Here is a 68,754-nt window from a genome sequence, read left to right as displayed (position 1 = left end):
AACCGCTGCAGTCCATGTGGTGAAGCTGCTCCCACAATGATGTTAGGTAAGGACTTACAGGTTAATCACACAGTGATGATTGAGGAACAGTGATAAATGTCCAAATCAACAACAGCAGTTTGGATTTGTAAAGTGGTTTTCATGTATTTGACCTTTTCAAGGCGTTTCACAGGTGTGTTATAAACCAGGAGCTTTTGTAGTTCAGTGAGCACAGGGGTGATGGGTGAACAAGACTTGGAGTAGTAAGTACATGGACAGCAGAATTTTGGACGATCTCAAGATCACAGGGAGGTTGACTGTGTGAGGCTGGCCAAGAATGCGTTAGGAGCGTTAAGTCTAGAGAAAACAAAGCAATGGTTGAGGGTTTCAGCAGCAGATGAGCTGAGACTAGGGTGGAGTTGGACAATGTTACTGAGGTGGAAAAATATGACAATGGTGATGATGTGGATATGTGTTTGAAAGCTCATTTTGATGTGAAATATTTTGCCATGGATGTGAACAGTCTGGTTCAGCCTCAGATTGTTGCCAGGGAGAAGGATGGAGTTGGTGACCAGGCAGTGGAGTTTGTAGAGGGGACTGAAGACAACGGCTTCAGTCTTCCCAATACTTAAGTGGAAGAAATTTCTGATCATCCAGTACTGGATGTCAGACAAGTCAGGATGGTGTGTGACTTGGCGAGAAACTTGGAGATGATGGTTTTCATATACACCTGCTACCTTGGTCCTTCTGGGTGATGGAGGTTGAGAGGTTTGGCTGTTCTGTCAAAGTTCTTGTTGTGTTGCAGATGTATAAAATTTCTCTCCTTCACCCCTTGCCTCTCCCACCAACCGTCCTTCTCTCTTTTTCTCTCCCTTGTTCTATCCTCCCATAAAGGCTAGGGTCTTGTGTAGGCCCAAACCGGGTGGTCGGTTCCCTTCCCTTAAGGACATTAGTGAACAATTTGGGTTTTTACGACAACCCGGCAGTTTTCGTGGTCACTTTTTCCTAGTGCCGGCCCCACAAACGACCAGATTCATTCAGCTCAATTTCACAACCTGCTTTTGTGTTTTTGTGGGTTCTCTCTCACTCCCTTTTATCTGTTTTATATCAGTTTCACAGGATATTAGAAGGGGAGGATTTGCAGTTCGGAAACCAAACATCACATCAGGATCTGACAGTCACCGAATTTATCAGAACCTGAATATCATCGTCGTATTTTGAACATTGCAGGAAAAACCACCATTACAGTGGAGAGAAACTGTACATGTTTTCTGTGTGTGGACAAGGCTTCAGCCGATCATCTGACCTGTCAAAAGATAAATGCAGTCACAACATGTGGGGACTGTGGGAAGGGATTCAATCACCCATCTGTGCTGGAAAATCATCGGCGCATTCACACTGGGGAGAGACCATTCACCTGCTCTGTATGTGGGAAGGGATTTGCTCAGTCATCCAACCTGCTGACGCACCAGCGAGTTCACACTGGGGAGAGGCTGTTCACTTACTCCGAGTGTGGTGAAGGATTCACTCACTCAACCAACCTGCTGAAACACCAGCGAGTTCATATTGACGAGAGATCGTTTAAATGCCAAGACTGTGGGAAGTGCTATAAAAGTTCCTGGGAACTGATATCCCATCAACGTGTTCACACTGATGAGAGACCGTTCAGGTGCTCTGGGTTCAGGAACTCATCTGTACTCATGGAACACCAGCGCATTTACATTGGAGAGAGACCTTTCACCTGCTCTGATTGTGGGAAGAGATTTATTCAGTCATCCCACCTGTTGACACACCAGCAAGTTCACAAAGGGGAGAAGCCATTCACCAGCTCCGAGTGTGAGAAGAGATTTGCTCTTTCATCCAAACTGCTGAGACACCAGCGGGTTCACACTGGGGAGAGGCCATTCACCTGCTCCGAGTGTGGGAAGGGGTTCACCCAGTCAGCCCACCTACTGAGACATCAGCGAATTCACACTGGGGAGAGGCCATTTACCTGCTGTCTGTATGGAAAGAGATTCACTCAGTCATCCCACCAGCTGACACACCAGCGAGTTCATGAGTAACTACAGTGATTGGATTTTGCTGTTAATCACATCCACGACTGAACCAGGGTTATTGGGGTCTGTTTCTGCTGATGTTAATGAACTCCAGTCCAGTTATAGGAGTTAATATTCTGGATAAAAGTCAAATAAAGCAGTTTTGTTAAACACACAGTGTGTTGAGTCTTTCTAATATCTCCAATACAAGTAGCTCCTTTTGAGGGGCTCTCCCTCTCCCCTCCATCCTCACCTCCAACATGTGTAAGGAGCTCATGGAGCTTCTTTGTCACTAAAATTGAGACAATCTGATCAGCTGCCTCTGCTGCTTCCCTCCCTTCCACAAACACACTGGGCCAAACTGTCTCTCAAGCTCCCCATTGGCTGAACCCTTAATCCACACCGTTCTCCAGTTTCTCTCCCAGCACCCTTCCTGCCCTCTCAGGGCTCATCTTATCCCTGAGAACCAGCACCTGCTCCATCGATCTTATGCTCACTAAAGTGCTGATTGCCCAAATTCCCTTGTTTGCTGACGTTAAGTTTTCTCTCTCTTCAGGTACTGTTCCTCTCTCCTTCAAATCTGCCATCATCATCCCCTCCTCAAAACACAAACCCTTAACTCCATCATCCTTGCAAACTACTGCCTCATCTCGACCCTCCCTTTCCTCTCCAGAATAGTTTGTCATTTCCTGAATCTGTGCCCGTGATTCCCTGAACGACATGTTTGAATCCCTCCAATCAGGTTTTTACCCCTGCCTCAGTACTGAACCCGCTCTTATCAAAGTCACAAATGACATCGTATGTGACTGTGACAAAGATAAACTCTCCCTTCTCGACCTGTCTGCAGCCTTTGACAAGCTTAACCACATCATGCTGCTCCGTCACCTCTACACTGTTGTCTAGCTGGGTAGGGCTGTTCTCCCCGGTCCCATTCTTTATCTAATCAGAGTCAGAGAATCACTTGCAATGTCTTCACTTCCCACTCCCACATTTACCTCTTATGTCCCCAAAAAATCCACCTTTGCTTCCTCTTATTTCTCATCAACCTGCTCCGCATAACGACATCAGTTTTCACATGTACACTACCAGCTCCCAGCTCTACCTCACCACCACCTCTCTCAACCTCTCCACTTTTGTTACATTATCAGACTGTTTGTCTGATATCCAGTGGTGGATGTGCAGAATTTTCCTCCAATTAAACATTGGGAAGACTGAAGTCATTGTTTTCATTCCCTAGCTACTAACTCCATTCCTCTCCCTGCTAACTGTCTGAGACGAAACTGGACTTTTTGGACATTTGATGTCATATTTGACCTCGAGATGAGCTTCCGACTCAGGTGTGTGTATCCTGATGATTTTCCAGTCACTTTGGTGATTTAAATCTTTTCCCACAGGCAGAACAAACATTTCTCCTGCAATAATCAGAGGCTGATCTTATTCAGAATTCAGTGATTCCATAAGATCTTATTGAGATATTTGGTTCGAGTTTCTTGTCTGCAAATCCTCCCCTTCTAACATCCTGTAAACAGAGTTTACCAAAAATCATCACTGTCAGTCCAGGATAGAAATTCAGAATAGACAATTTTAGCATCGATGGAACATTTTCCCTCTCATTCCACTAAATCTATAAATCTCTGACCCACACACTCCTCTCCCTCTCTGCTCATTGTTCCAGATTCAGTGTCCAGTCTCCTAATTATTCTTTTCTCCTCTCCAGATTCTCACTCCAACTGTCCTTAAACTGGTGACTCAGGCTGTGGATCAATCCCACTCCTTCACTCTAATTCTACCAAATAATGCAGCTCACAACAACAAACCATCTTTGATGAATGTATTTTCGAATGTTTGGAAAGAATCACCTTTTCCCATTTGTGAAGATCAGGGAGTCCAGTGATTAGTTCAGAGCTTCTTTCTTCCCAGGTCTGTTCTACAAGCTGTGTCTGTCTGAGTTACATTTATATAGCCTCACTCGCTCAGCAAATGATTGGGTCTGACTGAGCCACCACAACCGCAACATCTTATATTTATATCGAGCTTTTAACATGATAAAATATCCCATGGAGTTTCACATGAGCAGGACATATTAGGCCAGATGACCAAAAGCTTGTTCAAAGAGGTCGATTATAAGGAGTGTCTTAAAGGAGGAAAGTGAAGTAGAAAGGTGGAGAGGTTTAGGGAGGAAATTCCAGAGCTTAGGGTCCAGGCAGCTGAAGGCATGGCCACCAATGGTGGAGAGATTAAAATCGGGGATAGAGGACATCGGGTAATGGTGCTCCATGTATGTGGGCCCAATAGCCCAGGCTCAAGGCCCAGATCTAAACTTTGGGACATAGTTTGACCATCCCTGGTCTCAGAGAAAAACAATTCCCCATATAAACATCTTGTAAGATCCTTTTGTCTATTGATAACAGAAAAAGTTAAGATCAGTTGAGTCCTCCTGTGTACTCGATGGGGATTGACTTTAACAGATTTAAAATCCTCTGGATTTCAGTGTTACAACAAGAATGTTTTAATAAAAAGAAAATAAATATATAAATCCTGGAAAACTAAAAGAACAAAAATGGGGAAAGACACAACAGGTCGATCATTTCAAAGTGATCAATGAATGATCGCTGTTTCAGGATGAACACGTCCCACCAGCAGCACCAACCACTCCCCTGTTCACTGAACGTTCCTTCACCCACTCATCCACCCATTGCACATCCACCCAATGGCTCCCAGCCCGGATTGACATTCAGCACGAACCCAGTGAGAGGGTGAGCTGGCCCTTGGGATGTCAGAATGGACAGCAGAAGGAAATGGTTCCAACCAATACATTTTCTGTGTCATTATTTAAAAAGGAAACTTAATATTTTGTAAAATGCCCCTGTGCACACCCTTGGTAAATTACAATTTCTGGCCCAGACCCTTCCTATTGCTTCCACATGGTGCATCCTGTGTGGTTTCAGCAGAGGGAGGGACAGGCTGCTCACAGCCCTGCTCTCACTGCCGAGAGGCTTATGGTCTCCACTCTCTGGATTTCGGCAAAAACTGATCCACTTGTATCTGTGCAGGGGCAGATTCAGCTGGTGGGAGAGGAGGCAGTATATAGGCTACTGCCTGGGGGTGGGTGGGGTAGTGCGTAAGGATTGAGAACGCTTTTGATCGGAGTTCCCAGTTCCAGGTCTCCTTTCTCCATCATCCCTCTCCTGAACCAGCAGCACATAATCCCTCCCACTCTGCTGCAGACCAGCTTGGTGGAGATCAGTGACATGTTATAAGGTCACAGATACAGTATTTGTCATCCTGTTTAAGGCAGCTGACATCTCCTGCACGGCCGTGGTCAGAACCTGCATCTGTTTCAGAGCTGTGCTTGAATCTCCATGGAGGCAGCCACTCTCTCCATGACAGACAGTCTCTGGAATCTCCTCCAGCCCTACGACCCTCTGAGCTCCTTATGCTTCTCCAATTGTTACCCTGCCTCACTCCCCCACCTACATCGCTCCGCCACTGGGGGCTGTGCTTTCAGCTCCCGAGGTCCCAAGCTCTGGAATTCCCTCCCTGAACCTCTCTCTCTCTCCCCTTCTTTAAAATACTTCTTAGAATCTACCTCTTTGACCAAGTTTTTGATCATCTGTGAAACACCTTGACATGTTTTACTATGTTAAAGGTTCTATATAAATGCAACTTATTGTTGTATTGCATTGGTAGATTCAGGAATGTCACACAAACATTTTCAATCCTCGTACCAAACTCACTGGAAACTTAAACCTGCTGTTTCACTTTCACTCAGGATCAGATCACAGTTTTCCACCAATCTCCGATTTTACAGCACGTTTCCAGCATTCACCGTTGTTCTTCCTGATTCTAAGTACAGTTGTAAAGGAGCCTTCTGTTCCGTGTCTAGGAGCTCTGAATCATGGCAGAGAGCGGCTGGGACACATTTCTCACACACCTCAGGATTAACCCACACGTTCAGCCCCGGATGTGATTAAAAGCAGAATCCAACTCCTGCAGTCACTCGTGAACTCGCTGGTGTCTCCGCAGGTGGGATGACTGAGTGAATCCCTTCCCACACACAGAGCAGGTAAACGACCTCTCCCCACTATGAGTGCGTCGGTGTCTGTGCAAATGAGATGACCAAATGAATCTCTTTCCACACTCGGGGCAGGTGAACGGCCTCTCCCCAGTGTGAACTCGCTGGTGGGTCAGCAGGGTGGTTGACACACGGAATCCCTTCCCACACTTGGAGCAGGTGTACGGCTTCTCCCCAGTATGAGTGCGCTGATGTATCAGCAGTGTGAATGACCGAGCAAACCCCTTCCCACACTCAGAGCAGATGAATGGCCTCTCCCCAGTGTGAGTGTGCTGGTGTGTCAGCAGGTGGGAAGACTGAGTGAATCCCTTCCCACACTCAGAGCAAATGAACGGTCTCTCCCCAGTGTGAACTTGCTGGTGCGCAGTGAGTTGAGATGATCGCCTGAACCCAGTCCCGCAGTGAGTGCATACGAACGGTCTCTCATCAGTGTGAACACGTTGATGGGACCTCAGTTCCCCGGAATTTTTAAAGCACATCCCGCAATCTGGGCATTTAAATGGTCTCTCCCCAGTGTGAATTCGCTGGTGGGTATGTAAGCTGGATAACTGAGTGAATCCCTTCCCACATACGGAGCAGGTGAATGGCCTCTCCCCGGTGTGACTGCGTCGATGAATTTCCAGCACAGACGGGGATCTGAATCCCTTCCCACAGTCCCCACATTTCCACGGTTTCTCCCTGGTGGGGGTGTCCTTGTGTCTCTCCAGGTTGATCAGTAAAGCCTTGTTCACACACAGAACACGTGTACGGTTTCTCCCCGCTGTGAACGATGTGATGTTTTTCAGGCTGTGTAACTGATTAAAGCTCTTTCCACATTCAGTTCCCTGGGGCACTCACACCAACGCTTTTCCAGTCACACTGATGTTTGAAATCATCCTGCAGACAGAGTAGACAAACTTTTCTCTTTCCACATTCGAAGTCCGATGGAATTCAGGTCCCGATGAATCGAGTGACTCTGTTAAATCTTGAAGGGTTGGAGTTTCCTGTCTGTAAATACTCCAGTTCTAATGCTTGAAAATGGAGTCACTGTAAGAAGAAGACAGAAATTCACAACAGACAATTTTAGTTTCTATGGAACAATTTTCCCTAAAGCTGTAAATCCCCGTCCCACACAATCTTGCCCCCTCTCTGGGCTGAAATCCAAACCCATGTCACCATCTCCACCATTTCTTTCTTCCACTCACAGTTTTCTCCCTCTCTCTACTCTGACTGGGTTCAGTACTCCAACCCCTGTGTGCAGAGTAAAATGAATCAGTCAATCATTTCTCTCCTGGTTACTGGAACCCTGAAGCTCTGCCCACTCTCTGTTTCCTCATCAAGATGGTCACGCATGCACCCTGCCGGCTGAAAATGCCTCTCCCAAGATGCTGGCCGGTTGCCTGAGTGATCTGGGTCTGTCATCGAGGAAGCCCCGCCCCTCTGATTCATCCTGACTCCCTTTCTTAAGCAGTCCCTCAGGATTGAGTATGATTTGCTTTCATTCTCGTTCAATGGGTTTAGAGATATGTCCAAGGTGCGTTCAGCAGACTCTGTCACATATGGGCAGGTGGTGATTGAAAGGTTGGATAGAGAAGGTGTTGGTGGGTTGTGTGCTGTCTGATGCCTTAACCTTGCCCCTGCATACTCTCGGTGAAGCCTTTCAATGTGATCGGTGCCTTCACAAATAAACCTTCTGGTTGTCACAATCCTATGAGACTGCAGGGATGTTTGGTCTCTCTGGTGATGTTTTAAGGACAATCCTAAGTGTTTCCTTTATTCTTCTGGGAGTCTCCTGATGTGACTCAGTTCTAAGAAGAGCAGCTGATTCAGGAGTCTGATGTCAGGCACACGAACGACATCTCCTGCACAATGGAGCTGGTTTTGAGTGGTTAGCACCTCAATGCTGAGCACATTGGCTTGGGAGAGGACAGTGCTGGCTGACCACCTTTCTTGCCACCAGATTTGGAGGATCTTGTGATCCTCCAAATCTGCTTGTGGGACTTCTCCAGCTCTGAGGTGCCTGCTCTAGGTTGTCCAAGTCTCTGAAGCCTTTAGGAGTTTGGGGATCACTGCTGCCCAGTAAACCATGACCTCTGTCTCGAATTTGAGATCTTCATCCTCAAATATTCATCTCCTCATTCAGCCAAAGGCTGAGCTGGAATATTAGAGGTGACGATGTATTTAATCGTCTATGTCTGCCTCTGTCAAAAAGAAGCTGCCAAAATATGGAAAACAATCCATATTTTCCTGGATCTCACAGTCAACGAGGGAAAGTTTTAAAACCCATAAAACAGATAACAAACGGTGTGTAGAAAGTGCACAGGAGAGCCAACAACTCACAGACACCAACGACATGCATGGTTTCATCAGCGCTGTCAAGACCACCTACGACCCAAGCACTCAAGGGCCAACCCTACCAAGAGCCAAGCATGAAGGGAACCTCTTCAAGGAGAGGGAGGCGGTCAGTACTCACTGGAGAGAACATTATGGAGAACTCCTCAACCAAGACTCTGTCTTTGACTTCAATGTCTTCAACTCCATTGCTCAATACCCCATCCGGCTCAGTCTCGGTGCTACCACGGTCCAGAGTGAAAGTGAAAAAGCCATTTGACAGCTGAAAAACAACAAGATCTGGAGCAGATGGAATTCCAGCTAAAATTCTGAAACACGGCGAAGTTACGCTCCAGGCTGGACAATCTGGTATTCCTCACTGGGAAGAGAGACGCACGCTGGGGCATCTCTGTGACTGTATTCGAGGAGAGGGACAAGTCTGATTGCAGTAATTAGAGAGGAGTCTCCCTGCTGCCTGCCACAAGGAAAATCATTACAAGGATCCTCCTCAATCACCTCCTCTTAGTGGCTAAAAATCTCCTTCCGGATTCACAGTGTAGTTTTCCCCTATTGAGAGGCACCGCAGGAATAATCTTTACTGGATGGCAAACCCAAGAAAAATCCAAGGAACAGCACCAACCGCTGTACTGGCCCTTTTTCAACCTCACAAAAGCCTTTTACACTGTCAAACATGAAGTTTTATGCAGTATTCTCCTCAAATTCAGCTACCCTCAGAACTTTGTCACCATCCTCCACGATGACATGAAAGCCATGATCCTCATCAACGGAACCACCACAGTCCCTATCTCAGTGAAGACTAAGATCAGACAAGGCTATGTCATAGCACCAATCCTCTTCTCCATTTTCTTCCCTGTATCTCACCTTCAGCAAATTACCCTCAAGCCTGGAGATAATCTAAAGAACAGACAGGAAACCTACACCGCCTTCAAAACAAAAACGGAATCAATCCAACCTCTGACACTGAGCTCCAGAATGCAGATGCTTTATCTGTATGTTAAATCTAAACTGCATTCATTCCATAACCGTTAATATCCTTGCCTCATAAACATCCAGCAAACTCAGTTGTTCAATACTAGCACAAAGGAAGAGGACTGAGGTTGTTGGAGGTCCATCATCTCAGTTCCAGGACATCACTGCAAGAGTTCTTCAGGATAGTGGCCTAGGCCCAACCATCTTCAGTTGCTTCATCAATGACCGTCTTTCCATCATGAGGTCAGAGGTGGGGATGTTTGTTGATGATTGCACAATGTTCAGCACCATTCGCAACTCCTCAGATACTGAAGCAGTCCATGTCCAAATGCAACAAGACCTGGACAATATCCAGGCTTGGGCTGACATGTGGCACATAACATTTGCGTCACAGAAGTGCAAGGCAATGACGATCTCTAACAGGAGCGAATCGAACCATCAAGCCTTGACATTCGATGGCATTACCATCACTGAATTCCCCACTATTAATATTCTGGGGGTTACCATTGACAGAAACTGAATTCGACTATCCACATAAATACTGTGCCTACGAGAGGAGGTCAGAGGCTCGGAGTCCTACGGTGAGTAAATTTACTTCCCCACTCTCCAAAGCCTGTCCATCGTCTACTAGGCACAAGTCAGGAGTGTGATGGAATACTTCCCACTTGTCTAGATGAGTGCAGCTCCCACAACACTCAAGAAGCTGGACACCATCCAGGACAAGGCAGCTAGCTTTATTCACTCCCTCCACCACCAATGAACTATGGCAGCAATGTGTACCATTCACAAGATGCACTGCAGGAACTCACCAAGGCTCCTTCAGCAGCACCTTCCAAACTCATGGCTGCTATGATCAAGCAGAACAAGGACAACAGATAGAAGGGAACACCATCACCTGGAAATTCCCCTCCAAGTCACACAGCATCCTGACCTGGAAATATATCGGCCGTTCCTTCACTGTCGCTGGGTCAAAATCCTGGAACTCCCTTCCTAACAGCACTGTGGGTGTACCTACACCACATGGACTGCAGTGGTTCAAGAGGCAGCTCAGCACCACCTTCGCAAGGGCAACTAGGGATGGGCAATAAATTCTGGCCCAGCCAGTGACACCCACATCCCATTAATCAATTTTTTAAAAATCTCAACAGAATTCCAGGTTTCCACTGTATTTTCTGTGGTGATTTCTGACTTTCTTCCTGAAAAGCCGAGTCTCAGTTAAACAAATAAATATAAATAATAAATTATTTGTACATTTAAATGGTAACAATTATTTTACTCTTAACTGGTCATGCAACAATTTTTTAGAAAAATATAATTTTAGTAAAATACTGCGAATGCTGGAAATCTGAAATAAAAACAGAAAGTTCTGGAAATCCTCAGCAGGTTTGGCAGCTTCTGTGAAGAGAGAGAAACAGATTTATCATTTCCAATCCAATATGATTCTTCTTCAGAACTGAGTATTTCCAGCATTCTGATTTCATTTTAAACACATAATTGATGTAAACTTTATTGTCCTTACAGGTATCTGGATGTAAATCTGATTTCAGACCTTCCTCTGAACAGTTTTCAAACAGACTCCAGCTCATTGTCCATTCCTTCACTAAAGACCCGGATGGAAAACCCTCAGCACAAGATGGCGGCGGCCGGTTGCCCGGGTAACCCCGGCCTGTCACCGGGGACGAAGCCCCGCCTCCCTGATTCCCACTCGCAAGATGGCGGCCAGTGAGCCCGCTGCCCCCGGGCCTGTCACCACAAAGAAAAAGTCCAGTTTCCCGCTGGAATTTATGACAAATCAGCTTTTAAAATGATGCTGCGTTTCAGCCAATGAGGGAGAGCCGGGATAAGCCCCGCCTCTCATTCACTCCGATTGGTTGGTGGACCTGTCGCTACAGCTTGGTCCTCCAGACCCGCCCCCTCTTCCTATCAAAAACAAAACTCAGCAGGTCTGGCAGCATCGGCGGAGAAGAAAAGATTTGACGTTTCGAGTCCTCATGACCCTTCGACAGAACTCTTCCTATCGGTCCGGAACTGCCATCAATCACCGGGCTTTGCGAGTTGAAGCATGCGTAGTGCTGATGCTGAAGCTGGGATGAGGCCTGTCAGCTCCAAACCTGAATTAGAAGCTTCTGGTCCCGCGTTTGTATCGAGCGGGGGAAACAGCTGCGGCTTCTCCCGGCGACAGGCCTGAGTTAACGGTCACCATCTTTATAGAGGCCGCAAACCCGCGGGAGGCAAAAAATCAGAGAGAGAGTTTGTTGTGAAATCAATGGGTTGTTGTAAATCAGGAGGTCAGGGTTACAGTCAACAACAACAACTTCTATTTATATAGAGCCTTTAGCATCAGGAACCATCCCAGTGCAATTCACAGGGAAATTATAAAACAAAGTGTGACACCGAGACACATGAGGAGATATGAGGGCAGATGAACAAAAGCTTGGTCAAACAGGTAGGTTTTAAAAAGTGTCTTAAAGGAGGAAAGTGAGGTAGAGACGGAGATATGTAGGGAGGGAATTCCAGAGCTTGGGGCTGAGGGAACTGAAGACACAGCGACCAGGGTTGGAGCGATTATAATAGGGAATGTAGAAGAGTTCAGAATTAGAGCAGCACTGATATCTCAGAGGGCTGTGGGACTGGAGGAGATTATAGAGATAGGGAGGGACGAGGCCATGGAGGGATTCAAATACAAGGTTGAGCATTTTAAAATCAAGGCATTGCTTGACTGGGAGCCAATGCAAGTCAGGGAGCACAGGGGTGATAGGGGAATGGGACTTTCTGCGAGTTCAGACTCAGGCAGCAGACTTTTGGATGGTCTCAAGTTTACAGAAGTTACAATGTGGGAGACCAGCTAGGAGTGAATTGGAACAGTCGAGTCCGGAGGTCACGAAGGTGTGGGTGAGTGTTTCAGCAGCAGATGTGCTGAGACAGGTCAGGCAATGTTACGGACTTGGAAAAAGGCAGTCTTAGCGATGGCACAGATATGAGGTCAGAAATTCATCTCAGGATTAAATGTGACACCAAGGTTGTAAACAGACTGACTTAATCTCAGAGTATTGCCAGGGAGAGGGACGGAGTTGGTCATTGGGAAATGGAAATTGGAGCAGGGACCAAAAACAGTGGCTTCAGTCTTCTCAATATTTAACTGGAGTTAATTAATCAGCAGGAAGAGAACCAGGAATCAGAATAGGCCCTGAGACTGATACCAGGTTTAGTTAGAGAGGGAGAGAAAGAAGGAAGGAAACCCCGGGAAGTTTGGAGAATTGCTCATAAAATCTCTGCACTGAGTTCTGGACACAAGATTAACGTCTGCTATTCTGTTTGGTCGGTCAGGGTTTTTCAGATTAAAGTTTTGTCACAAGTCATGAATGAAGTGAATCATCAAAAATATTGTTATCTCTAGTTGTACAAATTTGTTGAAAGGATATGGAAAGGATTATCCAACACTTTATTCGGATTTCAGCACAGAGAGAAGGGAGAGCATGTGGGATGGAGATCTGTGGCTTTGGGAGAACATGAAAAGAAAAATGTTCCACAGAAATTAGAATTGTCTGTTCTGAGTTTTTGTCCTGGACTTACAGTGATGACTTTTGTAAACCCCTTTTACAGGATATTAGGAGAGGATTTGCAGACGGGAAACTCAAAGCAAACATCACATCCAAGACCTGACAGAGTCATTTGATTCATTAGGAATTGAATATCATCGGCTGTTGACTGTGGAAGGAGAAAGGTTTGTCTGTTTTTTTCTGTGGGAAAAGATTTCAAACATCAGTGTGACTGGAAAAGCACCGAGACTCACACACCCGAGTGAGAGTGTTCCAGTGCACTGACTGTGGAAAGAACCTTAACCAGTTCCACAGCCTGAAAGACATCACACCATTCACTGCGGGGAGAAATCGTACACGTGTTCTGTGTGTGGACGAGGCTTCAATTGATTGTCCAACCCGGAGAGACACGAGGACATCGACACCACGGAGAAACCATGGAAATGTGGGGACTGTGGAAAGGCATTTACTTGCCCGTACAAGCTGGAAACTCATCGCCGCATCCATACTGGGGAGAGACCGTTCACCTGCTCCATGTGTGGGAAGGAATTCACTCAGTCATCCAACCTAGCATTACACCAGCGAGTTCACACTGGGGAGAGGCCATTCACCTGTTCAGTGTATGGGAAAGGCTTCATTCAGTCATACAATCTAGCATTACACCGGCAAGTTCACACCGGGGAAAGGCCATTCACATGCTCCGTATGTGGGAAGGGATTCATCAATTCATCTAACCTAGTGTCACACCAGCGAGTTCACACTGAGGTGAAACCATTCAACTGCACTTCCTGTGGAATGAACTTTAGGCTTCCATCCACCCTGCTGAAACATCAACGAGTTCATACTGGAGAGAAACCATTCAGTTGCACTGACTGTGGAAAAAGCTTCAGGCATTCAGGCAGTCTCATTGTACACCAGCGAGTTCACACTGGGGAGAGGCCGTTCACCTGCGCCATATGTGCGAAGGGATTCACTGATTCATGCCAACTGCTGAGACACGAACGAGTTGACACTGGGGAGAGACCGTTTACCTGCTCCGAATGTGGGAAGGGATACATTGATTCATCCCAACTGCTGAAACACCAGCGAGGACACAAGTGACTGCAGGGGTTGGATTCTGCTATTATTGCAGCTGATAATCGCATACAGGATTGATAGTCTGACAATATCAGGTTTGTTTCTGCTGATGTTCATAACCCCTGTTACTGGGCTGGAGTTTAATATTCTGGACCTATAGCTGATTGTGTTCTTGGGGCTGCAGGATACTTTTAAGAACCGCAGTCTGTGATCTTTCCCCTTAATTCGGGAACTCTCACCAGAAATTAGTTTAGAATAAGATCATGAACTTTTACTTCAATCCTAAAGTGATCTTTGGTACGAGCTGTACAATTCAATGCCTGAGAGGTTCCACTGATTAACATCTCCAATTAGAAAGTGCTGATTAATCCTTGCTGATAATTCTTACTGACTTGCACATTGCACACAGTGACATCTCCATTATCCATCAAAAAGAAGGGGAATGGGAATTGATGGATAATCAAAAGTCTCCAAATGTTACCCCTCCTGCCTGGCACAGAAATCCTTTTGGCATGGGAATGGAGACAAGTCCAATCCAAGTATCGAACTGTAAGAAATTGCCATCTAATAAATGTATAAAATCTTAAATTTATGGAATATTATAGAAATTGCTCACTCTCTCTTATGAAGAAAGCTTCCATAGCAGCTTGCTGGATGACAAACACAGGACAGGCCTGTTATCTCTGCTAAGGACAGGCCCTTAAAAAGATACATCTAACCCTGATACGATTGGATCTCATGGCCCACACTTAAACTGCCTGTTGTAGTGGATATCTAGTTCATGGTTCATGTGTTTTAGGGTATAGTTTTTGGTTTTGGGAATTAAAGTCTTAACTGTAGAAAATAGGATAAATTGAATTCAAACAAGCTTGGAGTCTATGACATTTAAAAATTTGAGGCAGTGTTGACTTAAGAGGTTAACAGCTGGAAGGTAAAATCATAAAGTAGCAGGTGGGCTTAGTTAGCTAAAGAGCTGGAGACATGATGTCAGCAATCCTTGCAAGAACAGGGGCAGTCCATTGAGATGTTTTTGTTTTAGGAGTTAGAGCTAAATTAGTTTAAAAGCAGTCAGCAAATCCTGGACAGTTGTAAAATCCATTTACTTCATCAGATCAAAGAAGAGATTGTATATGAGGGATAATTAACATAAAGGTTGGGTTTCAGGACATCCCAGAAAAGGCTATGTTGTCATGGAATTGGGGGAACTTAGGGTGATTCTCTGGTTTCAATTTATCTGTCTGTTTGCAAAGTTAATTGCGTTTTGGACCTCGTGCTTTGCAGCACATCGAGAGAGGATAGCCAAAGGAAATGTGTTAAATAGGCCTTTGCTGCAAACAGAGTTTAAAAACTAATTTTATCATTCATCGTGTGGAATGCAGGCGAGACTTAATCTCAGTTTGAATTTTGTGGAGGGATCAGAAGCTGGAAGATTTCCTAGTTTGAAGCTAGTGGGAGAATCTACAGTGATCCTCACAGAGTCTTGTGGTAAAGAAAGCAACAAACAGATTAGCTTGGAACTATTGAAACTTGATCAGGACAAGGGACTTAGGCATCCGTAGTCAAGAAATGGTAAATGAAAGTTTTAACTCTGAGAATAGCTGGAGTTGAAGAGCATTCGCCAGAGAATTGTGGTGTGTTTATGGATGGTCCCAACAGAAATAAATAACCTTAAGATTGATGTGTCTTATAAGAGAATTCTTGGAGTAAGAAGTAAACCTGAGTGCATAACATACATAGTTATAAACCATATTATGTTAATAACGCTTGTTTTTAAAATTCTTTTACATATAATAAAGTTGATTTTGTTTAAAAAATAGAGAAATCTTGCGGCATAGTTCTATTGATTAAAACAAGGTATTTGATTTCTTTTAGAATGTTCACTGTCCCTAACCAGATCATAATACTGTGTGAAGTTTAAAACAGGCTCTCGAGAGCATAAAGATTTCAAAGTGATGCATACTGTCTTCAGCACAACACCCACACTCCCAGCACCCCACTTTGGCTCACATCAGTTAACTGTTCAGAGGAGACTGCCACCACCGACCACAGAGACCAGCACTCACTGTGTCATCTGTCCATTTGTCCTCTGGGACCAGTAAACTATTCTCACCTGTCACAAGTCGAATGCTTTTCCTGTCTATTTAGCTTATTGATTATACCTAAGCTGTTGCTTCCCAAGAAATTACTTTAAAGTCACTTATGAGCTTGACCCTGTTTTTGGGTAATCTATAACTCCCGGACATAAATCTTCCAAAGTGGTGTTAGGAGAGAGGTCACAGTGATCGAGATTACAGGCCTGAGAAGCAACAGCCTTAGTTAAATGTGGATAGAGATTTTCTTTAGTGAGGCCAGGAGCATCCATTGATATTGGAATGTTCCTGAAATGATTGATAGATGGTCCGACAGGGAAAAGATATGCTGGGGATGAGAGATATCCTAGGAATTGATTTTTTTTTAATCCATTTGTGGGAAGTGGGTGTTGCTGGCTGGGCCAGCATTTATTGCGCATCCCTAATTGTCCCTGAGAAGGTGATGGTGAGCCACCTTCTTGAACTGCTGCAGTCCATGTGGTGTAGATACACCCACAGTGCTCTTAGGGAGGGAGTTCCAGGTTTTGACCCAGCAACAGTGAAGGAACGGCGATATATTTCCAAGTCGAGTTGGTGAGTGGCTTGGAGGGGAGTTTCCAGGTGGTGGTGTTCCCATGTGTCTGCTTCCCTTGTCCTATATGGTTGTGGTTGTGGGGTTGAAAGATGCTGTCTAAGGAGGCTTGGTGAGTTCCTGCAGTGCAGCTTGTAGATGTGAACACTGCTGCTACTGTGCATCGGTGGTGGAGCGAGTGAATGTTTGTGGATGTGGTGCCAATCATGAAGGCTGCTTTTTCCTGGATAGTGTCACACTTCTTGAGTGTTGTGGGAGCTGCACTCATCCACGTAATTGGATTCTATCATACTCCTGACTTGTTCCTTGTAGACGGTGGACAGGTTTTGGGGAGTTGGGAGGTGAGTTACTTGCTGCATGATTCCAAGCCTCTGAATTGCTCATGTATCCACAGTATTTATATGGCTAGTCCAGTTGTTTCTGGTCAATGCTAACTCCCAGGATGTTGATCGTGGGGGATTCTGTAATGGTAATGCCAATGAATGCCAAGGGGTGATGGTTAGATTCTCTCCTGTTGGAGATAGTCATTGCTTGACACTTGTATAGCGCAAATGTTACTTGCCACTTGTCAGCCCAAACCTGGATAATGTCCATTTCTTGCTGCATTTGAACATGGACTGCTTCAGTATCTGAGGAGTCGCAAATGGCGCTGAACATTGTGCAATCATCAGCGAACATCCCCACTTCTGATCTTAAGATGAAGGAAGGTCATTGATGAAGCAGCTGAAGATGGTTGAGCCTAGGACACTACCTTAAGGAACTCCTGCAGTAATGTCCTGGAACTGAGATGATTGACCTCCAACAACCACAACCATCCTCCTTTGTGCTAGGTATGACTCCAACCAATGGAGCATTTTTCCCCTGATTCCCATTGATTTCAGTTTTGCTGGGCTCATTGGTGCCACACTCTGTCAAATGCAGCCTTGATGTCAAGGGCAGTCACTCTCACCTTATCTCTGGAGTTCAGCAATTTGCTCTTGAGTGTGACAGGGATTACAAATTTTTCTCGATAGACTTTCTGAAGAGGTTCAGAAAAGACAACATTAAGTTGTAGAAGACCCAGAATCAGTTTGCCCCACGGTGCACTCGTGTGTCTTACAACTGAATAAAAAGTACAGGAGTGAAGGGATCTTGTCAATATGTTGCAAAGGAAAGTGAAGGTTAGTAAGAGAGCATTGCTGTTTGGCACAATCAGTTATGCTGGGAACAGGAGGCACACGATAGAGTGTTATATAAGAAAAAATAACTAGAGCAGACACTGGAAGAAAATATTGAGTTACAAGCAGAATATAACCAACTGAGTGAGGAGTTGGAAGGTTCAAGGGGGGAATTTGAGGGAATTAGTTCAGTAACAATCTGTCAACTCCCCCAAAGCAGATCACACCCTGGGTTTAGTTAAAATCTGACAGCTTCAGGTACAAATCAGCAGCAGCAGCACTCATGGCTACTGTCTCTGAAACCAGAGCAGATGACCCTGGCTCTTTTTGGGATAACGTAGTTGAAAACAGTTCCCCCTCTCCTATGCAATGAGGAAATGCCTGTGCCTGTGTGTGTGGGGTGTTGTGTTTGTGTGTATGTGTTTGTGTGATCACCTGAGCCAGGGCCACAGCACAGGCTAAGACCCCGATAGAACGGGGACTGGGGAATGGTGAAGAGCCATCCTTGTCCACTGGGGTCAGGGAAGAGGTCATCACCTTGACAACTCGCAGACCCCTTTCCCCTGGTCAGGTTAGAACTCTGAAAGAGGAGTTGGGGGTGGCAGGGGGTGATATGAACACTGACACCCTCCTCACGCCATAATGGGAAATCTTTAAAACTTCCCATATGGAGTTAGAGAAGGATGACCTTAAACAGATTCTCCTAGCTGTAAGTTCCCAAGAGTTAAGATGAGAAATGGACAGAGACATTTTGACCAAAGGCTCACTCAGTGAAGTAGAGACTGACCTAAGGAGGTCCTGGGCGAAGGGAATATTGACTTTCATCAAGTTCCAGTTAACATCAAACAGGCCCCCACTGAAATCCTGAGTGTATTCACAGAGAGGCTCCATGACTGTTACCAGTGCACTAGGGAGGGTCAGGATCACCATTTTGATTCCCTGAGCTTCAACAACCTCTTCAGAAAGGGCTCCAGCTGTTAGTCCATAATGCATTGTGTGTTTATAACACTTAAACAACGCCCTGGGATGAGTTGCTCCTCCATTCCCATATAATCCGGGATCAGATCCATGGACCCAAGCACCCAGGAAGGTTAAGGTAGGGCCATCAAAGGCCCATCGACCAACCAGAAACCTGGACCATCCAGAAACTTGGTGCCAGGAAGGGATGCCCCAGTTCACTGTTTTAATAGTAACCGCCTGGGCCACCACTATGTCTGTGATGGTTACAATCGGTGTAGTGTGGAGGCTGGCAGTAACAGTGAGCCCTGCTTTCCCCCTCCTCCTGTACAGCTGAGTCCTGACCCTGTGGAGCAGCGGCGAGAGGCAGTGATAGAGGCCATGTGATTTAGGAACAGAGTTTGGCTGGTTGCTGCAGTGAATCAGGTAGCTGGACTAGCAGCTCCAGACACCCAGTGACTTCAACTATTGGCCCTTTCAACTATCAACGCGGTTACGAATTGAACTAAAGACTTTGCCTTTTAAGGATTTGGCTTTATCCCGTTTGTTATACACCAAGATGCAGTGATAGAGAAGGGGAGACATCGAAGATGCCTCAAAATTAGCTGCAAGCACTTCTCTCTCTCTGGTAAAAATGCCAGATTATGAGAATACTGATTTGGACAGTAAAGTTACTCCAGGGCTCCTGAATGAGATAGAATGGTAATTAATGGGATGGCCCACTTAAAATAAAAGAAAAAAAATCACATCATCAAATGGGAAATGGAACAGTTCACCCTAGGTATAGTTGAATAGATTAACACAGAATCACACAGCAGAAGAGGCCCTTCGAGTCTGCACTGACACGTGAGAAACACCTGATCTACCTACCTAATCCCATTTACCAGCACTTGGCCCATAGCCTTGAATGTTATGACCTGCCAAGTGCTCATCCAGGTACTTTTTAAAGGATGTGAGGCAACCTACCTCCACCATCCTCCCAGGCAGCGCATTCCAAACCATCACCGCCCTCTGGGTAGAAAAGTTTTTCCTCACATCCCCCCCTAAACCTCCTGCCCCTCACCTTGAACTTATGTCCCCTCGTAAATGACTCTTCAACTAAGGGGAACAGCTGCTCTCTATCCACTCATAATCCATGCCCCTCATAATCTTGCACACCTCAATCTTCTATCCACGCACATTCTAGTGAAAGTTAGGAAAGTATAGATGAGACTGGTAAATAGGTAGCTTTCTCTTGGAGATGTTTGCCTGCTTGCCTCTGAACTTCCTAAGAAAACTGAAATTGATAATCTGGTCACTATCTGAGACATTGCACCATGCAGGTGAAGATAAGCAAAGATCTTCAGACAGACCACCCCACCCCCTCGGGCCTTAGGTAAGATTACCTGAAAGTCCAAGAATGACTTGTATCAGATGGCACGGGGGCATGACTTTGAGATGCCAGTGTGAGTGTGCAGATGTAATTTGTTACATATGGAGCAACTAAAATGCAAGAACGCATGGTGAAACTGCACTGAAGACCAGGTCAGACCTGCTCAGCTACTTGACAATAGAACAACATGATGTGATTAATGTGAACATAGACTGAGTTAACATTTTAAATCATCAGGACATTGACACAAACTATGTAGAGAAACTGACATTAAGACAATGAGGATAGAATTAATCACACTGGTATCTATCAGAGGGAGTAAAATTAAAGTGAAGAGGGATATAGAATCTGGATTTAGAAAATATTCACAAGCTGGACAGAGAGCTGGAGAATCTTTAAAGATTCATGAGCTTTTGATGCATGAACCTTTGTTTGAACCATATGTATCTACAACATGCCAATGATTTAGAATTGTGTGACATGATCTGTAAAGGACAAATTGAAGTTGATAGTTATCACATTTTACTGGAAAAGTTTTTACATTTATTCTTGGTGGCAGCTCAAGGGTTTGTGTTGCTGATTCTGATAATTCTAGTTGCCTTAGAATGTTACCGATGGTATGTAATCATGAAATTACTAAAACACACTCATAGCTTCGAAATAGCTGGGTTAGTCAGAAATCAGTTTGTGAGAAGTCACCCTTCCCAAGGTGGGGAGATCTGGAAGAAATCATTGTCCAATAACCATGTAATTTTTAAATAAGTTTATTGATTGTAGGAATAGCTCTCTCTCTCTCTTATGAAGAAAGCTTCCTAGATTGACAAACACAGGACAGTGTAGGCCTGTTATCTCTGCCAAGGACATGTCTCCAGTACAGACCATGAAACAAGACAAACTTGATAGGGTCAGTGGAGGGGGGGGGAGGGGAACTCATGACCCATGTGTCAACCAACTCTCTGAGTAAAGGTTAACAGGATGCCCGAGAAAGTGATGAGATACTCAATGACTTCAAGGATTTCCAATGGAATATTAACTTGAAAATCTGTCCCTTGACAATTGAATAAGTGATTGACAGTGAACCCCCTGAAATAAAATATATAAACAGCCCTTCAAGAGGGAAATCACTTCAGACAAGAAGGAGCTTCTCAAAGTGATTCATGCCGCCTTCAGCCGAACACTTTAGCTCAAAGAGACCAAGAAAGGCACAATGATCAGCATCCCCCTGATCCAGGACTAGTAAACCATTCCGAGGAGACTGTCACCTCCAGCCACGGAGATCAGCATCCCCCTGATCCAGGACCAGTAAACCATTCCGAGGAGACTGTCACCTCCAGCCACGGAGATCAGCATCCCCCTGATCCGGGACCAGTAAACCATTCCGAGGAGACTGCCACCTCCAGCCACAGAGATCAGCATCCCCCTGATCTGGGACCAGTAAACCATTCCGAGGAGACTGCCACCTCCAGCCACGGAGATCAGTATCCCCCTGATCCAGGACCAGTAAACCATTCCGAGGAGACTGCCACCTCCAGCCACGGAGATCAGCATCCCCCGATCCGGGACCAGTAAACCCTTCCGAGGAGACTGCCAACTCCAGCCACGGAGATCAGCATCCACCCCTGCTTCTCCCCATCCATTTGTCCAATCTGGGACCAGTAAACTATTCTCACCTGTTACCGGTTGTATGTCTTTTCTGCCTATTTAACTGATGTATCATATCTAAACTATTGATTCCTAATAAAATGCTTTAAAATCACCTATACTTAGACCACCTTTTTGGGGAATCTGTGACTCCCGGACTAAAATATTACACTTGTCCATGAGAGTAACTGAGGGTTTGAGAACTGAAATAATCTAGAGTAATGATGAGGTGTTAGTTGTGGCTGAGTGTTTGCATCCTTATCTCTGAGTCAGGAGGTTGTGGGTTCAAATCCACATCCAGAAACATGAGCATAAAATCCAGGTTGATATTCTGATGCAGTACAGAGGGAGCACTGCACTGTCGGAGGTCCCTGCTTCCAGGTGAGACCTTCAACTATGGCCCCATCTGCCCTCTCAGTTGGTGTAAAAGTTCCCATGATGTTATTCCAAAGGGAAGGAGAGTTCTCCTCAATGTTTTGCTTATTCCTTAGTTTTTGACATAAAAACTAGTTGGAAGTGTGAATTGTGAGGAGGATGCAAAGACGCTTCAAAAGATTTTGGAGAAGCTAAGTGAATGGGCAAAAAATTGGCAGATGGTAGGAAAAACAGAAATTGAGTATTTCTTAAATGGTGAGAGGCTGGGAAGTGTAAAACTTCAAAGGGACTTTGGTGTCTTTGTTCATGAGTCACTAAACGCTAACATGTAGATACAGCAAGAAGGCAAATGGTATATTGGCCTTTATTACAAGACGGTTTGAGTACAGGAGTCAAGTGTCTTACTGCAATTATACAGAACCTTGGTAAGACCACACCTGGAGTATTCTGTGCTGGTCTCCTTACCTGAGGAAAGGTACACTTGCCATAGACAAAGGCAATGGAAATTCACCAAACAAATTCCTGGGATGGAGGGATTGTCCTGTGAGGAAAGATTAAAGAGACTGGGCCTTTATTCTCTGGAGGTTAGGAGAATAAGAGGTGATCTCTTCAAACGTACAAAATTCTTGCAGGGGTCAACAGGGTAGATGCAGGAAGGATATTTCTCCTGGTTGAGGGTCTAGAACCAGGGGACACAGTCTCAGAGTAAAGGGCAGGTCATTTTAGATTGAGGTGAGGAGCAATTTCTTCACTCAGAGGGTGGTGAATTTTTGGAATTCACTGCCCCAAAGGGCTGTGGAGGCACCATCATTAAGTATGTTCAAGACTGAGATTGATAGATTTCTACATCTTAAAAACATCAAGGGATACGGGATTAGTGCAGGAAGATGGTGTTGAAGTAAAAGACCGGTCATGATCTCATTGAACGACAGAAGGGCTGAATGGCCTATTCCTGCTCCTATTCCTTATGTTCTCAACAAGTATCACTGAACAGATTATCTGGTCACAGTCACATTTCTATTTGTGGGATCTTTTTGTGCACATTTTGGTGACTGCAGTTCCTACATCACAACAGTGACTAGACTTCAAAAGAACGTCATTGGCTGTAAAGCACTTTGGGACATCCTGAAGTTGTGCAAGGCGCTATATAAATACAAGTCTCCATTAACAAAGGAGAAAAGGCCCAAAAATGGAACAGTCAATAAGAGGATATCAATCAGTCTCCTCCTATCTTAGAGAAATCTAGGACGGAAACACTGTGTTTGACACAAAGCTGATTTATTTAACCTAAATGCAGAATATTAAACTCCAGCCCAGTTACAGACATTATTAACATTAACTGAAGCAAACTCCAGCTGTCAGAATGAATGTGGTTCTGTCCTAGATGTGACTAACAGCAGCAATAACAGCAGAATCCAACCCCTGCAACTTGTGAACTTGCTGTTGTGTCTGCAGGGTGGATGAATGAGAGAATCCCTTCCCACACACGGAGCAGATGAACGGCCTTTCCCCAGTGTGACTGCGCTGGTGAGTCAGAAGATCCATTTTGCCTTTACAGCTCTTCTCACAGTCGGAACATTGAAAACGTCTCGTGTCAGAGTGAACATGTTGGTGTGAAGTGAGGTGGGTGAGCTGAGTGAATCCCTTCCCAAACTCAGAGCAGCTGAACGGTCTCACCCTGGTGTGAATGTGCTGGTGTCTCAGCAAGGTGGATAACTGAGTGAATCCTTTCCCACACACAGAGCAGGTGAATGGCCTCTCTCCAGTGTGAACTCGCTGGTGATCCAACAGGTTGCATAACTGAGTGAATGCCATTCCACAGTCAGGGCAAGCGAATGGTTTCTCCCCATTGTGAACTTGCTGATGTAAATGAAGGCTGGATAACTGTGTGAATCCCTTCCTGCACATAGCACAGTGTACGGCCTCTCCCCAGTGTGAACTCGTTGGTGTGTCAGCAGATTCTTTTTGCTTTTAAAGCTCTTCTCACAGTCAGAACATTTGAAAGGCCTTTTGTCAGAGTGATCAAGTTGGTGTGTAGTGAGGTGGGTTTGTTGAGTGAAACCTTTCCCACAATCAGAGCAGATGAACGGTCTTTTCCCAGTGTGAGTTCTCTGGTGCTTACGTAAGCTAGATGACTGAGTGAAGCCCTTCCCACGCTCGGAGCAGGTGAATGGCCTCTCCCCAGTGTGACTGCGTAGATGAATTTCCTGCACAGATGGGGATCTGAATCCCTTCCCACAGTCCCCATATTTCCACGGTTTCTCCATGGTGCAGGTGTCCTTATGTCTCTCCAGGTTGGATGATCAGTTGAAGCCTCGTCCACACACACACGTTTACAGTTTCTCCCCACTGTGACTGGTGTGATGTTTTTTCACGCGTGTAACTGGTTAAAGCTCTTTCTACAGTCATTTCACTGGAACACTCTCACTCTGGTGTGTGTCTCGGTGCTTTTCCAGTCACCTTTTTTTTCAAATCATTTCAGTAGACAGAACATTTCTCCTTCCACATTCAAAGGCTGATGATATTCAGGTCCTGATGAATCGAGTGACTCAGATTTTAATGTGATGCTGCATCTGAGTTTCACATCTGCAATAAATTTTCTTCTAATACCCTGTAAAAGGAGTTGACAGTGTCAGTATCATTTAGTCCTGGATAGAAATTTAGAAAAGACAATTCTAGTTTCTGTGAAACATTCTCTCTTCTCTTGTTTCCCCAAACATGTTGTCCAATCAAACTGAAAGAGCCCAAAATCACCAACAAACTCCCAGCAAAAGCTCCTTCTCCAGGGCCACCCAGACACGGACAAGACAATGGAAGAGAGGTCGGCAGCTACTGTGATCACCACCAGCCCCCGAAAGGACTGCAACTACCCTGCATCTACAAATTGCAGTTTTAACCAGGCCCAAGAGGAGGTTCAGGAGAAGATCCCCTGAGTTACTCAGTCCCTGCCACACTGGGCTAAAGGTTTGTAATCAAATGGTTGAAATGTAACCAAATGTTGAGTAACAGCCCCTTTAGGTAACTATACAGGGGCCGCAACCTGTCACACTGAATAAGTACATGTCCCGTGGACTAGGCTGCAAACATCAGCTGCAGCCTGGGACTGGGTGAAGCTGCTTAAAAACCTGTTGCCTGGGGTGGGGAATGGGAGGATTCAGGAAAGGGTAAATTCAAAAGCAGCAAGGGAAATGTTAAGGCTGCAGAACAGAGCAATGTTCGGTAAAAATAGACAGAGTGAGTGTGGAAAGGAGAGTGAGAGTGACACAGGGAATATGGCAAAACCTATAAGATGGATACGGGAAGCCAGCAGTGAATCAGGATCCCCCCGTCCCTCTGTGTTCCCCTGGGAGTAGGAATCTTCTCTGTCCCTCCAGGGGAATCCTCTCCGCACCCTGCACCCCCGTCCTCCCAGGGGGAATCCCTCTGTCTCCCCCGCCCCCACTCCTCCCCCGGGCAGCAACGGGGAATCGGTCTGATCCCCTGGGGCTGCTGAACCGAACCCAGAGGGAGGGAGAAAATTCCCCCTGAGCTGCGATCCCGGGACCTGCAGGATCTTATTGGGGGTTTGCGGCCTCCACCGGGTGTTTCTGAATCCTCCCCTCGGTGCAAACGCGGGTCCGGTAGCTTCTTTTTGGATGTCTGAATCCTCCTAAAGGAGTTTGTGAAACCTCCCGGTCCAGCCGCCGGGGACATTTCACACCCACTGCAGGTTCCACTGCACCACCTCCATCCGGCTCCAGCACCTGCACTGCGCATGCTCTAGTCACAGACCTATAATCCGCTTGCGCGAGTGTGTCCTGCAATGATGATAAGGCTCCGCCTCTCATTCACTCCGATTGGTTGGAGCACCGGCCGCTCCCGCCCGGTCCTCTTGTCCCGCCCTCTTTCGTTCCATTGGTCCGGCTCTGCCCTCAATCAGTCGGGCATTGTGAGCTGTCAGGTGAGAGGTGACTGTCGGGAGCGGGTTAATAAACCGCGGGCAGGGTTTACAAATCCCGAGTGCGGCCCCAGAGCCGAATATTAAACAGTGAATATTCTCCACTCTCACTATCCGCCGCTTCCGGCTTCTCTCCGGGAACAACCTCAAACAAAGAGACCAGGGGGAGACAGTGGCCTAGTGGGAATGCCACTGGATCAGAAATTCAGAGGCCCAGGGTCATGTTCTAGGGACATGGGTTCAAATCCGTTAAATTAATACAATCTGGAATATAAAGATAGTCTCAATGATGGTGACTGAGGCCCCTCTGAAAAAATCTCCACACAGTCAGTGCTGGACACAAGGTAAATGTCTGTTATTCTGCCTGGTCGTCAGGGTGATTCAGGTTATTGTCATGAATGAAGTGAATTATCAAACATGTTGCTATCTCTCATTGTACAAATTTGTTAAAAGATTACAGAAAGAATTATCCAACACTTCATTCAGATTCAACCCAGGGAGGAGGGAGTGTTTGTGGGACGGGAATTTACAGCTTTGAGGAACCAGGAGAGGAAAAAGTGTTCCATGGAAACTAAAATTGTCTGTTCTGAATTTCCACCCTAAACTTACAGTGATGACTTTTTTGGAACTCTATTTACAGGATGTTAGAAGGAGGATTTGCAGACCAGAAACTCAAACCAAACATCACGTCAAGATCTGACAGTCACTCCATTCACCAGGATCTGAATATCATCGGCCTCTGAATTTGGAAAGAGAAATGTTTCTCCATTCTGTCTGTGGGAAAAGATTTCAAACATCAGTGTAACTGAAAAAGCACTGAGACACACACACACCCAATTGAGTGTTCCAGTGAACTAACTGAAAGAGCTTTAACCAATTCGACAGCCTGAAAACCATCACACCATTCACAGCGGGAAGTGTACACGTGTTCTGTGTGAGCACAAGGCTTCAATTGATTAACCAACTTGGTGAGACACAGGGCTCCAGCTTTATGGAGAAACTGTGGAAATGTGAGGATTGTGGGAAAGGGTTTAATTATCCATCCCATCTTGAAATCCATCGACGCAGTCACATTGGGGCCGGCACCATGGAGAAACCGTGGACATGTGAGGACTGTGGTAAAGGATTCTATTACCCATCCCTGCTGAAAATCCATCAACGCATTCACACTGGGGAGAAGCCGTACACATGCTCTGTGTGCGGGAAGGGATTTACTCAATTAGCCGGCCTCACATTACACCAACGAGTTCACACGAAGGAGAGGCCATTCACCTGCTTCGTGTGTGGGAAGGGATTCACAAATTCATCCCATCTGCTGACACATCAGCTTATTCACACTGAGGAGAAGCCATTCAGCTGTACTTACTGTGGAAAGAGGTTCAGATCTTCAGCCAACATTATTGCACACCAGCGAGTTCACACTGGGGAGAAGCCGTACACCTGCACCGTGTGTGGGGAGGAATTTGCTCGGTTATCCAGCCTCCAGTATCACCAGGGAGTTCACACTCGGGAGAGGCCATTCAGCTGCACTTCCTGTGGAAAGAATTTCAGGTCTTCATCCAACCTCATTGAACACCAGCGAGGTCACACCGGGGAGAGGCCAATCATCTGCTCTGTGTGTGGGAAGGGATTCACCAAGTCCTCCAACTTGGTGATACACCAGCGAATTCACACTGGGGAGAGACCGTTCACTTGCTCAGTGTGTGGAAAAGGGTTCACTGAGGCAGCTAAAGAGCGGAGGCACCAGCGAGTTCATAAATGACTGCAGGTCTTGGATTCTGCATTTATTGCTGCTGTTAATCACATCCAGCATTGATAGTCTGACAATATTAGGTTTGTTTCTGCTGATGTTAACAATCCCTATATCTGACTGGAGTTTAATATTCTGGAGTTGTCATTGATTTTCGGGGCTGCAATGTCCTTTTTTGAGGGACCATCTGAGATTTTTCCTCTTAATCCAAGAACTCTCGACAGGAACTCACTTACACTAACATTAAGAACTTTTACTTCAATCCTAAATTGATCTTTGGTGAAAACTCTACATCCCAGTGTCTGAAAGGCTCCACTGATTAACACCTCCAATTAGAAAGTGCTGAATAATCCTTGCTGATGATTATCAATAACTTATACATTCTTCACAGTGATACCTCCATTATGAGAGTAAATTATCAAAGAACAAATCTGGCATCAGTGTACATTCCAGTGAAAGTATACATGAAACTAGTAAATCTCTTGGAGATGATTGTATTCTTGCCTCTGAGCTTTTTCAGAAAACTGCCTCTGGCCATTATCTGAGGATTCACAACTTGCAAAGGGAGATAAGCAAAGGTCTGGTGAGAGACACCAATGCACCCCAACATCCCTGTGTTTACCTAACAGTCTAGAATGGCTTATAGCAGTATGAGATCCCAGTATGAGTGTGCAGATGTGATTTATTACGTATTGGAGTAACTAACATGGGGAAATGCAAGTTGAGCCTGCACTGAAGAACAGGTCCCAGACATGCTTAATACTCGACAACAGAATCTTATTGAAGTGGTTAATGTGGTCAGGAGAATGAGTGAACATTTAAATCATCAAGGTACTAACACAAACTCCATAGGGAAACCGACTTTAAAACAATCCAGATAGAATTAATCACATTGGTATCTATCAGAGGGAGTAAAATTGAAGTGAAGGAGCATATAGAATCTGGATTTAGAAAATATTCACAAGGTGGATGCAGGTGAACAAAGAGCTGGAGAATCGTTAAACTCTGTGCATGAACTTTTGTTTGAACCATATGTATTTATGACGTCAATAATTTAGAATTGTGTAAGATGATCTGCAGGTGAGGATGAATCAAAGTCAATAATTATCACAATCTACTCGCAAAGTTTTTACATTTATTCTTGGTGGCAGCTCAAGGGTTTTGTGTTGCTAATTCTGCTAATTCTAGTGGCTTTAGTATGTTATCAATGGTTTGTAATCAAAAAATTAGGAAAACAAACTCGTAGCTTAGAAATAGCTGGGCTAGACAGAAATCAGTTGTGAAAACTCAGATAGAGTGGGGGTTCTCATGAACCATGTTATTTTTTATTATTCATTCACAGGATGTGGGCGTCTCTGGCTGGGCCAGCATTTATTACCCATCTCTAATTGCCCTTGAGAAGGTGGCAGTAAGCGACTTCCTTGAACCACCGCAGTCTATGTGTAAACCAACTGTCTGAGTAAAGGTTAAACAGGATGTCCTAGGATGTGATGAGCCATGAAATGACTTCATGGATTTCTGATGGAAACAGGAGCGATTAACGTGAATATCTGTCCCTTGCTAATGGACAATTGAATAAGTGATTGACAAAAGACCCCCGGGAATAAGGTATAAGAACAAGCTTCTGAGAAGGAAATCACTTCAGACAAGAAACAGCTTCTCAAAGTGATCCATGCTGGATTTAGCCAAACACTTTGAGTCAAAGAGACTGAGAAAAGATGAGACTGCTACCTCCAGCCACGGGGATCAGCATCCTTCTCATCAGGGACCAGTAAACCATTCCGAAGGGACTGCCACCTCCAGCCACGGAGATCAGCATCCCCCGATCCGGGACCAGTAAACCATTCCGAGGAGACTGTCACCTCCAGCCATGGAGATCAGCATCCCCCTGATCCGGGACCAGTAAACCATTCCAAGGAGACTGCCACCTCCAGCCACGGAGATCAGCATCCCCCCTGCTTTTTCACCATCCACTTGTCCAACCCGGGATCAGTAAACCATTCTCACCTGTTATGGGTCGTATGTCTTTTCTGTCTTTTTAACTGTTGTATCATGTCTAAACTGTTGCTTCTTAATAAAATGCTTTAAAATCGCCTCTGCCTTCGACCCCCTTTTTGGATAAACTGTGACTCCTGAACTAAAATATTACGCTTGTCCATGAGAGTAACTGAAAGTATGAGCACTGAAATAGAAAGTAATGAAGAGGTGTTAGTTGTGGCTCAGTGGTTGCATTCTTATCTCTGAGTCAGGAGGGTGTGGGTTCAAATCCACATCCAGAAACATGAGCATAAGATCAAGGTTGATATTTTGATGCAGTACTGAGGGAGCACTGCACTGTCAGAGGTCCCGTCTTCCAGATGAGACCTTCAGCTATGGCCCCATCTGCTCTCTCAGTTGGTGTAAAATTTCCTATAATGTTATTCCAAAGAGCAGGGGAGTTCCCCCTGGTGTACTGCTTCATATTTATCCCTCAACAAACATCACTGAACAGATTACCTGGTCAAAGTCACATTTCTATTACTGGGATCTTGCTGTGCACAATTTGGCAACTGCATTTCCTCCATTACAGCAGTGACTATGCTTCAAAAGAACTTAATTGGCTGTAGAGCACTTTGGGACATCCTGAAGTTGTGAAAGGCGCTATATAAATACAAGTCTCCATTAACAAAGGAGAAAAGGCCCAAAAATGGAACAGTCGGTAACAGGACATCAATCAGTTTCCTCTTATCTTAGAGAAATAAAGGACTCAAACACTGTGTGTTTGACATAAAGCTGATTTATTTAACCTATATCCAGAATATTAAACTCCAACCTAGTTACAGAGATTATTAACATCAGCTGAACCAAACTCCAGTTGTCAGAATGAACATGGTAACATCATAACAGCAGAATCCAACTCCTGCAGTCACATATGAACTTGCTGGTGTCTCAGCAGGTACGATGAACAAGTGAATCCCTTCCCACAGACGGAGCAGGGGAACGGTCTCTCCCCAGTGTGAGTGTGTCGGTGTCTCTGCAAGTGAGATAACTGAGTGAATCCCTTTGCACACATGGAACAGGTGAATGGCCTCTCCCCAGTGTGAACTCGCTGGTGATTCAGCAGGGTAGATGACTGAGTGAATCCTTCCCACAGATGGAGCAGGTGAATGGCCTCTCTCCAGTGTGAGTGCGCTGGTGAATCTGCAGATCTAATTTGCCTTTAAAGCTCTTCTCACAGTCGGAACATTTAAAAGGTCTCATGTCAGAGTGCACTCGCTGGTGTCTCAGCAGGTGGGCTGAAATGGTGAATCCTTTCCCACACTCGGAGCAGGTGAATGGTCTCTCCCCAGTGTGAGTTCTCTGGTGTTTCAGCAGGCTGGATGACTGAGTGAATCCCTTCCCACACACAGAGCAGATGAACGGCCTCTCCTTAGTGTGAATTTGTTGGTGCATCAGCAAAACCTTTTTGCTTTTAAAGCTCTTCTCACAGTCAGCACATTTAAAAGGTCTCATGTCAGAATGAATAAGATGGTGTGACGTGAGGTCGGTTAGTTGACTGAATCCCTTCCCACACTCAGAGCAGGTGAATGGTTTCTCCCCAGTGTGAGTTCTCTGGTGTTTTTGTAAGCTGGATGACTGAGTGAATCCCTTCCCACATATGGAGCAGGTGAACGGTCTCTCCCCAGTGTGACTGCGTCGATGAATTTCCAGCACAGACGGGGATCTGAAGCCCTTCCCACAGTCGCCACATTTCCACGGTTTCTCCATGGTGCCAGTGTCCTCGTGTCTCTCTAGGTTGAATGATCAATGGAAGCCTCGTCCACACACACAACATATGCACATTTTCTCCCCGCTATGAATGGTGTGATTTTTTTTCAGGCTGTGTAACTGGTTAAAGGTTCTTGATTGGTAAGGGGATCAAAGGTTACGGGGAGAAGGCGGGAGAATGGGGTTAAGAAACTTATCAGCTATGATTGAATGGCAGAGCAGACTCGATGGGCCAAATGGCCTAATTTCTGCTCCGATGTCTTATGGTCTAAAGCTCTTCCCACAGTCCATGCAGTGGGACACTCTCACTCAGGTGCGAGTGTGTGTCTCTGTACTTTTCCAGTCACACTGATGTTTGAAATCTTTTCCAACAGACAGAACAGACAAACATTTCTCCTTCCACATTCAATGGCCAATGATATTCAGGTCCTGATGAATCGAGCGACTGTCAGATCTTGACATGATGTTTGATTTGAGATTTCTCTCTGCAAATCCTCCCATTCTAATATCCTGTAAAAGGAGTTCACAAAAGTCATCACTGTCAGTGCAGAACAGATTATTCTAGTTTCTAACACTTTTTCCTCTGTCTTGTTTCCTCCAAGCATGTGCCCAATCAAACTAAAAGAAACCAAAATCAGCAACATCCAACAAAAGCAAAGGGAACTTTCCCAGCTAAACCAGAATGTTGTTTCCAGTGTCTGAGACACTCTGTACCCTGAGGTGCCCACCAGTTGTGGAATGTACCAAGCATCCCAGTGGACACTGCTCCCTCTCCAGGGCCACCTGAGCACAGACATGACCATGGAAAAGAGGTTGGTGGCCAGAGTGATTCCCACCCACCACCACCACCCCCCTCCCTCCCCATGAGACTCACCCACCCTGTATCTACAAATGACTGTTTTAACCAGGCCCAGGAGCAGGTCCAGGACGTCACACTCAGTACAAGTATGAGGATACTGGATATCAGACACTGTAAGATCATACTTTGTGAAACTGGCCTCAAATCTCTGTTAAGATAGCTGCAACTTAACATGCGACTACGGACATTAAACTGTGGACAGCGTTCAATTCCGTGGCCAATATTTAGTTAAACATAGACCTGAATAAGGGAACTTCACAGGCACCTGTGAAGTTTAAACATCTCACTGTGTAAGGATGAACAGGCATGTGGGGAATATGAAGTCTCTCTACTGTTGGTCTCAGAGTGCCATATCAAACAAAGGAGGATATTTGAGCTCAAGGATGAGCAAAGATAATAGTGAATAACCATTATCAACTTTTGTATCATGGTGGTCTGGACTCCAGAAGTGTTAACCCTGCAGTCTTGTGACTGGAATTAACTGTCAGGGACTGCAGTAATATACGACCTCAACAAAGCAAATGTGTGTGTGAAAGACAGCTGAAGCACCAGGAAACATATGAAACAACTGAACCATCATAGCTAAAAGTCTACCAATGCAGCCAAAGTACTGTACTTGTTCCAGCTTCCAAGTCTACCTGAGAACCAATCTCCTGGCTATTCATCGACAAGAGGATGCACATTTTGATGAGAATTTTTTGCTTCTGAAAGACCGTCGCTCCAACTGAAGGATCAGCTCAGCCAAGAAGACAACAGGTCCACATTGATATAAAGACTGAATTATAAATTCCATTTTCATAATTAAGGTTTTAACTTCATCTGTATCTAACTTCTATGTGTGAGATACTGTGAGTGAAAAGAGTGATTGAGATGCTGCCATTAAACATCCAGGGCAAGAGTGTGACAAAAAATAACCAGCTTTACTTTTAAAAATCACCAGAAAGCCTGCTGCTGGAATTTATTTTAACTTAAGAAAAATCACTCAGAGGATAAGGAAATGATACACAAACATGCTGATTATGGACCGGAAGAGACCACATAAATTCTTTCCGTAACAATGGTAAGATCCTCTGACTTATCCACCCGCACGCTTCCACACTGGGCAGTCAAAGATTAGGAGCCTGGGGCTGAAGTGTAACCAAAAGTTGTGTAGCTCATTCCAGTAACTATTCGGAGACTGCAACCTTTCACACTGAATATATACATGGCCCACGGACTCCTCTCGGCTGCAAACATCACCTGCAACCTGGGAGTGCGTGAAACTGTTTCAAAACCTGTTGCCCCCCCGCAACAAAGCCAACTAGCACTAGGACCCAATTGGGAACACAAATCATGAAGCCCCGCCCGGAGTTACGTCACCAAGATGGCCACGCATGCACTCTGCCCCCTTCAATCAAGATGGCGGCCGTTAACCTGGGCTTGTTCTCGGAAAATAGACTAAAAGCTGCAAACACGGGAGCTGCAGGTCCGTATCCAAGATTTGAGGGCTTCACCAAGCGCTTAAAAACCATCCCTGGCAACCCGCCGGCTCCATCGCTCTCTCTGCGTTTCCATATTCTTACCGGCTGCAGAAGACACAAAAGAGCCTCTCTCCCCATCGCTATCACTTGTGTTGCGCCTGCTCCCGGCACTTCGCCTGCGCACTGCTCTCCTATGGTTTGGATAGGGGACCTTCACTACCGCTCGGAATGCTGGGTAGAGACCCCGCCATCGAAAATTCAAATTAGTGAATAGTCATTTTTCGCTGTGATGTGGAGATTGGGACGGGGTAGCGCCATGAATAAAATTCGGAATAAATCCCACTGCATTTTTGTCTCTGGCCACCGCATCTCTCCATCTGGTCTTAGACCTTCCTCTTCTCCTTCTTCCTGACAATCCCGTGTCCATCACTCGCCTCACCTCATTTCCTCTCTCTCCCCACAACGGAAGATCAGGCCATTTCAATCTCTTCTTAGCTACTTCCTTTGATGTTTCCACAATCTTCACTGACCCCTGATGCACTGGTTACTGATCTTGTCCTTTCTTGTCACTCCACGCATCCATCTCAGTATCTGTATCTCATTAGTATCCAGGCGTTGTTCTTCTCTTCTTGAGATTACCCAAGTTTCTGCTCTGTACAACAAGACTGGTCTCAACTGTCCTGTAGATGCTTCCTTTTCAATTTCAGTGACGATTTTCTGTCACATCACACTGCACTGCACTTCTTCCAATTACTCCAACCAGAGCTAATCCGTTTCTTAATTTCTGTACTTCCATCTCCTGCCATCACTGACCCCAGGCACTTGAAGCTACTCACATTCTCCAAGTCTTTGGCCCTAATCTCTACACCTTCACTCTGATTCTCTTCCCTAGACTCGATCTGACAGTCCATAGATAAAAGCAAAATACTGCGGATGCTGGAAATCTGAAACAAAAACAGGAAATGCTGGAAAAACTCAGCAGTAGACCTTAGCAGTAAAACCTCAGCAGCTAGACGCAGCATCTGTGGAGCGAGAAACAGAATTAATGTTTCGAACCCGTATGACCCTTCTTCAGAGCTCTTCTGACAGACCATAGATTGGGTCTTTGGTTCACTAATGTCCTTTAGGAAAGGAAATCTGATGTCCTTACCCAGTCTGGCCTACATGTGACTCCAGTCCCACAGCAATGTGGTTGACTCTTAACAGCCCTCTGCAATGGCCAAGCAAGTCAATCAGTTCAAAGGCAATTAGGGATGGGCAACAAATGCTGGTCTTGTCAGTGACTCCCACATCCCATGAAAGAATAAAAACAAAACTAATCTTCATACCTGTGTCTTCCAGTGTTTGTCTCCAGTTCTCCAGATATTGATACGAACATATGAATTAGGGGTAGGAGTAGGTCATTCAGCTCATCGAGACTATTCCACCATTCAATAAGATTATGGCTGATCTGAATGTAACCTCACCTCCACATTCCCGCCTACCCAACTGTCCCCCTGCCACCACACCAATAACCTATAAGCCTCTGGTTAATCAAGAATCTATCTAACTCTGCCTTAAAAATATTCAAAGACTCTGTTTCCACTGCATTTAGAGGAAGAGAGTTCCAAAGACTGACTACCCTCTAAGAGAAAAAAATTCTCCTAATCTCTGTCTTAAATGAGCGACCCCTTATTTTTAAACAGTGACATCTAGTTCTAGATTCTCCCACAACAGGCAACATCCTTCCACATCCATCCTGTCAACACCCCTCAGGATCCTGTAGGTTTCAATCAAGTCACCTCTTACTCTTTTAAACTCCAGCAGATACAAGTTCACTCTGTCCAATCTTTCCTTATAAGATGGCCTGCCCATTCCAGGTATTAGTCCAGTAAACCTCCCCTGTACTGCCTCCATTTACATCTTTTCTTAAAAAGGAGGCCAATACTACACACAGTACTCAAGATATGGTATCACCAGTGCCCTGTATAATTGGACAATAACCTCCCTACTTTTGTATTCAATTCCCCACGCAATAAACAATAACATTCTATTAGCTTTTCTAATTGCTTGCTGTACCTGCTTATTAACATTTTGCGATTCATGCACTGGGACACCAAGATCTCTCTGCATCTCAGAGCTCTGTAATCTCTCATTTAGATAATATGCATTTTTACTCTCCCTGCCAAAACGGACAATTTCACATTTTCCCACATTATACTCCAGTTGCCAGATCGTTGCCCACTCACTTCACCTAACTAAATCCCTTGTAACCTCCTTATGTCCTCCTCACAACTTACTTTCCTAAGTACTCAGTCATGTTCTCATCATCCTCACCACATTGCTCAATATCATCTGCAAATATCATTGATCATGGCATTTCCTGCCATACTTGCTCAGTTAGAACATCCGTGGCCATCAGGAAGAGGAAGGGGTTCAGTGTCCACCCTTGATGCAATTCAACTTTGACTTTGAAACTCTCTCTCTACCCCCACACTGCTTCTTACTCTTGCCTGGCACTCCTTGGACATGTTCTGTATTAGTCGTACATACTCTTCAGGGAGTCCATGAATTCTAACTCATCTCCAGACTTCCTCCCTGGGCACCCGGTCATAAGCCTTCTGTAGAGCAATGAATACAATCTTCATGTTGCATTGACTTTCCAGATATTTCTCCATTGCTTGTCTTAAAACAAAAATAGCATTGGGATATGTTTCTACCGATGTTAAGAAGCTCTAGCCCAGTTATATGTGTTAATATTCTGGATAAAAGTCAAATAAATCAACTTTTTGTTAAACAGAGTGACGAGTCATTTAAGTATCCCTAATACAAGACTATTCTTTTAGAAATGTTCTCCCTCTCCCCTGTCTTCTCCATCCTCACCTCTGACAACAGAGGAGCTTATGGACTTCTTTGTCTCTAAGATTGTGACAATCTGATCAGCTGCCTCTGCTGCTCCCCTTCATTCCATTAGTTCACAGGGCTAAATTTCCTCTAACGATCTGACCAGCCCGAGCCCTGAACTCACATCTTTCATTAGTTTCTCTCTTATATCCTCTTATCCTCACACAAGCTCATCTTGTTCATGAGACCCAGCTTCATCTCTATTCACCCTATTCCCACTGGATTGCTGTCCACACAGGAGAGTTTTGGACGTGGGTAAGTTTATGCAGGGTGGAAGGTGGAAGACCAGGCAGGAGAACAGTGGAATTGTCGAATCTGGAGGTAACAATGATGTGGATGAGCAGCAAATGGGTTGGTGTGGGATGGAGACAACAGATAAAGAGGTGGAAGGAGATGATCTTCGTGATGGAGAGGATATATCATCGATAACTCAGTCCTCAGTTCAGGGTCAGGTCGGAAACTAAGGTTGCAATGGGTCTGGTTCAGCCTCAGAATGTGTCAGGGAGAGTGATGGAATTGGTAGTGAGAGTAACTGACCCTATGATGGTGGGTTTTTACAGGCCTGAGCATTAATCGACCTCCTGGGCCGCAGCTGTACAGACCTGTGCATTAACCAACCTCTGCCATGTAGGATTACAATACAGTAACAGGCCTTTCATTCCAATCTCGATCTGTTGATAAAATGTCTGTTCACCACTTGGGCTTTCAATGATGCTGTTACAATCCATAATTGTCCATGTGGCAGAATATGCTCCATCAATGACTGCAGAGCCCGGTGTGATTACTCAGCACTGGGTTGTACTTTGAACATGTGCAGTACAGGTGATGAATAGCTGATCAGGAGCCAGTAGATGATGACATTGAATGACAGAGAATATCGAGTCTGGAAACAGACTATTTGGTGCAATGATCATCTTCAATAAATTTCCTTCCATTCCTTCTCCCTCACCTCAGCCTTTCAGCTTCTCTTTCTAATTTCCTTTCTCTCATGTACTCATCTAGTTTACTTTGAAAGCGTCTAAGTTATTTCACCTCAACCACTTCCTGTGGTAGTGAATTTCACATTCTAACTATTCTCTGAGTAAAGACATTTTCCTGTTGGGCTTATTTTCCTGTTGAGCTTATTAGGAACTATCTTGTACATATGGTCCTGATTTTTGATTCTCCCCTATGTGGAAACATTGGCTCCACTTCTACCTCGTACAACCCATTCAGAGTTTAAAGAATCCTCTGGCAGCTCACCTCTAAGTCTTCACTTTTCTAAAGAAAAAAGTCCTATCCTGTTATTTTTTTCTAAATAACTGTAATAGCTTAGTTATGATATCATCCTTAAAAATCCTTTTTGCACAAGCTCCCATGGTTATTGGACTTTTTAATTGAATGGAGACCAGAACTGCCTGCATGGTCCTAAACAAATTGAATATTATTTCATTGTTTCTTAATTCTGTACCCCTGGAAATAAATCTGGGTCTTTTATGAGCATTTTTAATTGATTTGCTAACTTGCAGTAATTTTTATCATTATTCATCTCTTTCCCGTGATTGCACTGCTCTTCTTCTCCATTCAGTTTCTTATTCTCTAAGGTCTAGGTAATGTTTGTATTTTTGCTCCCAAGGTATATCATTGCATATTACACGAATATATGGGCAAGGAGCAGGAGGCAGCCATTCAGCCTCTCGTTGTTGAAGTTCATTTGCCACTTAACTGCCAGTCTGCAGGTGTTCTAATGTCTTCTTGTATTATGTTGCATTTTTCCTCAGTGTTAGAAATGCTGTTTGATATCAGCTACCAATATTTTCATTGTTCCCAAGTCCCAGTCATTCTTGTAAATTATGAATAACAGTGTTGGATCACCACTTTGAATCTTCTTCCAATCTGAAATTGTGGGTGGATGTGGTGGTGATTGCATAGATTGCATCAGGGAGGAGGGTCCAGAAATTAGGGTTTCTACATAATGCAAGCGTTTATTTTTTGTATTCTTCCTGTAGCAACGATCTTAATTGGAATGCCTAAGCATTACATTCTCTGCCCGCAATTCAACCTATCAATGGCAGCTTATTTACCCAGAAAACCCCGCGCTTCAGAAAGTCCCCTATCAATGACTATAGGAGTCCAGTGCGCAGGTGCAGTGTGGGTGTGCGCTCTGAGCATGCTCAGTGTCAGTCATGGTGACAGAGTGAGGAGGAGCGGACGGTTCGGGAGGCGGGAGGAGACTGTGAACACAGGGTAGGCATGGAAACCGCGGCTGGGAACTGGATCAACTTCTGGGGTAGGCCTGAGGCCCCAAGCCCCGTGTTTACCCCGCGGTGACAGGCCCGGGGTCAGCGGGCTCAATGGCCGCCATCTTGCGAGTGGGAGTCAGGGCGGATCCGGGAGGCGGGGCTTCCTCCCCGGTGACAGGCCCGGGTCACAAAAAAAAACTTGTTGGAAAAACTCAGCAGGTCTGACAGCATCTGGGGAGAGAAAGACAGAGTTAACGTTTCGAGTCCTTATGACTCTTTTTCAGAATTGAAGAGAAGTAGAAATGTGGTGAAATATATACTATTTAAGGGGGACGGGGGCGGGGTTGAGGTAAAGCTGGATAGAAGACCAGTGATAGGTGGAGGCTAAGGAGAGTCAACTTACCCAGGCTGCCGCCATCTTGGGAGAGGGAAGCGGGGCTTGTTAAGAGAGTGGGGCTCTTGGGCGGCCATCTTGGTGAGGGAAGCGGCAGTGGGCGGGGTTTCACTGGTCTGTGGAGCATTGTCAGATGGACTTCACTTTCCCAGAGCAGTGAAGGCTGGGTCATCGCACATTTTCGAGGCTGAGTTGGTTGCACTGATTTTTGATCCACAAGGCAGTCATGGGTTAATGGGTGCGAGGAGAAATGTGGAGTGAAGGCCAGAATCAAATCAGCTGTGATCTTATTGAGCAAGCTTAACGGGCTGAATAGCCTCTGCTGCTCTTATTTCTTATGAACTTATGAAGTTGGGGCCGCTTCAGCGAGCGGAGTGCACGTTTGGTCACCTTGGTGGGGAACAGAGTTGGTGGAACTTCAGCATCCCAGTCATCAGGAGATAACGAGGGAGAGTATGTGGGACACGGAGTTAAACCTTCGGGGAACAAAGAGAGGAAAAAATGCTTCACAGAAACTAGAATTGTCTACTCTGACTTTCTGGTCTTTACTGACAGCAGTAACTTTTGTAAACTCCTTTTACAGCATATCAGAAAGGGAGGATTTGCAAATGGAAAGCTCAAACCAAACATCACAGCAAGACCTGACAGAGTCATTTGTTTCATCAGGACCTGAATATCATCAGCCCTTGAATGTGGAAGGAGCAATGTTTGTCTATTCTGCCTGTGGGAAAAGATTTCAATCATCAGTGTGACTGGAAAAGCACAGTGACACACACACACACCCGAGTGAAAGTGTCCCAGTGAACTGACTGTAGAAAGAGTCTTAACCAGTTAAACAACCTGTAAACATTACCCTATTCACAGTGGAGAGAAACCACACACGTGTTCTGTCTGTGGATGAGGCTTCAACTGATTGTCCAATCTGGAAAGACACAAAGGCACCCGCACTATGGAGAAACCGTGGAAATGTGGGGACTGTGGGAAGGGTTTCAGTTACCCTTCTGAGCTGGAAATTCATCGACGCACTCAGACTGGGGAGAGACCATTTACCTGCTCCACTTGTGGGAAGGGATTCACTCAGTCATCCAGCCTGCTGACACACCAGTATGTTCACACTGATCAGAGACCTTTTGAATGTCCTGAATGTGGGAAGAAATTTAAAAGCAAAAAATATCTGCTGAGATACCAACCCATTCACAGTGAGGAGAAGTTATTCACCTGCTTCGTGTGTGGGAAGGGATTCACTGCTACATCTAACCTGCAGAAACACCAGCGAGTTCACACTGATGAAAGACCTTTTAAATTCCCAGACTGTGGAAAGTGCTTTAAAAGTTCTGGGGAAGTGACATGCCATCAATGTGTTCACACTGACGAGAGACCGTTCAGGTGCTCTCACTGCGGGACTGGGTTCAGGCAATCATCTGAACTCACTGTACACCGGTGAATTCACATTGGGGAGAGGCCATTCACCTGCTCTGCTTGTGGGAAGGGATTTACTCAGTCATACAACCTGCTGAAACACCAGCGTATTCACTCTGCTATGAAACCTTTTAAATGTTCTGACTGTGAGGAGAGCTTCAAAAGCAGCAATGATCTGCTGAGATACCAGCAATTTCACACTGGGGAGAGACCATTCACCTGCCCTGAGTGTGGGAATGGATTCAGTGATTTAAAACGTCTGCTGAGACACCAGAGAATTCACGAGTGTCTGCAGGAGTTGGATTCTGCTGTTTTTGCTGCTGTTAATCACATCCAGAACTGAACGTATACATTAATCCTGAGGTGTGTAAGAAATGTGTCCCAGCCGCTCTCTTCCATAGCTCAGAGCTCCAGGCACGAAACAGGAGGCCCCTTTACAACTGGATTTGGGGTCAAGAAGAGCAATTGTGAATGCTGGAAACTGTAAGATTTTAGTCCTGGAGTCACAGATCACCCAAAAAAAGGCAGCATTTAGAATGATACATCAGCTAAATATTCAGAAAAGACACACAACCCATAACAGCTGAGAATGGTTTACTGATCCTGATCTCCATGGCTGGAGGTGGCAGTCTCCTCAGAATGGTTTACGGGTCCCGGATCAGGGGGATGCTGATCTCCATGGCTGGAGGTGGCAGTCTCCTCGGAATGGTTTACTGGTCCTGGATTGGATGATCAGATGGATGAAGCTGATCTCTGCAGCTGGATGTGGCAACCTCTTCTGTTCTCATTCTTCTGGATCTAGTCCGAGTGTTTGGTGTTAATCTGAAGCCAGATCATTATGGATCAGTTTGAAAAACTCTTTCCTGTCCAAAGTGATGTTCCCTCTCAAGCCTGTTTAAGCTTCACTCAGATCGTTGATTTACATGTGGGTCATCAGATCTAACTTGATCAGGGTTAGAGATCTCTTGTTTCAGGGACATTGATAGAGAGATGTCCTTGGTAGAGATAACAGGCCTGTCCTGTGTTTGTCACCCAGCAAGCTGCTGTGGAAGCTTTCTTCATAACAGAGAGTACGAGAGCTGTTTCTATTAATATTCAATGAATTTCTTCACATCTCATGAAGATTATTAGATGGTGATACTTTACCAAACATGCTGTCAAATCAGAGATTGGTGTGAAATTGTGATCTGCTCCTGACTGAAAGTGAAGTTTCCAGTCTGAAAGTTTCCAAGTGTTTATGTGACATTCCAGAGTCTCCCAATGTAAGGCAGTGACCACAACAACTTGGATTTACCCTTGAACAGATTAAAATGTCCCGAGACCCTTCACAGAGGATCAAAAGCTGGGTCGAAAAGGTAAGAAGGAGACAGGTTTAGTGAGGGAATTCCAGCCCTTAGGACCTCCACAGGTGAAAGTGCCTCTGCCACTGTGGAGTGATGTGAGTGGGGGGAGATGAAGGGGTCAATTTTATTCTTATTCTTTCATGAGATGTGAGGGGTCACCAGAAAGGCTAGTATTTGTTGCCCATCCCTTGTTACCCTTAAACTGATGGGTTGCTTAGCACCAGAGTCAACTGCATTGCTGTGGGTCTGAAGTCACATGTCGGCCAGACCAGGTAAAGATGGCAGATTTCCTTCCCTAAAGGGCGTTAGTGAATCAGATGGGTTTTTACAATAATCGAGGATTGTTGTTATGGTCACCATTACTGAGACTAGCTTTTTATTCCAGATTTATTAATTGAAATTAAAGCCCATCAACTGCTGTGGTGAGATTTGAACCCAGGCCCCCCAAGCAATAGCCTGAATCTCTGGATTACTGCTCCAGTGATATTACCACTACACTACAGTCTGCCTATTCGGAGGAGCACAGGGAGGGTCGTCGGGCTGGACGGGGTTCCAGATACTGTCTGTCATGGAGAGAGTGGCTGCCTCCATCGAGATTCAACAGCAGCTCTGAAATGGGTCCATGCAGGCCTTGACCACGGCCGTGCAGGAGATATCTGTTGTCTTAATCAGGATGACAGATATTGTTTCCCTGACCTTACAACACGTCACTGATCTCCACCAAGCTGGTCTGCAGCAGAGTGGGAGGAATGATGTGGCGCTGGTCCAGGAGAGGGATGATGGAGAAAAGAGACACAGAAGTGGGAACTCCGGTCAAAGTGCTCCCACTTTTCACCCATTGCCCCACAAAACCCCCATCTCCCGACATGCTGCCACATCTCCCATGTGCTGAACTTGCCCCTGTACAGATACAGGTGGATCAGTCTTTGTCAGGATCCTGAGGGGCTCTGAAACCCAGAGGGTGGAGACCACAAGCCTCTTGGCAGTGAGAGCAGGTATCTGAACAGCCTGTCTCTCCCTCTGCTGAAACCATGAAGAAGCAATAAGAAGGGTCTGGGCCATAAATTGTAATTCACCAAGGGTGTGCACATAGGGGTTTGACAAAATATTAAGTTTCCTTTTTAAATGACACAGAAAATGTATTGATTGGAACCACTTCCAGCTCTTGTCCATTCTGACACCCCGAGGGCCAGCTCACCCTCTCACTGGGTTCATGCTGAATGTCAGTCCAGGCTGGGAGCCATTGGGTGGATGTGCAATGGGTGGATGAGTGGGTGAAGGAATGTTCAGTGAACAGGGAGGGAGGGGGAGGAGGGGTGGGGAGTTGGTGCTGCTGGTGGGAAGTGTTCATTCTGAAGGAGTCCTACCTGAAACAGTGACCATTCATTTGTCACTTTGAAATGACCGGCCAGCTGTGTATTTCCCAATTTTTGTCCTTTCCAGTTTTTCAGTATTTGTATTTTAAAAAAAATTTTACTCAAACACATTCTTGTAGTAACACTGAAATCCAGAAAGTTTGAAATCTATAGAAGTCAATCCCCATTGAGTACACAGGAGAGCTCAACTGGTCCTAACTTTTTATGGTATCAATAAAAAAAGATGTTACAAAATGTCTGTAAGAAGAATTATTTTTCTCTGAGACTAGGGATGGTCAAACTATGTCCGAACATTCAGATTTGGGCCTTGAGCCTGGGCTATCAGGCCCACATACAATTACCCAATGTCCTTCATCCCCGATTTTAACCTCTGCACCATTGGTGGCCACGTCTTCAGTGGCCTGGACACTGAGCTCTGGAATTTCCTTCCGAAACCTCTCCACCTTTCTAGTTCACTTTCCTCCTTTCAGACCTCTTTGACCAAGGACAGAGGGTTTGTTATTTTGAGGAGGGGGTGATGATGGTGGATTTGAAAGTGAGCAAACCAGCACCTGAAGAGAGAGAACTGTTAACGATATCAGCGCAAACGTAGAGAATGTACATGATCAGCAGTTTCATGAGAATATGGCCGATGGAACAGGAGGTGGGTCTAACAGACAAAATGAGCACTGAGCGGAGATGATTGGAGATGGGAGAGAAACTAAAGAAAGATGCAGGATAAGGGCTCTGGAAAGAATAACAACATAAGAAATAGGAACAGGAGTAGACCATTCAGCCCCTCTTGCCTGCTCCGCTATTCAATAAGATCACGGCTGGTCTTCTTGTGCTTCGATTTCCACATTCCCATCTAACCCCGATAACCTTTGATTCCCTTGTCTAACAAGAACCTATCTACCTCTGCCTTAAAAATATTCAACGACCCTGCCTCCACCACCTTCTGAGGCAGAGAGCTCCAAAGTCTCAAAACCCTCTGAGAGAAAAAAATTGCTCCTCTCTGTCCTAAAAATGCGACCCCTAATTTTAAAACAGTGCCCACTAGTTTTGGACTCACCCACAAGAGGAAACATCCTTTCAACATCTACCTTGTCAAGGCCATTCAGGATCTTGTATACTTCAATAAAATCACCCCTCACTCTTCTAAATTCCAGTGGAAACAAGCCCAGTCTGTTCAACCTTTCCTCATAAGACAACCCACTCATTCCAGGTATCAATCTAGTAAACCTCCTTTAAACAGCCTCCAATGTATTTACATCCTTCCTTAAATAAGGAGACCAAAACTGCACACAGCATTTGAGATGCAGTCTCACCAATGCCTTGTAAAACTGAAGCATAACATCCTTATTTTTATGTTCAATCCCTCTTGTAATAAAGGATAGCATTCCATTATCCTTCTTAATTATTTGCTGTACCGGCATACTAATTTTTGTGACTCATGTACTAGAACATCTAGATCCCTCTGCATCTCAGAATTATGTAGCCGTTCTCCATTTAAGTAACACTGTGATTTTTTGTTCTTCCTGCCAAACATTACATTCCATTTGCCAAATCTTTGCCCACTCACTGAACCTATCTATATCCATCTGCAACCTCCTTATGTCCTCTTCACAATATACTTTCCAACCTATCTTTGTGTCATCTGCAAATTTAGTTACCATGTTTCCACTCCTCTCATCTAAGTCATTGATGTAAATCATAAAAAGTTGAGGCCCCGAGTAAAGATGCCTGTGGGACTCCACTCACCACATCCTGCCCATCAAAAAATGACCCATTTATGCATACTCTCTGCTTTCTGCCAGCCAGCAAGCCAATCTTCTATCCATGTTAATATGTTACTCCCTACACCTTACACTATTATTTTCCGTAATAATCTTTGATATAGAACCTTATCAAATGCCTTGTGGAAACCCAAGTACTGTACATTTACAGACTCCTCTTTATCCACTGAGCATGTTACTCCTTCAAAAACTCCAATAAATTGGTTAAACATGATTTTCCTTTCACAAAACCATGCTGACTCTTCCCGATTGCCTTGAGCTCTTCTAAGTGCCCAGCTATAATCTCCTCAATGACCAATTCCAATAACTTCCCCACAACAGACATCAAGCTAACTGGCCTATAGTTTCCTATTTTCTGCCTTCCTCCCTTCTTAAATAGAGCAGTGATAATTGCTACTTTCCAATCTGATGGAGCCTTTCCAGAATGCCGTGAATTTTGGAAAATTAACACCAGTGCATCACCTACATCATTAACAACCTCCTTTAAGACCCGAAGATGTCATCCATCGGGACCTGGAGATCTGCAGCTCCATCAATTTGGTCGATACCATTTCCCCAGTGATTTCAATTTCACCAAGTTCCTTTCTCCTGTTCACCTCTTGATTTGCAGCTGTTGCTGGAATGCTTTTTGTATCCCCTATAGTGAACACAGAAGCAAAATATGTGTTCATTTCCTTCCTTATTATCTACCATTAACTCCCCACTGTCACTCTCTGGAGAACCAACACTCGCTTTACTTACTCTTTTACTTTTTAAGTACCTGTAGAAACTCTTGCTACCCGTTTTCACATTTCTAGCTAGTTTCCTCTCATACTCTAATTCCTTTCTCTTGATTAACCTTTTAGCCATTATCTGCCATTCTATATATTCTGTTCAATCATCTGTCCTGCCACTCATCTTTGTGGAGTTCTCTGCTTTTTTCTTAAGTTTGATGCTTTCCTTAACTTCTTTAGTTAAGCACGGATGTTGGGTCCTCCCCTTAGATTTTCTTAATAGTAGGAATGTACTTATTCTGAATACTCTGAATTATCCCCTTAAGTGTCTGCCACTGTTTCTCTATTGATTTATCGTTTAGCCTGGTTTCCCAGTTCACTTCAGCTAGCTTAGCTTTTATCCCCACATAGTTGCCCTTATTTAAGGTACTAGTCTTAGACCCACTCTTCTCCCTTTCAAACTGGATGTAAAATTCAATTATATTATGGTCGCTGCTAACTAGGGGTGCCCTTACTCTGAGGTAATTAATTAATCCTGTCATGTTACACGTTATCAAGACTAATATAACATGGTCTTGGTTAGTTCTCTAAGAAACTATCTCAAAAGCATTCTAAGAACTCCTCATCCAGGCTACTATTCCCAATCTGATTTTTCCAGTTTATGTGTAGATTAAAATCACCCATGATTATTGCCATCCCTTTATCACAAACACACAATATTTCTTCTTCAATACTTTGTCCTATACTGTGGCTACTGTTAGGGGGCCTGTAGACCACACCCACTAATTACTTTTTCCACCTACTATTCCTCATCTCCACCCAAACTGATTCTAAACCTGAATTCCTGAACCAAGGTCATCATCTCTAACTATTGTACCAATGCCCTCTTTGATTAACAGTACCACCTCCCCTCACCTTTACCTAGCTTCCTAATCTTCTTGAATGTCATGTACCCTACAATATTAGTATATATTTATCACAAAGCGCACAATATTTTCTCTTGAATACTTTGTCCTACACTATGGATGAAATTTGAAGGCAGTTCAGCCCGATGGGTTAGTGGGAGGGAAGCAGCTGGTTGGATTGTTTCGACTTTAGTGACAAAGAAACTCCAGAAGCTCCTTGCAATTGTTGTTGGAGGTGAGGAGGAGGGGAGAGGGAGAGCACATCAAAAAGAATTAACGTGTTAAAAATATTAAAAACATTCAAGATGCTGTGTGTTTAGTACAAAAATGATTTATTTGCATTTTATCCAGAATATTAGTCTCTATAACTGGCTGGAGATTGTTAACATCAGCAGAAACAGACCCCAATGAACATGGTTCAGTCCTGGTTGTGATTAACAGCAAAATTCAATCACTGTAGTTACTATGAACTCCTTGGTGTCTCAGCAAATGGGATGGCTGACAGAATCCTTTCCCACACTTGGAGCAGGTGAACGGTCTCTCCCCAGTGTGAATTTGTTGATGTCTGAGCAGGCTAGATGACTGGGTGAATCCCTTCCCACATTCTGAGCAGATAAATGGTCTGTCCCCATTGTGAACTCGCAGATGTCTCAGTAGGTCGGATGACCGAGTATATCCCTGCTCACACACTGAGCAGGCGAACGGCCTTTACCCAGTGTGAATTTGTTGGTGTCTCAGCAGGTAAGATGTCTGAGTGAATCCCTTCCCACACTTGGAGCAGGTGAATGGCATCTCCCCTGTGTGACTCCATTGATGAGTTTCGAGCTGAGAAGAGGATATGAATCTCTTCCCACAATCCTCACAATTCCATGGCTTCTCCCCATTGTGACAATATCTGTGTTTTGACAGATCAGATGATCGGCTGAAGACTCGTCCACACACACATGTATGGTTTCTCTCCACTGTGAACGGTGCATTTTCCTTCCATGTCCAAAACCTGATGATATTTAGGTTCCAAAAAATTGGGTGTCTCCGACAGATTTTGATGTGATGTTTGGTTTGAGTTTCCCGACTGCAAATCCTCCCCTTCGAAGACCCTGTGAAATTGATTTAAAACAGATGAAAGGGAGTGAGAGAGAACCCACAAAAACACAAAGGCAGGTTGTGAAATTGAGCTGAATAAACTTGGTAATTTGTGGGACCAATACTAGGAAAAAGTGACCATGAAAACTGCTGGATTGTCAAAAAACTCAACTGGTTCACTAATGTCCTTCAAAGATGGGAATCTGCCACCTGATCTTGGCCTACACAAGAATCTGACCTCAATTGGAGGAGAGAGAGAGAGAGGGATGGGAGCAGGAAGGAGCAAAGGAGAGGGATTTTACATACATAAAATTCAACCAGATCCTCCACAACCTATAAGGACCAAAGGAGTAGGTGTGTGTGAACACCATCACGTTCAAGTTCTCCTCCAAGTCACACATCGTCCCGGCTTGACTGACATCCAGTACTGGATGAACAGGAATTTCCTCCCATTTAAATATTAGTAAGACTGAAGCCATGTCTTTAGTCCTAACTGCAAACTCCATTCCAGAACCAATGACTCCATCTGGTCCATCCATCTCCCTGGCTATCTACAGCTGAACCAGACTGTCACATTTAATCCCCAGCTGAACTTCCAACCACATATCTGTGCCATTTCGAACAGTGCCTATTTCTATCTTAGTCACATTGCTCAACGTTGCACTGTCTCAGCTCATTGTTCTGAAACTCTCATCCATTCTTTTGTTATCTCTAGACCTGGCTATTCTAACACACTTCTGGCTGGATTTTCACATTCATCCCCTCAGAAACTTGAGATTATCTAAATCTCTGCTGACTATGTCCTCTGCACTGAGTCCCACTCACTCACCCATCCATCACCCTGTCCTTGCTGACCTACATAAGCTCCTAGTTATGCAGCATCTAAATTTAAAATTCTCATCCTTCTTTTTGAATTCCTCCACGACTTTCCCTTCCCTATTTCCAGTTGTACAGCTGTTTGAATCTATTGTCACAGGACGACATTCATTCAGGTCCTGATGAATCGACTGTACTCTGTTAGGTTTTGATGTGTTGCTTGGTTTGAGTTTCCTGCCTTCAAATCCTGGTCTTCTAATGACCTGTTCAAAAAAAAGTCACCACTGTCAGTCCAAGATTAAAAATTCAGAAGGGAAAAGCATTTCAATCTTTGATTTGAGTTTGCTGTGTGTAAATGCTCCCCTTCTAACCCCCTGTAAATTGAGTTTCCAAAATCCATCCCTGACAGTCCAAGGTAGAAATTCACAATATTCTCTGCTCCTGCTGACAAGGACATGGATGACCGCGCATGCGCACCACTGCACATTGACCATATAAAGATGGTGGCCGTTAATCTGAGTCTGTGGTCAGGTTAAGTCCCTCAGCTGCAGCTCCGTTTGATGGCAACGCAGGACACAGAGTTTCTTATTCGGTTTTGAGGTCTCCACTGCGTGTTTCTGAAGCCTCCCCACCCGGTCCACCACCTTTACTGCCCTCCTACAATCGGCCTTTTCTTAGAAGCTACGGCGTCAAATTAACTGCCTGACTGAAAAGCCAGCACCAAATATGCGCATGCGCCTTTGGAACCGCATTGCGCGTGCTCCTCTATGAGACGGTAATGCGCATGCTTCCTCCACAACTCGCCACTGCGCCTGCCCAAGCGGCTTCTGCAGTGAGTTTGGGGCACATTCTATTTTGTCGCGAATGCTGGGTAAGATCCTCGCCATTGAAAGTGAATGTTGTTCAATAGAAAATTACCAACACGAATTAGGAGGAGGAGGTCCATTCGGACCTTCGAATCCACTATTTAATAAGATCTGATTTTGGCCTCAGCTCCAAATAAGGGGTCGCCCATTTAAACAGAGATGAGACGAATTCTTTTTCACTCAAAGGGTCGTGAAGCTTTGGAACTCTCTTCCAGAAAGGCAGTGGAAGCAGAGACTTTGAATATTTTTTAAGGCAGAGGTAGATTCTTAATAAGCAAGCGGGTGATAGGTTATTGGGGGTAGGTGGGATGCAGATTTCAGGTTACTATCAGATCAGCCATGATCTTATTAAATGGTGGAGCAGGCTCGAGAGGCTGAATGGCCTACTGCAGCTCCTTGTTCATATGGTCATATGTTCTGCTTGCCCTGATAACCTTTGACCACCTTGTCAATCAAGAATCTACCTCTGCCTGCTTTAAAATATTCACTAACACTGCCTCCACTACTCTGGGGAAGAGAGTTATAAAGATTCATGAACCCCTGAGAGAAAAAATTCCACCTCATCTCTGTCTTAAATGGGAGACCCCTTATTTTTAAACTGGGTCCCCTAGATCTAGTCTCTCCCATAAGGGAAAATATCCTTTTGGCATCCATCCTCTCAGGTCCCCTCAGGATCTTATATATTTCAATAAATTCACTTCTTAATGTTCGAAACAACTTGGATACAGGCCCAGCCTGTCCAACCTTTCCTTGCAAGATAGCACTATCGCCCATCAATCCCACCTTCCCATCGCCCCACCATCCTAGGTATTAGTCTAGTGAACCTTCTTTGAACTTATTCTGTATTTATATCCTTTCTTAAACAAGGAGACAAAAACTGTATACAGTACTCTAGATGAGGTCTCACCAATGCTCTATCCAACTGTAGCACAACACCCCGACTTTTATATTCCATTTCCCTTGCAATAAACAGCAACTTTCAATTTGCCTTCCTTATCAATGGCTGTACCCGCATACTAATTTTATATACTAAAATTATGTTTTGCGATCAGATTACAATGGAGCCATAGGACAAAGATATAAAATCAATTAATACAACAACCAAGTCACACAGAACCTCCACATAGTTCTGTCCAATGTGTAAAATAACAGAACAAACTCCTCTAGTTCGATGTGAACTTATTGGAATCTCAGCAGCTGGGGTGAACAAGTGATTTTCTCCTGATACATGGAACAAGTGTCTTGCCAAAAATAATGTGTCAATTGTGGATCAAATCCATTGAATTTTTATCGCTGGAATGTTGATAGGTGTGGGATCAGTAAATCCCATCGTACATTTGAATTATCTTAGTGGTGTTTCTCCAGTGTGTCTGTGCTGCTGTGTCAATAAATGGAATGACTGAGTGAATCCCTTCCAACTTTCAGCCTGTGAACAATCTATTCATCGGTGTGATTTTACCCATAAGTTTCCAGTCAGACGGGGATGTCAACTCCTCTGATAATGAGTTCCAGATTCTCAAATCTCTCCCTTAAAGAAAGGCAAAGTACTGCAGATGCTGGAAATCTGAAATAAAAACAAAAAATTCTGTGATTCTCAGCAGATCTGGTAGCATTGTGGAGAGAAAAACATAATTTACATTTCAGGCCCGTGACCTTTCAAAACTGCACTGCATCAGTGCACAGAACTGAAACATTAATGATGTTTTCCAATCCACAGATGCTTTGAATGTGGGATGTATTAGAAGCATTTTCTGTTTTTATACCTGGTTGCAGAAATTGCTCCTGATTTTCACATTAGAATTAATAGTGATTAACTTATATTTATTATCATCTGTCCACAAGTGAAAGCATCTCCCACTTGTCTATCCTGTTGAACACTTTCATAATGTTAGAGTCCTCAATGAGGTCATCTCTCACTTCCCTTTCCAGAGAAAACATCTCCAATTTGTTCAATCTTTGTTGATTGGTAAAACCTCCTCGTTCTTGCATCATTCCAGGAGATTTTGATGCAAGCACAGCAAATGCAGCAACTGCCTTTTCACCTCCTCCCTTTCTAGGTTCCAGGGCCTCAAATACACTTTCTGGTGACAGAATGATTTGCCAGCACTTCTTGCAATTTAGTATCATGTATTCACTCTTCATGGGTGATTTCTCTATACTGAGGAGATAAATCAACATTGGATGATTGCTTTGTGGAAAATCACTATTCAGCGTGCAAGTATGTTTCTGAGTGTCTGGTAATTTGCTATTTTAATTCACCACCCCATTCCTGGTCTGACCTCTCTGTCTTCGGCCTCTGGAACTGTTCCTTTCAATCTTAATGGAAGCTCAGAGAAGAGAACCTCACCTGTCAATTCGCCATTTTACAACCTTCCAGACTCAACATTCATTTCAACAATTTCAGATCATTACCACTGCTCCCATATTTTTGGACAGTAGGTGCTGTTAATGGATCTGCTGTTACCATTTATACCTTCTCTGGACCTGTCTTTTGTTTCATCTCTGGCTCATTAATTACTTTCCTTGTCTCATTACCACACAATTTTGTCTTGCACCATCATCACCTTTGTCATTTGATCTCTCTCTCTTCCATCATAACACAATGTTCATTGTTGCTCTCTACCTCTCCTTTCCCTGACTCTGTACTTGTTTGAAAACAATTATAGAATCACAGAATTATTACAGTGTAGAAGGAGGCCATTTGGCCCATCATATCTGCACTGACTCTCTGAGCATTTTAATTTAGTGCCAATCTCCTGTCTTTTCCCCATAATCCTGCACATTGTTTCTGTTTAGATAATCATCTAATGCCCTCTTGAATGTCTCGATTGAACCTACTTGCACCACACTTCCAGGAAGTGCATTCCAAACCATAACTACTCGCTGTGTAAAAGAGTTTTTTCTCAGCTTGCAGTTGCTTATTTTGCAAAAGACTTTAAGACTGTACCCTCTGGTTCTCGATCCGTTTATGAGCAGAAACAGTATCTCCCTATCTACTCAGTCCAGGCCCCTCATTATTTTAAAAACTTCTATCAAGTCTCCCTCAGTCTTCTCTTCTCCAAAGAAAACAGTTCCAACTTCTCCAAACTTTCCTCATAACTGAAGTGTCTCATCCCTGGAGCCATTCTTGTAAACCTCTTCTGCACTCTCTCCAATGCATTCACATCCTTCCTTTAGTGTGGCGCCCGGAACTATACAAAATACTCCAGCTGAGGTCTAACCAGTGTCTTATATAAGTTCATCATAACCTCCCTGCTCTTGTACTCTACGCCCCTATTAATGAAGCCTAGAATACTATGTGCTTTAGTATTCACTCTCTCAACATGTCCTTCTACATTTAATGATTTATATATATATATATATATATACACCCAGGACTCTCTGATCCTGCACACTCTTTTAGAATAATATACTTTATATTATTCTGTCTCTCCATGCTCTTTGTACCAAAGTGTATCACCTCACACTTCTCCGCACTGAACTTCATCTGCCACCAATCTGCTCACTCCACCAATGTGTCAATGATCTTTTGAAGTTCTACAACGTCCTCCTCAAAGTTTACAATTCTCCCAAGTTTTGTGTCATCTGCAAACTTTGAAATTGTCCCCTTATATATCAAGAAGAGCAAGGGTCCCAATACCGACCCTTGGGGAACTCCACTATCAACTTTCTTCCAGCCCGAAAAATACCCATTAACCATTACTCTCTGTTTCCTGTCCCTCAGCCAATTTTGTAGTCATATTGATACTGCCCTTTTTATTCCATGACCTATAGCTTTCCTCACAAGGTTGTTGTGTGGCACTACATCTTGGGAGTCCATATGCACATCAACGGCCTTGCCCTCATCAACCATCTCTGTTACCTCTTCAAAAAAAACTCTGGCAAATTAGTTAGACACGATTTTTCTTTAACAAATCCATGCTGACTCTTCTGAATCAATCCAAATTTTTCCATGTGACTATTAATTCTATCCCGAATAATTGTTTCTAGAAGTTCCCCCACTACCAAAGTTAAACTGACTGGTCTGTAAATGCAGGGCTTTACAACCTTTTTTGAACACGGGCGTAATGTTTGCAATTCCCCTGTCCTCTGGCACCTCCGTTGAGCCTAAGGAAGACTGAAACATTATGGCCAGTGCCTCTAGTATTTCCACTCTCATTTCCTTCAATATTCTTGGCTGCATCTCATCTGGTCCCAGTGCCTTATCAATTTTAAGTACCAACAGCTTATCCAATATTTCCTCTTTATCAATTTTAAACCCTTCCAGTGACTGAGTTTCCTTCTCTGTCACCATGGCCTGGGCAGCATCTACCTCATAGGTAATGGCAGAAGCAAAGTATTAATTTAACACCTCAGACATGCCTCTTGCTTCTATGTGTAAATCCCCTTTTTGCTTCCAGTCGGCCCTACTCCTCCTTTTACCACCCTTTTACTGTTGATGTGCTCATAGAATACTTTGGGATTTCATTTTATGCTAGCTGTCAGTCTCCTTTCATAATCCCTCTTTGCTTCTTGTATTTACTTTTTCACATCCCTTCTGAACCTTCTGTATTCAGCTTGGTTCTCAATTCTATTTGCTACCCGACACCTGTCGTAAGCACACTTTTTCTTCTTTAACTTAATTTCTATCCCCTTTGTGATCCAGGGAGCTCTGGATTTGTTTGTTCTACCCTTCCCTTTTGAGGAAACATACCCAAACCATCTACAACAAAACAAAAACAGAATTACCTGGAAAAACTCAGCGGGTCTGACAGCATCGGCGGAGAAGAAAAGAGTTGATGTTTCAAGTCCTCATGACCCTTCGACAGAACTGAGTGAATACAAGAAAGGGGTGAAATATAAGCTGTTTTAAGGTGTTGTGGGGGGGGGGGGGGGGGGGGTGGTTTGGGTGGGGGGAGAGAAGTGGAGGGGGTTGGTGTGGTTGTAGGGACAAACAAGCAGTGATACCCAAACCATCTCCTCTTTGAAGGTAGCCCATTGTCCAGCTATTGTTTTCCCGCCAACTTTTGGTTCCAGTCTATCTGGCCCCACTCAGTTCTTGCCCCATTGAAGTCTGCTCTCTGCCAGTTGATTATTCTTACTCTGGATTGACCAATATCCTTTTCCATCATAATCCTAAACTTTCTAATATAATGACCACTGTCCCCTAAATTCTCCCCCATTGTCACTTGATCTACTTGGCCCACCTCATTCCCAAGAACCAGTTCCAGCAGTGCCTCCTTTCTCGTTGCACTGGACACATACTGCTAAAGGAAATTCTCCTGAACACAATCTAGGAACACTTGTCCCCCACTGCTCCTTACACTGCCACTATCCCAGTCTACATACGGGTAATTAAAATCCCCCATTATAACAATTCTACGATGTTTACACCTGTCTGTGATTTCCTTGTAGATTTGTTCCACTATATCCTTTCTGCTAGCTGGTGGTCTATACATTACACTGAGCAATGTAATTGCACACTCCTTATTCTTTAGCTCTAGCCAAATCGATTCTGTCCTTGAATCCTCTGACACATCCTTTTTCTCCAGTACTGCAATATGCTCCTTAACCAAAAATGCCACTCGTCCTCCTCTTTTTTTCCCTTTCCTATCTTTTCTTAATACTTTGTAACCAGGAGTACTTATCACACAGATCTGTCCTTCCTTAAGCCAGGTCTCCATTATCACCACAACATCATAATCCCACAAGGCAATCACTGCCTATAAGTCCCCAATTTTATTAATTGTACTCCGTGCATTCACATATATGCAGTGTAACCCTGATTTAGACTCCATTACTTGCTCCTTTACTCCAACTCCATTATTAACTTGCTATTCTCTATTTTAGTGCTATCTGCCTCTCCCAACTTTCCGTACATGCTGCCATTCCTCTCTAATATTCTCTCCTGGTTCCCACATCCCTGCTGAGTTAGTTTAAACCCTCCCTAACAGCACCTGCAAAACAACCCATAAGGAACTCAGCCCCGAGCTAGTCCCAGTGTCCCAGGAATCTATAGCCCTCCCTCCTACACCATCTTTCCAGCCACGCATTCACCTGTCTTATCTCCTTGTTTCTGTACTCACTTGCACGTGGCACAGGGAGTAATCCAAAGATTACTACTTTAAAGGTCCTGCTTGCTAATTTTCTACCTAGTTCCCCAAATTCCAATTGCAGGACCACATCCACCTTCCTAACTATGTCGCTAGTACCACTGTGGCCACGACCTCTGGCTGTTCGCCCTCTCCCTCAAGAATGTCCTGCAGCCTCTCTGTGACATCCTTGACCTGAGCACCAGGGAGGCAACAAACCATCCTGGAGTCATGTTGACGGTCACAGAAACGCCTGTCTACTCCCCTAACGAAAGAACCCCCTATCAGTACTGCTCTTCCGCTCTTCTTCCTCCCCTCCTGTAGAGCTGGGCCACCCGTGGTAGCATGGACTTGGCTCTTGCTGTACTCCTCCAAGGATCCATTTCCCTCCAGATATCCAGGATGGAAAACTGATTAGTGAACGGGACTTTGGCAACTCCTGCACTGCCTGCCCGTTTCTCTTAGACTGCCTGGCGGTCACCCATTCCCTATCTGCCTCCTTGTCCCTAAATTGTGGTGTGACCATCCCTCTGATCGTGGTATCCACGGAGTTCTCTGCCTCACGGATGTTGACTCCAATTGCTGCTCAAGCCCTGAAACACAGAGCTCAAGCTTGTGCAGCCGGTGACACTTGCTGCACACGGGCTTCTCTGGGTCACGAGAAGTGTCCACAACTCCCCACATGCCACAGGACGGGCATTCCACTTTTCTGAGCTGTCCTGCCATGCCTTAAACTTTTAAATCACTTAAGCTTTTAAACATTACTTAATAAACCTTACCAAAAAGTACAGTTCTTACTTTATCCTAAATGTTAGACATATAATAAACCTTAAACATTTATGAAGATACTCACCAGATACTCAGCAAGTAGCCAGCTTCTTCTCCAACCAATCAAATTGCTTCTTTCCTGTGAATGTGTTTGTTTTCACTCTCATTTTGAACTCAGCGCTGGCCGGTTCCGAGCAGCTGACGGCTCCACCTCCCCCACTGCACTTCCCCAAGGTGAAGAATCTCCAAAACTCTTCCAGTTTGGGTAAAGGGTCACTGACCTGAAACATTCACTCTGTTTCCCTCTTCATAGATACGGTTTAACCTGCTTGGTTTCCGACATTTTCTTGTTTGAGTTTGGATTTCCAGCATATGCCATATTTTGAGTCACTGTGGATCAGTTTTCTTTCACTTAATGTGACCTTTTCAAGCCTCAGTTGAGCAAACATTCACAAGATACACAATGAACAATAAAAATGGTTACGTCCTAGGAGGCCATTTGATCCACCTTATCCATGCTGGCAGGAAAAGAGCAATGCATTCTAAATTCTTCCTCCATAGGTCTGTAGGTTACGGCACCTCAAATGTTTTCCCAAGTTGAATTGTTTGTTTTGCTGTGACTCCGCTGATAGCACGTTCACCTCTATGTGGGAAGGTTATGAGGTCAATTCCCATGGTTAAGACTTTGAGAACAGAAATCGAGGTTAACATGCCCCAGAGGACTGAGGAAGTCCTGCACTGTCAGATGTGCTGTTCTTTGCTTGAGACTTTAAACCACAAAAACTTCAATGATGTGTGGAGCACGAAAGGAAACAGAGTAGCCAGGACCTGTGCTGAGGGGGTGAGGAGCAGGTAGCCATGTGTTTGCACTCGACACCAAAGCTCTTCAGCCAGTGCTGTTAGGAAGGGAGTTCCAGGAATTTGACCCAATGACAGTGAAGGAACGGCGATATATTTCCAAGTCAGGATGGTGAGTGACTTGGAGGGGAACTTCCAGATGGTGGTGTTCCCATCTATCTGCTGCCCTTGTCCTTCTAGATGGTGGTGGTCATGGGTTTGGAAGGTTCTGTCAAAATGCCTTGGTGAATTCCTGCAGTGCATTTTGTAGATGGTACATACTGCTGCTATTGTGCGTTGGTGGTGGAGGGAATGAATATTTGTGGATGTGGTGCCAATCAAGTGAGCTGCTTTGTCCTTTGCATTTATCAAGCTTCTTGAGTGTTGTGGGAACTGCACATCCAGGCAAGTGAAGAGTATTCTATCACACTCCTGACTTGTGCCTTGTAGATGATGGACAAGCTTTGGAGAGTCAGGAGGTGAGTTACTCGTCGCATGATTCCTGCTCTTGTGGCTACAATATTTATATGGCTATTCCAGTTCAGTTTGTGGTTAATGGTAACCCCCAGGACGTTGTTAGTGGGAGATTCAGTGATGGTAATACAACATCAAGGGGTGATAGTCAGATTCTTTCTTGGTGCTGAACATTGTGCAATCATCAGCGAACATCCCCATTTCTGACCTTATGATTGAAGGAATGTCCTTGATGAAGCAGCTGAAGGTAGTTGGGCCTTGGACACTACCATGAGGAACTCATGCAGTGATGACCTGGAGCTGAGATGACTGACCTCGAAAAGCCACAACCATCTTCCTATGTGCTAGGTATGACTCCAACCAGCAGAGAGTTTTCCCCATGATTCCCATTGTCTCCAGTTTTGCTGGGACGTCCTCAAACGCTGCCCTGATGTCAAGGGCAGTTACTCTCATCTCACCTTGGGAGTTAAGCTGTTTTGTCCATGGTTGAACTAATGTTGTAATGAGGTCAGGAGCCAAGTGGTCCTGGTGGAACCCAAGCTAGGCGTCAGTGAGCAGGTTATAGCTAAGCAAGTGCCACTTGATAGCACTGTTGATGACCCCTTCCATTACTTTACACATGCTGGAGAGGAGACTGTTTCATGACACATCTAATATCCTTATTAACTCTGGGCAGAAAATCGGTCTGGTAGGATGTAGATGGGAAACGTATAATGAAAAAGGATAGTGAAGAAAAATGAGCTAATATAGAAGTGAGAAATAACAAGGGTGTCAACTGGATGCAGAAGCAGTAGAAACAAAGCTCAGAAATAAGAAATACTGATTATTAAAGTTGTTGGAATAATTCTGCCTGGGAGATAATCAGCATCAAGACCTTCAACTGAAATAAATGTGTGTGATATAGCAAACATCAAATATATTCCTAACAGATCTACCAATGCACAAATCAAACTGAGCCAGAAAATCTACTATTTTACATCCAGAGGAGTGATGTACAATTATGTTGGTAAAATATGTGCATTCCTAATTTTCTTGTATGGAAATTGTAGCAAAGTTATACAAATGAGAGACACAAGCACAGACTGTGTTAACATGGGGATTGTTAACTCTCATGTGAAGCATGTCAGCACGTTTTTGTTACATTAAAGGTGCTGTATAAATGCAAGCTGTTGTTGTCTATTTTAAGGAGCGATTCCATTACCAGTCTAAGCTGAAAAACTTTGTATGCTGTGGCACCAGGGAGAGGATCTTTATTGGCTGAGGGTGGAAAAGGATTCACTCGGCCATCCCATTTAGTGACACAGCAACACAGTCACAATGGATACACTGCTCAGGTATTTCATGAGTGCAAGAGGGTTTACTCAGTTTTCCCAACAACTTTGAAAGTTCACATAATTGCTCTGGAGAGTCTAGAGGAGATTTACAAGAAAGTTGCCGAGGCTTGAAAATTGCAGCAATGAGGAGATATTGGATAGGCTGGGCTTATTTTTCTTAGAACAGAGGAGGCTAATTAGAGGTGACCCAATTAAGGTGTACAAAATTTTGAGGAGCTGAGATAGAGTAGACAGGAAAATCTTGTTTCCCCCAGCTGAGGGGTCAATTATCGGGCAGCATAGCTTTAAGGTGATTGGGAAAAGGATTAGCGGGGATATAAGGAAAAACCTTTTACACTCAGAGGCAGTGTGCATCTGGAATTCACTACCTAAGTTGGGAGTTGACGCTGAAATGCTCAACTCATTTAAAAGTTATCTAGATCTACATCTGAAGTGCTGGATCATGCAAGGACATGGACCAGGTACTGGAAAGTGGAATAAAAATGAGTGGCTGGTTTCTTTTTCTCTTTTTTGGCTGGAACAGACACAATGGGTTGAATGGCCTCTTTCTGCACCATAACTTATTTTATGGTTCTAAAGGATTTGATGAATGCAGCACATTCATACCAGAGAGAGACTGTTTAAATGTTCTCCGGGTGTGGGCAGTGATTCACTTGTTCTTCCCATCAGCTGAGACACCAGTGAGTTTATGTGACTGCAGGGTTTGGATTCTGCCGTTTTTGCTGCTGTTCTTCTTTCGGGTGGATAACGGAGAGCCCGTGCAGTTGGTTTTCAATATAATTTGTTCTTTAATTTTATTATTGGCCTCTCCGAACCCAGTCTCCACTCTGCAACAGGGAAACAAATCAGGATATCCTAAACAAAAACAAAAACAGAATTACCTGGAAAAACTCAGCAGGTCTGGCAGCATCGGCGGAGAAGAAAAGAGTTGACGTTTCGAGTCCTCATGACCCTTCGACAGAACTTGAGTTTGAGTCCAAGAAAGAGTTGAAATATAAGCTGGTTTAAGGTGTGTGTGTGGGGGGCGGAGAGAGAGAGAGAGAGGTGGAGGGGGGGTGTGGTTGTAGGGACAAACAAGCAGTGAAAGAAGCAGATCATCAAAAGATGTCAACAACAATAGTACAAAAGAACACATAGGTGTTAAAGTTAAAGTTGGTGATATTATCTAAACGAATGTGCTAATTAAGAATGGATGGTAGGGCACTCAGGGTATAGCTCTAGTGGGGGTGTTTTTTTTTAAATAATGGAAATAGGTGGGAAAAGGAAAATCTTTATAATTTATTGGAAAAAAAAGAAAGGGGGAAACAGAAAGGGGGTGGGGATGGGGGACGGAGCTCATGACCTAAAGTTGTTGAATTCAATATTAAGTCCGGAAGGCTGTGAAGTGCCTAGTCGGAAGAAGAGGTGTTGTTCCTCCAGTTTGCGTTGGGCTTCACTGGAACAATGCAGCAAGCCAAGGACAGACATGTGGGCAAGAGAGCAGGATATCCTACTTTGTTCTTTCAATTCGAGGGGGTTGGGGGAGGTTACCCAGCATTCACCGCGGTAGAGAATGTCCCCTATCCACAACAGGAGGTCAATGCGCAGGCGCAGTGTCGAACAGTGTCTGAGCATGCGCGCAGTGAGTAATGGCGATGGATAGAGGCTTCTTTGTTGGGGTCCGCGATCGGTAAAGCTAGAATGGAGGAATGGATGGAGCGATGGACTGGGACAGTGGACCGAAAGGTTTTTTAAACATGTTATGTAAGCTTCAGACTGCCGAACTCGAAGCTGCCCGTCCCCGTTTACAAGAGTAGGGATAAAGCTGAGGGGCTTTCGCTGCTGCAAAGCGAGGTTAACGGCCGCCATGTTGATCAGCGGCAATGTGCAGCAGGGCGCATGCGCGGCCATCGCTGTCCATGTCAGCAGGAGGAGAGCATGTTGTGAATTTCTAAAACAGGAACAGAAATACCTGGAAAAACTCAGCAGCTCTGGCAGCATCGGCGGAGGAGAGCGCAGTCCTCATGACCCTTCAACAGAACTAAATAAAAATAGGAAAGGGGTGAAATATAAGCTGGTTTAAGGGCGGTGGGGGCGGGGGGTGTTGGGACAAGCAGCCAGTAATAGGTGGAGATAACCAAAAGATGTCACAGACAAAAGGACAAAGAGGTGTTGAAGGTGGTGATATTATCAAAAGGAATCTGCTAATTAAGAGTGGAAAGCAGGACAGATAAGGTACAGATAGCTCTAGTGGGGGTGGGGGAATACTAAAAATGCTAAAAGTAGAGATAAACAATGGGTGGAAATACATTTAAAAATAATGGAAATAGGTGGGAAAAGAAAAATCTATATAAGTTTTTGGAAAAAACAAAATGGAGGGGGAAGAAACAAAGTGGGTGGGGATGGAGGAGAGAGTTCAAGATCTAAAATTGTTGAACTCAATATTCAGTCCGGAAGGCTGTAAAGTGCCTAGTCGGAAGATGAGGTGCTGTTCCTCCAATTTGCGTTGAGCTTCACTGGAGCAATGCAGCAAGCCAAGGACAGACATGTGGGCATGAGAGCAAGGTGGAGTGTTGAAATGGCAAGCGACAGGGAGGTCTGGGTAATGCTTGCGGACAGATCGAAAGTGTTCTGCAAAGCGGTCACCCAGTCTGCGTTTGGTCTCTCCAATGTAGAGGAAACAGCATTGGGAGCAACAATTGCAGTAGACCAGGTTGAGGGAAGTGCAAGTGAAATGCTGCTTCACTTGAAAAGAGTGTTTGGACCCTTGGACGGTGAGGAGAGGGGAAGTGAAGGGGCAGGTGTTGCATCTTCTACGGTCGCATGGGAAGGTGCCGTGGGAGGGGGTTGAGGACTGGGGGGTGATGGAGGATTGGACCAGGGTGTCACGGAGGGAACGATCCCTACGGAATGCTGCCGGGGGTGGTGAAGGGAAGATGTGTTTGGTGGTGGCATTTTGCTGGAGTTGGCTGAAATTGTGGAGGCTGGTGGGGTGATAAGTGAGGACAAGAGGACCCTATCATGTTTCTGGGAGGGAGGTGAAGGCATGAGGGCAGATGCACGGGAGATGGGCCAGACACGGTTGAGGGCCCTGTCAACGACCATGAGTGGAAAACCTCGGTTAAGGAAGAAGGAGGACATGTCAGAGGAACTGTTTTTGAAAGTGGCATCATCAGAACAGATGCGACGGAGGCGAAGGAACTGAGAGAATGGGATGGAGTCCTTACAGGAAGCGGGGTGTGAGGAGCTGTAGTCGAAGTAGCTGTGCGAGTCGGTAGGCTTGTATTGGATATTGGTGGACAGTCTATCATCAGAAATTGAGACAGAGAGGTCAAGGAAGGGGAGGGAAGTGTCAGAGATGGACCATGTGAAAATGATGGCGGGGTGGAGATTGGAATCGAAGTTAATAAATTTTTCCAGGTCCCAACGAGAGCATGAAGCAGCACCGAAGTAATCATTGATGTACCGGAGAAAGAGTTGTGGGAGGGGGCCGGAGTAGGACTGGAACAAGGAATGTTCCACATACCCCATAAAGAGCCAGGCATAGCTGGGGCCCATGCGGGTACCCATAGCCACACCTTTTATTTGGAGGAAGTGAGAGGAGTTAAAGGAGAAATTGTTCGGTGTGAGAACAAGTTCAGCCAGACGGAGGAGAGTAGTGGTGGATGGGGATTGTTCGGGCCTCTGTTCGAGGAAGAAGCGTAGAGCCCTCAGACCATCCCGGTGGGGGATGGAGGTGTAGAGGGATTGGACGTCCATGGTGAAGAGGAGGCGGTTGGGGCCAGGGAACTGGAAATTGTTGATGTGACGTAAGGTGTCAGAGGAATCACGGATGTAGTTGGGAAGGGACTGGACAAGGGGAGGATAAGGGAGTCAAGATAGCGAGAAATATGTTCCATGGGGCAGGAGCAAGCTGACACGATCGGTCTGCCAGGACAGTCCTGTTTGTGGATTTTGGGTAGGAGGTAGAAGCGGGCCATCCGAGGTTGGGCGACTATCAGCTTGGAAGCTGTGGAAGGAAGATCTCCAGAGGAGATGAGGTCAGTGACAGTCCTGGAAACAATGGCTTGATGTTCAGTGTTAGGGTCATGGTCCAGGGAGACGTAGGAGGAAGTGTCTGCGAGTTGATGCTCAGCCTCCACGAGGTAGATCCTGGACTGACAGGGATGGGTTTTGGAAACTCCTTTTACAGGGGGCTAGGAGATTATGTCGACATGATAAGCTGCCACATCAAAGTTTATTGTGAAAAGTAAAAGCTCATGGTATAGGGGAAACATAATAATGGATAGAAGATTTTTTTAATCCACTTATGGGATGTGGGCTTCGCTGGCTGGACCAGCATTTATTGTCCATCCCTAATTGCCCTTGAGAAGGTGATCGTGAGCTGCCTTCTTGAACTGCTGCAGTCCATGTGGTATAGGTACACCCACAGTGCTCTTAGGAAGAGAGCTCCAGGATTTTGACCCAGCGACAGTGAAGGAACGGCATTATATTTCCAAGTGAGTGATTTGGAAGGGAACTTCCAGATGCTGTTCCCATCTATCTGCTGCCCTTGTCCTTCTAGATGAGAGTGGTCGTGGGTTTGGAAGGTATTGTCGAAGGAGCCCTGGTGAATTCCTGCATTGCATTTTGTAGATGGTACACACTGCTGCTACTTTGTGTCAGTGGTGGAGGGAGTGAATGTTTGAGGATATGATGCCAATCAAGCGGGTTGCTTTTTCCTGGATGGTGCCCAGCTTCTTGAGTGTTGTGGGAGCTGCACTCGTCCAGGCAAGTGAAGAATATTTCATCATACTCCTGACTTGTGCCTTGTAGATGGTGGAACGGCTTTGGTGAGTCAGGTTTTGAGTTACTCATCATCCGATTCCTAGCCTCTGACCTGTGCTTGTGGCCACAGTATTTATATAGCTGTTCCAGTTCAGTTTCTGGTCAGTGGTAACCCCCAGGGTGTTGATAATGGGTATTTAGTGATGGGAATGCCATTGGACATCATGGGGCGATGGTTGGATTCTCTCTTGTTGGAAATGGTCATTACCTGACACTTTTGTGGCGCAAATGTAACTTGCCACTTGTCCAGGTCTTGCTGCATTTGGAGATGGGCTGCTTCAGTATCTGAGGAGTCATAAATGGTGCTGAACATTGTGCAATCATCAGCGAACATTCCCACTTCTGACCTTATGATGGAAGGAAGGCCATTGATGAAGCAGCTGAAGATGGTTAGGCCGAAGGCACTACCCTGAAGAACTCCTGCGGTGATGTCCTGGAGCTGAGATGACTGACCTCCAATAACCACAACCATCTTCCTTTGTGCTAGGTATGACTCCACCCAGCAGAGAGTTTCCCCCCTGGTTCCCATTGAGTCCAGTTTTGCTGGGGCTCCTTGATGCCACACTCGGTCAAATGTGGCCTTGATCTGAAGGGCAGAAACTCTTATCTCACCTCGAGAGTTCAGCACTTTTGTCCGTGTTTGAACCAAAACTGTAACGGGGTCAGGAGCCAAGTGGTTCTGGAGGAACCCAAACTTGCCGTCAGTGAGCTGATTATTGCTAATCAAGTGCTGCTTGATAGCACTGTTAACGACCCCTTTCATTACTTTGTTGATGATATAGGGTAGACTGATGGGGCAGTAATTGGCCGGTTTGGATTTGTCCTGCTTTTTGTGTACAGGACATACCTGGGCAATTTTCCATAGCTGGGTAGATGCTAGTGCTGTAACTGTACTGGAACAACTTGGTTAGGGGCGCAGCAAGCTCTGGGGCACAAGTCTTCAGTACTTTTGCCGGAATCTTGTCACGGTTGGCTAGTGGAAAACAGAGAAACATCATAAATGGGCTCTTTTTCTGATTAACAGGATGTGACAAGTGGAGTCCCACAGGGGCCTGTGCTGGGGCCTCAACTTTTTCTAATTTATATCAATGACTTAGGGGAGGGGAGTGAAGGCAGCCAGCTAAATTTGCAGATAACACAAAGATAGGTCGGAAAGTATGTTGTGAAGAGGACATAAGCAGGTTGCAGACAGATATAAATGAGTTGAATGAGTGGGCAAAAAATCTGGCAAATGGAGTAAAATGTTGGAAAGTGTGAACTTGTTCACTTTGATAGGAGGAATAAAAAAGCAGAGTATTACTTAAATGGAGAATAGCTGCAGGATTCCAAGGGGAAGAGGGATCTAGGTGTTCTAATGGATTCATCACAAAGAGTTAGTATGCAGATACAGCAAGTAATTAAGAAAGCTAATGGAATGCTATCCTTTATTATGAGAGCAATTAAACATAAAAGTAAGGATGTTATGATAAAAGCAAAATACTGCAGATGCTGTAAATCTGAAATAAAAACAGAAAATGCTGGAAAAACTCAGTAGGTCTGACAATATCTGTGGAGAGAGAAACAGGGTTAACATTTCGAGTCTGCCTGACTCTTCAGAGCTAAAGAGAAGTCTCTTCAGCTCTGAAGAAGGGTCATATGGACTCGAAACATTAACCCTGTTTCTCTCTCCACAGATGCTGTCAGATCTGCTGAGTTTTTCCAGAATTTTCTGTTTTTATTAACGATATTATGTTTCTGTTATACAGGGCATTGATGAGACAACATCTCGAACCTTGTGTGCAGTTTTGGTCTCCTTATTTAAGGAAGGATGTAAATGCATTGGAAGTGGTTCAGAGGAGGTTTACTAGACTGATACCTGGAATCAGTGGGTTGTCTTATGAGGAAAGGTTAGGCAGGCTGGGCTTGTTTCCATTGGAGTTTAGAAGAGTGAAGGTGACTTGATTGAAGTATATAATATCCTGAATGGTCTTGACAAGGCGGACATGCAAAGGATGTTTCCGCTTATGGGTGAGTCCAGGTCAAGGGGGCACTGTTTTAAAATTAGGGGTTTCCCTTTTGGACAGAGAAGAAATTTTTCTTTGAGGGCTGTGTGACTGCCTCCAAAGGCCACGGAGGTGGGGTCATCGAATATTTTTAAGGCAGAGGTAGGTAGACTCTTGTTTGGCAAGGGAATCAAATGTTATCAGGGGTAGATGGGAATGTGGAATTCAAAACACAAACAGATCAGCCATGATCTTATTGAATGGGTGAGCAGGCTGGAGGGGCTGAATGGCCGACTCCTGCTCCTAGTTTGCATGTTCATATGTATATAGTTAGCTCAAAGCAAGACAAATGTTTGTCTTTTCTCAGTTTTTATCCTAGATTGACAATGATGGTTTTTGGAAACTCCTTTTACAAGATATTAAAAGGGGAGAATTTGCCAACAGGAAACTCAAAACCAAGCGTCACGTCAAGAAACAACAGCATCACTTGATCCAGCCTCTGAGTGTAAGCACTGAGTTCCAGATTATTACTACTCACTGTGTAAAAATGTTTTTCCTCACAAGGGCAGCAGACACATGGGAACACCATCACCTGGAAATTCCCCTCCAGGCCACTCACCATCCTGACTTGGAAATATATCGGCTGTTCTTTCACTGTCACTGGGTCAAAATCCTGGAATTCCCTTCCTAACAGCACTGTGGGTGTACCTACATCACATGGACTGTAGCGGTTCAAGAAGGCAGCTCACCACCACCTTCTCAAAGGCAGTTAAGGATGGGAATTAAATGCTGGCCTGGCCAGCAACGCTCACACCCCATGAATGAGTAAAAAAAAATCCCCCTCTACCTCTTGCCTAAAACCTTAAACCTTGTGTCCCTTATCCTTTTACAAATTGAATGGGAACAGCTTTTCTTTATCTACCTTATCTAAATCTATTAAAAACCTGTACAACTCTATCAAATCTCCCCTCAATCTCCTGCACTCCAAGGAGAACAGCCACAGCTTCACAAACAAATATTGCAATTAAAATCCCTCATACCTGGAACCATCAAATTCTGCACCATTTTTATTCCTCGTACTTCATGGTGCACACCCTGAATTGTTCACTCTTTCTCTCTCCACAGATACCAGCATATGTTGCTAATTCCCCAGCATATACTGCTAATTCCAAGCTGCCTGTGGAGAAGACGATATCTGACCTTCTTGAACCACTGCAGCCCATGTAGTGAAGGTGCCTCCACAATGCTGTTCGGTAAGGAGTTACAGATTATTCACCCAGTGATGATGAAGGAATGGTGATATATGTCCAAATCAATGACAGTCAGTTGTTTTTATATCACACTTTTAATGCAATACAACGTTCCAAGACATTTCACAAAGCAATTTCTGACGCTGAGCCACATGAGCAGATATTAGGGCAGGTGACCAAAAGCTTGACTAAAAAGATCGGTTTTCAGGAGGTATTTCCAGAGCTTGGGTCCCAGGCAACTGAAAGAACGGCCACCAATGATGGGGTGATTAATGTCGGGAATGTTCAAGAGATAATATTCAATGAACACATATTTTGGAGAGATGCGTGGGTAGAGGAGATTACAGATAGGGATTGATCTCAAGATTACAGGGAGGTTAAACGTGGCTGACCCACCGGGAATGTATTAGGATAGTTAAGTCTAGAGGTAACAAAGGAATGGATGATGGTTTCAGCAGCAGGTGAACTAAGACGAGGGTGGAGTTGGGCACTGTGGTCTTGGTGATGATGTGTGTATGTGTTTGGAAGCTCATCTTGGGATGAAATATTTCACCATGGTTGTGAACAGTCTGGTTCAGCCTCAGACGGTTGCCAGGGAGAGGGATGGGGTCGGTGGCTCAGGAATGGAGTTTGCCGCTGGAACTGAAGACAAGGCTTCGGTCTTCCCTATACTTAAATGAAGGAAATTTCTGCTCATCCAGTGCTAGATGTCAGACAAGTCAGGATGGTGTGTGACTTAGAGGGGAACTTGGAAGTGATGGTGTTCACATACACCTGCTACCCTGGTCCTTCTAGGTGATGGAGGTTGAGGGTTTGGGAGATTCTATCAAAGTTCTGGTCGAGTTGTAGATATATAAAATCCCTCTCCTTTACCCACTGCCTCTCTAATGTCTCCATGTCTTCTTCCACTGAGGCTATTGTCCGAGAGGCAGGTTCCCTTCCCTGAAGGACATTAGTGAACCAGTTGGGTTTTTAGGACAATCCAGCAGTTTTCATGGTCACTTTTTCATAGTGTCAGCCACACAAATGACCAGATTCATTCAGCTCAATTTCGCAGCCTACCTTTGTATTTTTGTGGGTTCTCTCTCACTCCCTTTATTCTGTTTTCAATCAATTTCACAGGGTATTCGAAGCGGAGGATTTGCAGTCGGGAAACTCAAACCAAATATCACGTCAGCATCTGATGGAGTCGTCCAATTTATCGTAACCTGAATACTGTAGAACTTTGAACATGGATGGAAAAAGCACTGTTCACAGTGGAGAGAAACCATGGAACTGTGGGGGTTGTGAGGAGAGATTCAGTTACCCATCTGAGCTGGAAACTCATTGACACACTCACACTGAGTAGAGGCTGTTCACCTGCTCTGCATGTGGAAAGGGATTCACTCGAGCATCCCAGCTGATTACACACCTGCGAGTTCACACCGGGGAGAGGCCATTCACCTGCTCGGAGTGTGGGAAGGGATTCACTCAGTCATCCAACCTGCTAACACACCACCACATTCACACTGGGGA

General features: G+C 44.8%; 3 protein-coding genes and 1 long non-coding RNA gene across 6 annotated transcripts in view; 2 read left to right on the top strand and 2 right to left on the bottom strand.

The window, feature by feature from the left end:
- Positions 1 to 3,832: 3,832 nt before the first annotated feature.
- On the bottom strand, positions 3,833 to 6,791 carry LOC121270278 (zinc finger protein 239-like; the record flags this gene model as incomplete). Its single annotated transcript, XM_041175594.1, has 1 exon — positions 3,833 to 6,791. A coding segment is annotated over one exon (780 nt), but the record flags the coding sequence as incomplete, so codon positions are not given.
- Positions 6,792 to 24,803: 18,012 nt separating this feature from the next.
- Positions 24,804 to 29,947, top strand: LOC121270432 (zinc finger protein 2-like). 2 transcript variants are annotated; one of them, XM_041175764.1, is made up of 3 exons: positions 24,804 to 25,133; positions 26,747 to 27,939; positions 29,199 to 29,947. In XM_041175764.1, the coding sequence occupies exon 2, from the start codon at positions 27,098 to 27,100 to the stop codon at positions 27,866 to 27,868; it is 771 nt and encodes a 256-aa protein (XP_041031698.1). In that variant the 5' UTR covers positions 24,804 to 25,133; positions 26,747 to 27,097; the 3' UTR covers positions 27,869 to 27,939; positions 29,199 to 29,947. The 2 variants fall into 2 exon arrangements, with proteins under 2 accessions (XP_041031698.1, XP_041031699.1); XM_041175765.1 differs by lacking the exon at positions 24,804 to 25,133 and adding an exon at positions 26,090 to 26,450.
- A 1,005-nt stretch (positions 29,948 to 30,952) lies between these two features.
- Positions 30,953 to 34,082, bottom strand: LOC121270277 (gastrula zinc finger protein XlCGF49.1-like). Its single transcript, XM_041175593.1, has 2 exons — positions 34,025 to 34,082; positions 30,953 to 32,113 (listed from the first exon to the last, which is right to left on the bottom strand). Exon 2 carries the CDS (start codon positions 31,601 to 31,603, stop codon positions 30,953 to 30,955), a length of 651 nt encoding a protein of 216 aa, XP_041031527.1. The 5' UTR covers positions 31,604 to 32,113; positions 34,025 to 34,082.
- Positions 34,083 to 60,822: 26,740 nt separating this feature from the next.
- The window catches only part of LOC121270450, an 8,733-nt gene continuing 801 nt past the window's right edge, over positions 60,823 to 68,754 (top strand). Inside the window, exons 1-4 of one of the 2 annotated variants that reach the window (XR_005941532.1) lie at positions 60,823 to 60,944; positions 66,357 to 66,494; positions 67,115 to 67,242; positions 68,362 to 68,754. The exon at positions 68,362 to 68,754 is cut by the window's right edge and continues 801 nt beyond it. This is a non-coding gene — a long non-coding RNA (uncharacterized LOC121270450). The remainder of the gene's footprint in view (positions 60,945 to 66,356; positions 66,495 to 67,114; positions 67,243 to 68,361) is intronic. The other variant, XR_005941533.1, reaches the window with a different exon arrangement.

Source organism: Carcharodon carcharias, chromosome 27 (assembly GCF_017639515.1).
Source record: "Carcharodon carcharias isolate sCarCar2 chromosome 27, sCarCar2.pri, whole genome shotgun sequence".
Lineage (NCBI taxonomy): Eukaryota > Metazoa > Chordata > Chondrichthyes > Lamniformes > Lamnidae > Carcharodon > Carcharodon carcharias.
This window is presented reverse-complemented; position numbering and strand designations above follow the sequence as displayed.

Coding starts and splice junctions, on each gene's coding strand:
- LOC121270432 (XM_041175764.1), top strand. CDS start 27,098: ATGGAGAAACTGTGGAAATGTGAGGATTGTGGGAAAGGGTTTAATTAT.
- LOC121270277 (XM_041175593.1), bottom strand. CDS start 31,603: ATGGAGAAACCGTGGAAATGTGGCGACTGTGGGAAGGGCTTCAGATCC.